Below are 58272 nucleotides of genomic sequence, written 5' to 3' on the forward strand. Positions count from 1 at the left end.
ACCCCTCTGGGACCAAAGCCCATCAGAACAGATGGAATGTACACAACCCTGTCCAGGAGGGCAAGGTCACATTCTGCATTATACAGAGCACCAGGAAGATCCAGCTTTGAATCCCAACCTCAGTTCATGCAAATGTGTGTGATGAGGCCAGGCATGGTGGCTCCATCTGTAATCTCAGCACTTTGGGAGGCCAAGGCAGGCAGATCACCTGAGGTCAGGATTTTGAGACCAGCCTGATCAACATGGTGAAACTGTGTCTCTACTAAAAATATAAAAATTAGCCGCGTGTGGTGGTGCTCACCTGTAGTCCCAGCTACTCAGGAGGCTGAGGCAGGAGAACGGCTTGAACCCGGGAGGCGGAGGTTGCGGTGAGCTGAGATCACGTCGCTGCACTTCAGCCTGGGCAACAGAGAGAGACTCTGTCTCAAAAAAAAAAAAAAAAAGTGTTTGATGATATTAACACTCTGTAACTATGGAATCCATATCTGTGATTTTAACCAACTGTGGATTAAAAATATTCAGAAGGCCGGGCACGGTGGCTCATGCCTGTAATCCTAGCACTTTGGGAGGCCGAGGCAGGTGGATCACCTGAGGTCAGGAGTTTGAAATCAGCCTGGCCAACATGGTGAAACCCCACCCATCTCTATTAAAAGTACAAAAACTAGCCAGGCATGGTGGCAGATGCCTGTACTCCCAGCTGCTCAGGAGGCTGATGCAGAAGAATCTCTTGAACCTGGGAGGCGGAGGTTACAGTGAGCTAAGATCACGCCACTGCACTCCAGCCTGGGCAACAAGAGTGAAACTCTGTCTCAAAAAAAAAAAAAATTTTTTTTCAGAAAAAAAAGAAAAGGATGGTTGTGTCTGTACTGAACAGATACAGATTTTTTCCTTGTCCTCGTTCTCTAAACAATGCAGTATAATGACTTTATATAGCATTTACATTGTATTAAATATTATGAGTAATCTAGAGATGATTTAAAGTATAGGGGAGGATATGCATATGTTATATTACTATGCTTTTTTTTTTTTTTTTTTGAGATGGAGTCTCATTCTGTCGCCCAGGCTGGAGTGCAATGGCACGATCTCGGCTCACTGCAACCTCCGCCTCCCAGTTTCAAGCGATTCTCTTGCCTCGGCCTCCTAAATAGCTGGGACTACAGGCGCGCGCCACCAGGCCCAGCTAATTTTTTTTGTATTTTTTGTAGAGACAGGGTTTCACTGTGTTGGCCATACTGGTCTCAAACTCCTGACCTCAGGTGATTCGCTGGCCTCGGCCTCCCAAAATGCTGGGATTACAGGCATGAGCCACCACGCCTGTCCTATGCCATTTTATTTAAAGGACTTGAGCCTCTGTAAATGTTGGTATCCTCAAGGGGTCCTGAAACCAACTCCCATGGATATAGAGGGATTATTCCATCTATCTCAAGGACTGCCTGGAGCACCTGATATATCATGTATATGAAAGTAATTTGTAAATGGTGCTAAATTACTTGCCATTTACACCCAAGAAACTGGGGACACACAGAGGGCAAAGTCTAGGTCTCATACCTTTTTTAAAAATTGTGATGAAAGAATACAACAAAATTTACCATCTTAACCAAGTGTTAAGTATGTTAAGTATGTTCATATTGTTGTCAAACAGCTCTCCAGACCGTGTTTTAAATTATTACTTTTAATAGAAATGGGGACTTGCTATGATGCCCAGGCTGGTCTTGAACTCCTGGGCTCAAGCAATCTGTTCACCTTGGCCTCCCAAAGTGCTGGAATTACAGGTAGGAGCCACCTCACTTGGCCCAAAATCTCCAGAATTTTTTCATCTTGCAAAACTGAAACAGTATCCTCAATCTTCTTTTTGTCTCTATGGATTTGCCTATTCTCGACATTTCATATAAATGGAATCATATGACATGTGACCTTTATACCTGTATTCTTTCATTTAGTATGTTTTCAAGGTTGATCCACATTGTAACACCTATCAGTTCTTTGTACCTTTTTTTTTACTTTTTTTTTTTTTTTTTGAGACCGAGTCTCGCTCTGTCACCCAAGCTGGAGTGCTGTGGCATGATCTTAGCTCACTGCAAACTCCGCCTCCCGGGTTCAAGCCATTCTCCTGTCTCACCCTCCCGAGTAGCTGGGACTACAGGCGCATGCCACGATACCCAGCTGATTTTTTTTAATTTATAGTAGAAACGGGGTTTCACCATGTTAGCCAGGATGGTCTCGATCATACTGACCTCATGATCTGCCCGCCTGGGCCTCCCAAAGTGCTGGGATTATAGGCGTGAGTCACCGTGCCCGGCTGTTTGTTTTTAAATGAAGTCTCACTCTGTCGCCCAGACTGGAGTGCAGTGGCACGATCTCGGCTCACTGCAACTACCACCTCCCTGGCTCAAGCAATTCTCCTGCCTCAGCCACTGGAGTAGCTGGGAATACAGGCATGTGCCACCACGCCCTGCTAATTTTTATATTTTTAATGGAGACAGGGTTTCACCACATTGGCCAGACTGGTCTCAAACTCCTGACCTCAAGTGATCCACCCGCCTCAGCCTCCCAAGATGCTGGGATTATAGGCATAAGCCACCACGCTGGCCTCTTTGTATCTTTTTTTGTTGTTGTTGTTGCCCATGCTGGAGTGCAGTGGTACAGTCTTGGCTTACCACAACCTCTGCCTCCCGGGTTCAAGCGATTCTCCTGCCTCAGCCTCCTGAGTAGCTGGGACTACAGGAGTGCACCACCATGCCTGGCTAATTTTTGTATTTTTGGTACAGACAGGGTTTCACTCTGTTGGTCAGGCTGGTCTCAAACTCCTGACCTTGTGATCTGCTCACTTCGTCCTCCCAAAGTGCTAGGATTACAGGCGTGAGCCACCACGCCCAGCCCTTTGCAGCTTCTTATAGGTAATATTCCATTGTGTGGATATATCACATTGTGATTATCCAGTAAGTCAACAGTTGATAAATATTTGGGTTGTTTTTGCCTTTTGGCCACTGTAAATAATGCTGTGAACATTCATGTAAAATAATTGTTTCTGTTATCAATTCTTTTGGTTATGTACCTCGGAGTGGAACCACTGGCTCATGGCAATTGTGTGTTTAACTTTTTGAGGAACTGCCATACTGTTTTCCACAGTGGCTGCAGCATTTTTCATTCCTACCCGCAATGTCTTAGGGCTCCCATTTTTCCACATGCCCAGTAACACTTATTTTCCATTTTTAAAAATTATAGTCACCCTAGTGGGTATGAAGTGGTATCTTCTTGTGATTTCCCCCATGGTTTCCTTTCCATTTATTTTGACAAATTTTTTTACTTTCAAACACAACTCGATTACAATTATTTATGTAAAAAAACTATTTTTCTGATGAATAATAGTCCAAAATTAAGCATGTATTTGTGTTCATGCCTATACACGTGAGTGCTATCAGCCCCTAAACATCTAAATGACAGGATACGGATTTGGGATGGTGGGAGGCCTATCTTTACACCTTCAAGGAAGCGGATTGGGCTGCTGGAAAGATCTTGGGTTGGAAGTTGAGAGGCCTAGGCCTCTATCTTCTGACACTGGTGGAATTATTAATATTTTGTTCTTATATTATTTTCTTTTCTTTTTTTTTTTTTTTTTGAGATGGAGTCTTGCTTTGTCGCCCAGGCTGCAGTGCAGTGGCACCATCTCAGCTCACTGCAAGCTCCACCTCCCGGGTTCGCGCCATTCTCCTGTCTCAGCCGCCGAGTAGCTGGGACCACAGGCAGGCACCACCACGCCCGGCTAATTTTTTGTATTTTTAGTAGAGACGGAGTTTCACCGTGTTAGCCAGGATGGTCTCGATCTCCTGACCTTGTGATCCGCCCGCCTCGGCCTCCCAAAGTGCTGGGATTACAGGCGTGAGCCACTGCGCCCAGCGATTTTCGAAATTTTATTATCCTTTTTTATAGATGGTGTCTCACTCTCTTGCCAGACTAGACTGTTGTGGCCTAATCATTGCTCGTTGTAACCTCAAACTCCTGGACTCAAGCAATCCTCCCACTTCAGCCTCCCAAGTAGCTGGGATTACAAGTGTGTGCCACTACGCCCCGCTTATTTTTGTATTTTTAGTGGAGACGGGGTTTTGCCATGTTGGTCTCGAACTGCTGACCTCAGGTGATCCACCCGTCTTGGCGTCTCAAACTGCTGGAATTACAGGCATGAGCCACCACGCCTGGAACCTCCCCTGCAGTAATTTTTAAATTTTTTGTAGAGACAGGGTTTCACAAATTTTGCCCTGGCTGGTCTCAAACCCCTCCCTGCCTTGGATTCCCAAAGTGCTAAGATTACAGGCATGAGGCACTGCGTCCCGCCTCTTCCCCTTTTTTTCAGCACACAAGTCTTATTGCCGTAAACCTCACCCTTATAACCTCATTTAACCATAATTACCTCTTTAAAGAGAGCCAATCTCCAAATACAGTCACTTTGGGAGTTAGGGCTTCAAAATGTAAATTTTAAGGGGCCATCATTCAGTTCCTCTGAGCTTTGACTTTATCATCATTATAAGGAGAATTTAAACCAACTTGAGAATTTTATTGGAAACTAAGAAGTAACATCTCAGCCCTCTACCATGCCACTAATTGGCTAATTGAGCCAGTGGAGACAGTGAGTTATGGCAGAAAAAGCTGTATCCTCAGGGCCGGAGATGATGGCTTTCAGCTTGGAGAATAGCACCAAAGTCCTGTTATTTCTCTGGCCAAGGAGGTTATTATGAGGATCAAAAGAGAAAAAGCGTTTGAAAGTATGTTGAAATTATAAAGCACTATAAAAAGCAAGCCATTATTACTATTGCTTTTCTTGTCCTTAGGATGCTATCTCAGCTAAGCCATGTGGTTATTAATTTTGTCACTCACTGCCACCTCCTTGAGTGCTTGCTTCACTTACACCATTTACCACTGAATTAGTAATGATTTGGCTTTTCTGCGAGTGGCAGAAAACCCCAGCTAACAGTTGTTTAACAAGATGACAAATTGAAGCATAAGCAGTCTGCTCCCAGAAGTTTTCAGGAACCAGTCCTTATGGTCCAATGTGGTGGCGTCAGCATTCCCAGCATCCAGGATGCAAGAAGGGACAATGAGGAAGAGAAAAGAGGTGGGTTGTGAGCCACATGGACTTTGCACCCATCCATCCTATTGGTCAGAACTCAGCCATATGGCCACACGTGGCTGCCAGGGAGGTCAGCGAATATAATGTTTACTCTGGGTACCCGTGTGCTCCAATAAATTTTTTTTTTTTCCTTTTGAGGTGGTGTTTCACTCTGTTGCCCGGGTTACAGTGCAGTGGTGGGATCTCGGCTCACTGTAACCTCTGCCTTTCCTGGGTTCAAGTGATTCACCTGCCTCAGCCTCCAGAGTAACTGGGATTACAAGTATGCGCCACCATGCCGGGTTAATTTTTTGTATTTTTAGCAGAGATGGGGTTTCGCCATGTTGGCCAGGCTGGTCTCAAACTCCTGACCTAAAGGGATCTGCCTTCCTCGGCCTCCCAAAGTACTGGGATTACAGGCGTGAGCCACTGTGCCCGGCCTCCACTAAAACTTTATTACTGGAAACAATGAGAAAAATATTGCTGGAAACTAAGGAATCTCTGCTCCTGAAATACTCTGGGTTTTGGTAGTTACATGAATCAATCAACAAGATGTTGAATCAGGCAAGAAATATAGTAGGAAATACTTTGATGGGTATAATTTCATATTTAAAAAACTGAGTTTAATATCTTGTTTTAGAGTTTGCAGGTTCCAAATTGAGCTGAAACAGATAAATGAGTGCATGTGACTATGAAGGTATTACTGCGATAGAATAAAAGAGGAGTTTTGGAAACCATCAGCTCAGTTCTGCAGGAAGCCTCCTAAATCAGTTTCTCCCCTGATTAACTCAGGGTGTCCCATGTTTTACATTTGTACCTGTGGAATTAGAATTTGCGGACATGGTTGAGTGACGGCACAGAGAGGCCAATGTCATTGAATGATGGCTTTTATCTGAGAGATTTCCTGAGAGAAGGGGGCATACCCTGCCACACAAGGCCACAGGAGAAGCTCCAGGTTTTGGTCAGGAGATGAAAGTGGGAGGGAGAGGAAAGCTGAGGCCAGAGCCTGTACTGGGGTTTCCTTGGGAAAGCCAGGCAGGGCAGAGTCAATAGCGTAGGGCTGGATGTCTTAAATAATTCCAGAGGGTTTGGGTCTATACCAGTGGCCTCTAGTTGCCTGGTCCTGAGGCAGGAGAATAGGGTCTGGAGGTGGGGAACCCAAGGCCAGTTAATGCTGACTGTGTACAACTCAATCAAAAGGAAAACCCTAACTTTCCACACCTAAGTAACAAAAGGACCAGAGGCTACTCCCTTTGCAAACCCCTCCCCTTTTTCTGCTGGGCAGATGGAACATTGAAAGTATCAAATGTGGCCAGTCGAGGTGACTCATGCCTGTAATCCCAGCACTTTGGGAGGCCGAGGCAGGCAGAAAACCTGAGGTCAGGAGTTCGAGACCAGCCTGGCCAACATGGTGAAACCCTGTCTCAACTAAAAATACAAAAATTAGCTGGGCTTGGTGGCAGGCGCCTGTAATCCCAGCTACTTGGGAGGCTGAGGCAGGAGAATCACTTGAACCCGGGAGGCGGAGGTTGCAGTGAGCCAAGATCGTGCCATTGCACTCCAGCCTGGGGACAAGAGAGAGACTCTGTCTCAAAAAAAAAAAAAAAAAAATTTGTGCCCCCCTGGCATTGAGGGGCCTCTGTGTTGCCATGGATCTCTGCTGCATTGGTCAAGCCATCTCTTTCTAGAACCTCTCCTAGAAAGTTGTACCTCAAAATTGATTAGACTTTGCATCTACAGAGGACTGCCTCTATCCTAATTGGGTAACTCCATTTTAACAATTGGACTCAAAGTTAGAGCTTACTCACTACGTGACTAATGTACTTCGTCTACCAAGTGTAATTTTTTTTTTTTTTTAAGACAGAGTCTCACTCTTGTTACCCAGGCTGGAGTGCAATATTGTGATCTCGGCTCACTGCAACCTCTACCTACCAGGTTCAAGTGATTCTCCTGCCTCAGCCTCCTGAGTAGTTGGGATTACAGGTGCCCACCACCATGCCTGGCTAATTTTTGTATTTTTAGTAGAGATAGGGTTTCACCGTGTTGGCCAGGCTGGTCTCAAACTCCTGAGCTTAGGTGATCTGCCTGCCTCAGCCTCCCAAAGTTCTGGGATTACAGGCGTGAGCTGCATCTGGCCTCTATGAGATTTTTATTCTTCCCTGTTTAGCATTTTGATAAAGAAAAAAACTTATGTGTATGGCAATAAGCTATGTGATTAATGAAATCATTCTTTTGATCCCATATGAAACAGCTGTTACTGTTGATATTATTATTAATTTTGAGACAGGGTCTTGCTCTGTCATGCAGGCTGGAGTACAGTGGTGCGATCACAGCTCACTGTAGCCTCAACCTCCTGGACTCAAGCAATCCTCTCACCTCAGCCTCCCATGTAACTGGGGCCACAGGCATGCGCCACCACATCTGGCTAAAGTTTTTTATTTTTTCATAAGGGCGAGGTCTTGCTATGTTGACCAGGTTGGTATTATTGATATTATTATTATTAGTAGTAGCAGTAGCATATTTACACAATGACCTAAAAGTATGTGAAAATGGATCATTTATTTATTCAGCCCGTATTCTTTGATAGCCTCTTGGCACCAGAGATATATAAGTGAAAAAACAGAGGTTTCTGCTGGCATGGAGTTCACATCTGATATGGTTTGGCTGTGTCCCCACCCTAATCTCATCTTGAATTCCCATGTGTTGTGGAGGGACCTGGTGGGAGGTAATTGAATCATGGGGGCAAGTCTTCTCCTGCTGTTCTTGTGATAGTGAATAAGTCTCATGGGATCTGATGGTTTTATAAAGAGGAGTTCCCCTGCACAAGCTCTGTCTCTTTTCCTGCTGTCATCCATGTAAGGCATGACTTGCTCCTCCTTGCCTTCCGCCATGATTCCCCAGCCACGTGGAACTGTAAGTCCATTAAACCTCTTTGTTTTGTAAATTGCCCAGTCTCAGGTATGGCTTTATCAGCAGCTTGAAAACAGACTAATACAACATCCTAGTGGGGGAGACAGTAAATAAACACATGGATAAGTAAAATGGGATTAGGGCCATGTGCAGTGGTGCATGCCTGTACTCCCAGCTACTCGGAAAATCTCTGGAGCCCAGGAGTTTGAGGCCAGCCTGGGCAACATAGTGAGATGCCCATCTCAAAAAAAAAAAAAAAAAAAAAAAAAAAAAGGCAGCTCTTTGTAGTATTATGTGCTCATGCTCTTAAACAGAATATTCCTGAAAGTCCACTTGAGCTGAATTAGGCCTATTCCTGGGAAAACTACTTAATCACCTTCTTTGCCACTAAGGCCAAAAACTCCGAGTCAGACTGCAATAAAGACTGATTTAAGGCCGGGCGCGGTGGCTCACACCTGTAGTCCCAGCACTTTGGGAGGCCAAGGCGGGCAGATCACAAGGTCAGGAGATCAAGACCAGCCTGGCTAACACGGTGAAACCCCGTCTCTACTAAAAATACAAAAAAATTAGCTGGGCATGGTGGCAGGTGGCAGGTGCCAGTAGTCCCAGCTACTTGGGAGGCTGAGGCAGGAGAATGGCGTGAACCCAGGAGGCGGAGCTTGCAGTGAGCCGAGATCGCGCCACTGCACTCCAGCCTGGACCAGAGGGAGACACCGTCTCAAAAAAAGAAAAAAAGAAAAAGAAAAAGACTGGTTTAATCAGAGGACCCTTGAGTTTATTTTTCTCCTGAACTGAGATTCTTTGGCAGAAGACTTGGGAAACTGTCATACGTCACAGGCTGGGAACTTCTGAGCTCAAAAGCCTTGGGAAAAATATAAAGAAGCACAGTTGGCCATTGAGAGCTTAAAGGGATACCTCTGGAGACCTTCATAATGCTACAAGTGTGCACATCTCCCCTCTAGCAAAGCAGTTCCCTATAAAATATCATTATGCGTTGGCTTGAACAGTTGCTGAAATGTCATTTAGCAGAGTTTGTTGTTGTTGTTTGGACGTCTCTCTTTGTCACTGAGGCTGGAGTGCAGTGGCATGAACACAGCTTCCTGGCTTAAACAAACCACCCACCTCAGCCTCCCAAGTAGCTGGGATTATAGGCATATGCCACCAGGCCAGGCTAATTTTTTTTTTTTTTTTTGTAGGTAGGGGACTTGCTATGTTGCCCAGGTTGGTCTTGAACTCCTGAGCTCAAGCTATCCTCATGCCTCAGCCTGCCAAAGTTCTGGGATTACCAGACGTGAGCCCCTGCTCCTGGCAAGGGTCAAATTCGTGGCTTGGCAAAGTTGGAAATAAAAAACCTCTTGACGCTTACATTTGAACTGTGGATGAAAAGTTAAATCAGCAATGCGAACTTGCCAAGAACATAGTTGGTATATTAATTATCTATTACTGCGTAAGAAGTGACTCCAAAACATTGTAGCTTAAAACAAAACAAAAGTCATTTATTATCTCTCTTGGTTTTTGTGGGTTAGGAATTCAGAGAGGGTAGAGCAGGGGTAACTGACCTCTGCTCCACGATGTCTGGGCCTCCGTGGGAAGACCTGAAGAGTGTGGGCTGAAATCATCTGAAGCCCTGTTCACTCCCATGTCTGGGGTTCACTACATGGAGCTGCTGGCTGGGGGCCCTGGGACGTTGGTCAGAGCATCCACACAGAGTCTCTCCAAGTAGCCTGGGCTTCCTCACAATGTGGTAGTTTGGTTCAAAGGGCAAGCATCTTGAGAGGGGAAAAGATAGAGAACCAGGTGACACTGTAACTGTTTTATTACTGGTTCAGGGTGTCCAGGTTCTTGGCATTTTGAACAAAGAATTGGACAAAACGCAAAAACAAATCAAGGAAACAATGAAGTGACAAAAGCAATTGAAAACAAAAGTACACTCCACAATACGGGAGGCGGCTCAAGAGCTCCTTTATAGAATTCTCTGGGGTTTAAATACCCTCTAGAGGTTTTCCATTGGTTCCTTGGTTACACCCTATGTAAATGAAGTAGTGGCCCACAGTCAGTCTGATTGGTTGCAGAAAGGAGAGATGCTTTTGATTTTCCATCTGCCACACAGAAAAAAAGGGGGCAGGGTTTGCAAAGGGAGTAGCCTGTCCTTTCATTACTTAGGTGTGGAAAGTTGGGGTTTTCCTTTTGATTTAGTTCTAGGAAGTCAGCGAGAATCTGCCATAGGTTCCCTTCCTCCAGACCCGATTCTCCTGCCTCATTATTACTACCTCGCCTCAGAAATCAGGGAGCATCACTGCATCACTTCTGCTGTGTTCCCTTAGAGCAGCCACTGCTCAGATAACAAGCAGTGGGGGAACCTGGGTTTCCTTTCCCTGGAAAGGGTGTCATTCCCATTGTAGGAAGGGCATGTGAGGTGGGATAAATATATAGGTGTGGCTACCTTTAAAATATGTAATCTGGGCTGGGCGCGGTGGCTCATGCCTGTAATCCCAGCACTTTGAGAGGCCGAGGTGGGCGGATCACGAGGTCAGGAGATCGAGATCGTCCTGGCTGACACAGTGAAACTCCATCTCTACTAAAAAAAAAAAAACAGAAAATTAGCCGGGCGTGGTGGTGGGCCCCTGTAGTCCCAGCTACTCGGGAGGCTGAGGCAGGAGAATGGCGTGAACCCGGGAGGCGGAGCTTGCAGTGAGCTGAGACGGCGCCACTGCACTCCAGCCCAGGCGACAGAGCCAGATTCCGTCTCAAAAAAAAAAAAAAAAAAAAATGTAATCTGCCAGGTGAGGTGGCTCACACCTGTAATCCCAGCACTTTGGGAGGCCAAGGTGGGAGGATCACCTGAGGTCGGGAGTTTGAGACCAGCCTGACCAATATGGGGAAATCACGTCTCTACTAAAACTACAAAATTAGCTGGGCGTGGTGGCGCATTCCTGTAATCCCAGCTACTTGGGGGGCTGAGGCAGGAGAATCGCTTGAACCTAGGCGGCAGAGGTTGCGCTGAGCCAAGATTGTGCCATTGCACTCCAGCCTGGACAAAAAGAGTGAAACTCCGTCTCAGAAAAAAAAAAAAGAGAAAATGTAATCTGCCACAGATAGTACTCAACAAATACATACTGGGTAAGTCTGTGACTACCTGGTCTCAAACACCTGGCCTCAAAATTATAATCTAGCCAATAAAATAAAACATACAGTCATTTAACTCTTTTGCTAAATGACACCTAAGATCAACTAGTTATATGCTTCTTCGCTGTTGTTTGTTTCTCACCAGTGGTACTAAAAGGTCGTCTAGCTAGGCCACTGGACTTTCACAACAATCAATAAGGATTTGTCAGCCAGGCATGGTGGCTTACACCTGTAATCCCAGCTTTTTGGAGGTTGAGGTGGGAGGATAGCTGGAGCCCAAGAGTTTGGGACAAGCCTGGGCAACATATTGAGACCCCATCTCCACAAGAAATAAAAAAATTAGGCCGGGCGCGGTGGCTCAAGCCTGTAATCCCAGCACTTTGGGAGGTCGAGGCGGGCGGATCACAAGGTCAGGAGATCGAGACCACAGTGAAACCCCGTCTCTACTAAAAATACAAAAAATTAGCCGGGCGCGGTGGCGGGCGCCTGTAGTCCCAGCTACTCAGGAGGCTGAGGCAGGAGAATGGCGGGAACCCGGGAGGCGGAGCTTGCAATGAGCCGAGATCGCGCCACTGCACTCCAGCCTGGGCAACAGCGTGAGACTCCGTCTCAAAAAAAAAAAAAAAAAAAAAATTATCTGGGCATGGTGGTGCATGCCTGTAGTACCAGCTACTCAGGAGGCTGAGATGGGAGGATTGCTTGAGCCCCAGAAGTCTAGGCTGCAGCAAGCCATGATTACACCACTGTACTCCAGCCTGGGTGACAGAGAAAGACCCTGTCTCAAAAAAAAAAAAAAAAAAAGCAATTTTTATCCCCTGGTTAAAAAAAAAAAAATCATATCCCCTGGATTCCCACATGCACACACAAGTGAGACGTGTTCTCTGCTAACTCCACTGGCTGTGGATCTTTAACCCTTTGGTATGCATTTGGAGAAGTATAAGCTATAGCCACATTGATTTAGTTTCATGTTCTAGCTCAGCTCCTACCAATTGTGTGATCTCAGACAAGTAAACTAATCTCTCCAGACTTGTATTTCCTCTTACGAAATGGGGTGATTGACCCAGTGAAGAAAAATTATCGAAAAACTTGAAAGGACTCCTGCATGTCTTTCAATATCATACTAGGGCATAGCTAGCCCAGAGTCCATCCAAGGATTATTTAATACTGGGAGATTTCAATATCATACTGGAGCATAGCTAGCCTAGAGTCCATCCAAGGATTATTTAATACTGGGAGATAGACTTTTGTTTTCTTCCTATTTACTAATGACGAAGCTCAGATTCTCTCAAGTTACATGTTAACTAGTAGATTTCCAAGAGTATCCAAGGTAACTCAGAAGGTTACCGTTGTATTGCCCGTTAGGACATTAACCAATTTTGCCTGTGATTTAGAAAATGTATTCTTGGCTTGGCGTGGTGGCTCACGCCTGTAATCCCAGCACTTTTACAGGCTGAGGCAGGCGGATCACCTGAGCCCAGGAGTTTGCGACTAGCCTGGCCAATATAGTGAAACCCCATCTCTACTAAAAATACAAAAATTAGCTGGGTGTGGTGCCACACACCTGTCGTCCCAGCTACTCAGGAGGCTGAGGCAGGAGAATTGCTTGAACCCAGGAGGTGGATGTTGCAGTGAGCTGAGATTGCACCACTGCACTCCAGCCTGGACGACAGAGCAAGACTCTGTCTCAAAAAAAAAAAAAAAAAGAAAACTTATTTTTGGCTGCCTTTCCTGTCTGACTACATAGATCTCTGTTCTTTGAATTCTCCTTTGAACTAGTTTTACATCCTCCTGGCACCCTTGTGAATTAGTTACATACATAATTGACATGTGTCCATTCTACGTTTGTATGAGGGTCAGGCTTTTATCTTTTTGAAAATTATACTTTCATAGCCCAAAGCCCTATATATCATGGGAGAAAAAAGGTAATTAGTGTCACAGAATTCACTGGAGGAAGAGATCTGAAGAGGTCCAAGAAGACTTTCTAGAAAAGATTTTCGTGTTTTTTGTTTTTGTTTCTGTTTTGAGACAGGGTCTCACTCTGTCACCCAGGCTAGAGTGCAGTGGCACAATCACTGGAGGTCACTGCAGCCTCGACCTCCTGGGCTCACGTAATACTCCTGCCTCACCCTCCCAGGAAGCTAGGACCACAGGTGAGCACCACCATGACTGGCTAATATTTTTGGATTTTTTGAAGAGACAGGGTTTTGCCATGTTGCCCAGGCTGGTTTCAAACTCCTGGGCTCAAGTGATCTGCCTGCCTTGGCCTCCTAAAGTGCTGGAATTACAGGCGGGAGCCACTGTGCCCAGCCTAGAAAAGATTTTCTATGGAAGTCTTTCTAGAATCTCGATGGTTGTGGGGGATAGTTTCAGAAGCAGGGAGGGCCTTTGAGGGCTGGGAGGGCATTTGTGCAGAAGAGAGGCGAAAGAACCGGGGGAAGTAAATTGAACAAGCCAGAAAGCCACGGTCTGGAGAGGATAATAAGTTATATTTTGAAACTAACCACATGAAAAACCAATAGATAACCCCCCAGCTTCATCAATCGTAAATTATTAAGATGAAAACCAGCAGTTGCTATATATTTAAATTACATTTGCTTTTGTTTTATTCTTTTGTTGTTTGCTTTTTCAACATAGAGGCAGAAGAAACATAGTTGCTTCAGTTTACAGTTAAGTTTCCCTTGCATCCACACCAGGCAGCATGGGTGGCCTTTCATGGGTTTCGTTTAGAAAGGAAATGAAATAGTACTCTTGGTCATAAAGGTTTTATTATTTTCCTGGGCTCTGCAGAGCAACTCAGCGAGGAAAGCCTGTGTCAATGCAGGAGGGCTTCAGATTACCAGCTAGACTTGTAACCTACATAAAAAAAAAAATTCTTTTCCTGGCTTTGAAATGTTCCTTTAGAACTCATGGAGTTTTTATTCTATAGATTAAAGAATGACGGACTATGAGACTTGGGATCAGCCAAGCCAATCCATTGCAGAAATCCATGGTATAGGAAGGCTGTCTGAAAATAGTCCTCCCACCTCCTTTTTCACCCTCCTTAGTTGTGCTGCAGGCATCTCTAGTATTGCCCACTGCCTTAAAAAAAAAAAAATTGTGGCCAGGCCTGGTGGCTCACACTTATAATCCCAGCGCTTTAAGAGGCCGAGGTGGGCAGATCATCTGAGGTGAGGAGTTTGAGACCAGCCTGGCCAACATGGCGAAACCCCTGTCTCTACTAAAAGTGCAAAAATTAGCTGGGCGTGGTGGTGCACGCTTGTAATCCCAGCTACTCGGGAGGCTGAGGCACAAGAATCGCTTGAACCTGGGAGGCGGAGGTTGCAGTGAGCTGAGATCACGCTACTGAACTCCAGCCTGGGCAACAGAGCAAGACTCCATCTCCAAAACAAAAACAAAAACAAAAAACAACTGAGAAACTCTGTACCCATCAAACGATAACTCCCCACTGTCTCCTACTCAAGTCCCTGGCAACCACCACTCTACTCTTTGATTCCATGAATTTGACTATTTTATCATAGATAACGCATACAAGTGGAATTGTGCACTCTTTATCTTTCTGTGTCTGGCTTATTTCACTTAGTGTCATGTCTTCCAGGTTCATCAGTGTTGGAGCATGTGTCGGAATTTCCTTCCTTTCTGAGGCTGAATGTTCCATTGTATGTACGCACTACATTTTGTTTATTCATTCATGAATGGAAGAAAAGAGGGGCACTTGAGTTGTCTCTGTCCTTTGGTTGTTGTGAGTAGCACTACTGTGAACACAGGTGTACAAAGATTGGCACACTACTTTTTGAACACTTGCTTAAAAAAAGATAGACACTGTCTGAAGACTGAAACATGTTCATAACTTTTCAGTTTCACAAGGGGCTTTTGAAAATATCTTTGTCCAGGTCTAATCTTAATCAAGATTTCTACCCATTTTATTTTTCTTTCTTTTTTTTTTTTTTTTTTTTTTTGAGACGGAGTCTCGCTGTGTCGCCCAGGCTGGAGTGCAGTGGCGCGATCTCGGCTCACTGCAAGCTCCGCCTCCCGGGTTCACGCCATTCTTCCGCCTCAGCCTCCGAGTAACTGGGACTACAGGCGCCCGCCACCACGCCCGGCTAGTTTTTTGTATTTTTAGTAGAGACGGGGTTTCACCATGTTAGCCAGGATGGTCTCGATCTCCTGACCTCGTGATCCACCCGCCTCGGCCTCCCAAAGTGCTGGGATTACAGGCTTGAGCCACCGCGCCCGGCCCATTTTATTTTTCTTTCATTCTTTCTTTCTTTTTTTTTTTTTTTGAGATGAAGTCTTGCTCTGTTGCCCAGGCTGGAGGGTAGTAGCGCAATCTTGGCTCACTGCAACCTCTGCCTCCCAGGTTCAAGTGATTCTCCTGCCTCAGCCTCCCAAGTAGTTGGGATTACAGGTGTGTGCCACCACGCCCGGCTACTTTTTTTGTATTTTTAGTAGAAACGGGGTTTCACCATGTTACCCAGGATGGTCTCAATCTCCTGACCTCGTGATCTACCCACTTCAGCCTCCCAAAGTGCAGGGATTACAGGCATGAGCCACTGCACCAGGCCCATTTTCTTTTGTTGAGACAGAGTCTCAATCTGTCATCCAGGCTGGAGTGCAGAGGCGCGATCTTGGCTCACTGCAACCTCTACCTCCTGGATTTGTGATTCTCATGAGTCAGCCTCCCTAGTAGCTGGGGTTATAGGCGTGTGCAACCAGGCCTGGCTAATTTTTTTGTATTCTTATTATAGACGGGCTTTCGCCAGGTTGGCCAGGTTGGTTTTGAACTCTTGACCTCATGCAATCCCCCCACCTTGGCCTCCCAAAGTGCTGGGATTACAGGCATGAACTATTGCACCCAGCCTCTACCCATTTTCATGAAGAGCAAAGTCATAGCTGTGATTAGCATCTCAATATAGCACTTCTATTTACTCAGATCCAAAATGCATGGTTATAAATTACTGAGTGATTTGCGGGGCAGCTATTGCAGTCTGGCCATCATATTTCTCAACTTCCGTTTCCCCTTGCTGATGTCAGACTCAGCCCCTGATCACAAGAGGTGGCACGTGGTGAAGCTAATGCAATCAGATTACTTTTCCTGGGAATTTGAATAAATCATTGGTTAGCAAGATCCCCAACAGAAGTTTCTTACAAGCCTCTGCCACTGTGGTTCCCAGACCTGTCCTGGTTCCTACTTTTAATTTTGTGAGCTTCTCAGTGTCATTGAAATAACCTTTTTTGGCTTATATTCATGAGTCAATTTCTATTGCTTTATATCAGAATTTCAACTGATACAATTCAAAGGCCGATGCTCGAATTTCTTCAAGAAATATAGGAGGCCGGGCACGGTGGCTCACGCCTATAATCCTAACACTTTGGGAGGCCGAGGCAGGTGGATCACTTGAGGTCAGGAGTTCAAGACCAGGCTGGCCAACATGGTGAAACACCGCCTCTACTAAAAATACAAAAATTAGCCTGGTAGGGTGGCACAGGCCTGTAATTCTAGCTCCCTGGAGGCTGAGGCAGGAGAATTGCTTGAACCCGGGAAGTGGAGGTTGCACTGAGCCAAGATCGCACCACTGCACTCCAGCAGCCTGGGCAACAGAGCAAGACTTTATCTCAAAAAAAAGAAAACACAAAAACACACAAATAAAACCACAAAAAAACAAAACAAATAAACAAACAAACAAAAAATATATATATATGAATATCTGGCCGGGCATGGTGCCTCATGCCTACAATCCTAGCACTTTGGGAGGCCGAGGAGGCGGGTGGATCACCTGAGGTCAGGAGTTCGAGACCAGCCTGGCCAATGTGGTGAAACCCCAGCTCTACTAAAAATATCAAAATTTGCCAGGCGTGGTGGCTCACGCCTGTAATCCCAGATACTCAGGAGGCTGAGGCTGAGGCCACTCAGGAGGCAACCTCTGCTACCTGCTTAAACTCGGGTAGCAGAGGTTGCAGTGAGCCGAGATCATGCCAGTTCACTCCAGCCTGGGTGAAAGAGTGAAACTCTGTCTAGAAAGAAAAAGAAAGAAGGAAGGGAGGAAGGGAGGGAGGGAGGGAGGGAGGGAGGGAGGGAGGGAGGATGGAAGGAAGGAAGGAAGGAAGGAAGGAAGGAAGGAAGGAAGGAAGGAAGGAAGGAAATAAATATCATAACACTCACTTGACATAAAAATGATCTATTTTATGTAGGTCCATTTCTCTCAGCACATCCTGACAGCTATTTTAAAAACATGTCATGCCAGAAGATCTGTTGGTTCCCTCTGTATCTCCATGTATCTGTCTTTGTGTTTGTCTGTTGTCTCTCTCTCAGAGGAGGAGGAGAAAGGAGAATTCAAGAAGGAAGCAGAAGAGATACATGTTATAGAGTGGAATCTTCAATTGTATAAAAATGTGGAAACGTCCAAAAGGTGTCTATTTTTGCTCCTAAAGCAAAATACTTTTTTGTACAAGAGTATGTTTCTTTTTATTTATTTATTTATTTATTTTTTCAGAGACAAGGTCTGGCTGTGTCACCTGTGTCACCCAGGCTGGAGTGCTGTGGTGTGATCATAACTCACTGCAGCCTCAAACTTCTGGGCTCAAGCAATCCTCCCAAGTAGCTGAGACTATAGGAATGAGCCACCACATCCAGCTAATTTTTAAAAACTTTTTATTTATTTATTTATTTTGTAGAGATGGGGTCTTTACACTCTACTGTGTCACCCAGGCTGATCTCGAACTGGGCTCAAGTGATCTTCCAGCCTTGGCCTCCCAAAGTGTTGGGATTACAGGCATGAGCAACTATGCCCATCTAAAGAGTGTGTTTCTAATTTAGTGCTTGATTTACTGTCTTCAGCTTCTTGCATAGCCTCAAAGTTAAGATTCACTTGAGGCCGGGGGAGATGGCTCATGCTTGTAATCCCAGCACTTTGGGAGGCCAAGACAGGCAGGTGACTTGAGGCCAGGAGTTTGAGACCAGCCTGGCCAACATGGTGAAACTCTGTCTATACTAAAATACAAAAATTAGCTCGGTGTGGAGACACGCACCTGTAATCCCAGCTACTCAGGAGGCTGGGGCATGAGAATTGCTTGAGCCTGGGAGGTGGAGGTTGCAATGAGCCGAGATCGTGCCACTGCTCTCCAGCCTGGGTGACAGAGCGAGACCCTGTCTCACACACACACACAAACAAATAAATATTCATTTGAGCTGGAAAGTTATTCTCATCAGAGGAATAATAATTGTGTTTTGCATTTTCCATTCTTAGCTTTTGTGTTTTCTTGAGGAGTCAGACATTCTCCATGGTCTCTAAAACTTCTCCTGTTTGAGCCAGAGCTCTGTGAGCTGCTTCTCTTAAAGAGCTGCTCGTGGATGATCTGCCACAAAGAGTTTTAACATGTGGTGTTGGTCTCTTTTCTCTGAACCACATCAAAGAGCACAGATTATTTCCTTTCTGAGAACAAAACTCTTTAACGACAAGAAAGAACAAGAAACCGAGCCGCCAACCAGCCCTATCAGGAAAGACACTGTAACCCTAACAATGACAAATGATCCACTTCTGCGATCTCTTGTCACTTTTTGAAATTTAAACCAAACAGTAATCATGTCCTCGAATATGTGTCTCTAAAACAAAATCGCACTTTTTCACTCTAAAAACTTTTTATAAACCCGGATTAATAATTTAATCCTATTAAATTAGTGGGATAATCCTTACCTGTTCCTCGTTTTGGAGGACAGGTAGAACATAATAACTGGAGTTTGCATGATCCGTGATTAATTTCTCTGTGTAACTGGGACTTGCAAACTCTGATTGTTCGTATCTGATTCGTCATGAAAAAAAAAATTAAACCTCATACGACAATTTAACAATGTCTACCAAATGTTTAGCATGAAAGATTTAGCAAAATTACAAGTAGTTAACAAAATAAATAGCAAACTTAGAAATATTTAGCAAAATTACAAGTGATATTATTTCACTCAGCAATGGTATTCGTAGGACTTTATCCAACAGCTATATATACATATGTGCAAAACAATAGATTTAAAAGGTGATTTGTTTCAGTATTTCTTGTGAGAGCAAAATATTGAAAACTATCAGGCCAGGTGTGGTGGCTCACGCCTGTAATCCCAGCACTTTGGGAGGCCGAGGTGGGAGGATCACAAGGTCAGGAGTTCAAGATCAGCCTTGCCAACATAGTGAAACCCCGTCTCTACTTAAAAAAAAAAAAAAAAATTAGCCGGGCATGGTGGTGCGTGCCTGTAGTCCCAGCTACTTGGGAGGTTGAGGCAGGAGAATCACTTGAACTTGGGAGGTAGTGGTTCCAGTGAGCTGAGATTGTGCCACTGCACTCCAGCTTGGGCAACAGAGTGAGACTTCATCTCAAAAAAAAAAAAAAAGAGAGAACTATCTGATGTCTATAAATGCCATCATACTCCATCACCTGGTGGAATACTATGCAGCTATTAAAAAGAGAGCACTCATATATTCCTATGCAAGGATCTAAAAGACATATTGTTTTAAAAACAAAAACAAAACAAAAATACAAGCTGCAGAATTGTTTATATGCAGTGGTTCTTGACTTTGATGCACATTAGAAATCACTAGGGAGGAACAAAGCTGTCAGGCTGGAGTGCAGTGGTGTGATCATAGTTCACTGCAGTGTCAAACTCCTGGACTCAAGCGATACTCCTACCTCAGCCTCTGGAGTAGCTGAAACTAAAGTGTGTACCACCATGCTCGGCTAATTTATTTATGTATTTATTTTGTAGAGAAGGAGTCCTGCTTTGTTGTCCAGGCTGGTCTGCCTCCCAAAATGCTGACATTACAGGTGTGAGCCACCATGCTCAGCCCTAAAAAGAAATTATTTTAAAATTATTTTTCAGGCAGACCCATCTTTCTGTTTAGCCTAGAAATGGAGCTAAATCATTCTCACTGTGAGAAATATAAGAAAGGCAATATTGCCGGGCGCGGTGGCTCAAGCCTGTAATCCCAGCACTTTGGGAGGCCGAGACAGGCGGATCACGAGGTCAGGAGATCGAGACCATCCTGGCTAACACGGTGAAACCCCATCTCTACTAAAAAATATAAAAAAACTAGCCGGGGCCGGGCGCGGTGGCTCAAGCCTGTAATCCCAGCACTTTGGGAGGCCGAGGCGGGCGGATCACAAGGTCAGGAGATCGAGACCACAGTGAAACCCCGTCTCTACTAAAAATACAAAAAATTAGCCGGGCGCGGTGGCAGGCTCCTGTAGTCCTAGCTACTCAGGAGGCTGAGGCAGGAGAATGGCGTGAACCCAGGAGGCGGAGCTTGCAGTGAGCCGAGATTGCGCCACTGCACTCCAGCCTGGGCAACAGCGTGAGACTCCGTCTCAAAAAAAAAAAAAAAAAAAAAAAAAAAACTAGCCGGGCGAGGTGGCAGGCGCCTGTAGTCCCAGCTACTCGGGAGGCTGAGGCAGGAGAATGGCATAAACCCGGGAGGCGGAGCTTGCAGTGAGCCGAGATCCGGCCACTGCACTACAGCCTGGGCGACAGAGCGAGACTCTGTCTCAAAAAAAAAAAAAAAGAAAGGCAATATTTCTTTTTTTTTTTTTTTTTTTTTTGAGACGGAGTCTCGCTCTGTTGCCCAGGCTGGAGTGCATTGGCACGATCTCCGCTCACTACAACCTCCGCCTCCCGGGTTCAAGCAATTCTCCTGCCTCAGCCTCCCGAGTAGCTGGGACTACAGGTGCCCGCCACCACGCCTGGCTAATTTTTGTATTTTTAGTAGAGACGGGGTTTCACCATTTTGATCAGGCTGGTCTTAAACTCCTGACCTTCTGATCTGCCCACCTCGGCCTCCCAAAGTGCTGGGATTACAGGTGTGAGTCACTGTGCTCAGCCAGAAAGGTAATACTTCTTTTTTTTTTTTTTTTTTTGAGACGGAGTCTCGCTCTGTCGCCCAGGCTGGAGTGCAGTGGCGCGATCTCGGCTCACTGCAAGCTCCGCCTCCCGGGTTCACGCCATTCTCCTGCCTCAGCCTCCCGAGTAGCTGGGACTACAGGCGCCCACAACCGCGCCCGGCTAATTTTTTTTTTGTATTTTTAGTAGAGACGGGGTTTCACTGTGGTCTCGATCTCCTGACCTTGTGATCCGCCCGTCTCGGCCTCCCAAAGTGCTGGGATTACAGGCGTGAGCCACCGCGCCCGGCCGGTAATACTTCTTATGAATTATTCAAAGTTAAAATACTTGTCCATTCATTCATCCATCCATCTGTATGCGTGCAATACAAAAGAGATGTGTACAGAATATTTTTACTTTTTTTTTTTTTTTTTTTTTGAGACGGAGTCTGGCTCTGTCGCCCAGGCTGGAGTACAGTGGCCGGATCTCAGCTCACTGCAAGCTCCACCTCCTGGGTTTACGCCATTCTCCTGCCTCAGCCTCCTGAGTAGCTGGGACTACAAGCGCCCACCACCTCGCCCAGCTAGTTTTTTGTATTTTTAGTAGAGACGGGGTTTCACCGTGTTAGCCAGGATGGTCTCGATCTCCTGACCTCGTGATCCGCCCATCTCGGCCTCCCAAAGTACTTATTTTTTTTTTTTGAGACAGGGTCCCGCTCTGTTGCCAGGTTGGAGTGCAGTGGCACTATCTAGGCTCACTGCAGCCTCTGTCTCCTGGGTTTAAGTGCTTCTCCTGCCTCAGCCTCCCCAGTAGCTGGGACTACGGGCACCTACCACCACGCCCAGCTAATATTTGTATTTTTTTTCTTTTTTTTTTGAGATGGAGTCTCGCGCTGTCACCCAGGCTGGAGTGCAGTGGCACGATCTTGGCTCACTGCAAGCTCTGCCTCCCAGGTTCATGCCATTCTCCTGCCTCAGCCTCCCGAGTAGCTGGGACTACAGGTACCCACCACCATGCCTGGCTAATTTTTTGTAATTTTAGTAGAGACGGGGTTTCACCATGTTGGCCAGGATGGTCTCGATCTCCTGACCTCGTGATCTGCCCGCCTCGGCCCCCCAAAGTGCTGGGATTACAGGCGTGAGCCACCGTGCCTGGCCAATTTTTGTATTTTTAAATTAGAGACAGGGTTTTGCCATTTTGGTCTGGCTGAACTTGAACTCCTGGCCTCAAGTGATCCACCAGCCTCGGCCTCCCAATGTGCTGGGATTGATTACAGGCGTGAGCCACTGGACGTGGCCTCATTTTACTTTCTTAAATACTTGGAATTCCCTGCACCAAGAAGATGAAAAAGTGAAAAACTCACGGATGGGAAATTTCAAACTTCCTGACACCTTATGTTTTCCTTCCAGAGACAGGTACAAGAGGGTGTGACTGTGGGAAGGGACACACCAATAATAGGAAAGGGGCCCAGGTTGTTTCTTCTGTGAAGATACCGGTCTGTGGCCTGTTAAGAATGGCGGCGCAGCAGGAGGTGAGCAGCTGCTGAGCCATCATTACCGCCTGAGCTTCGCCTCCTGTCAGATCAGTGGCAGCATTAGGTTCTCACAGGAACAGGAATCCTATTGTGAATGCGCATGTGAAGGATCTAGGTTGCGTGCTCTGTATGGGAATCTATTGCCTGATGATCTGAGGTGGAGCAGTTTCATCTTCCCCGTCCCTGGTCCATGGAAAAATTGTCTTCCATGAAACCAGTCCCTGGTCCCAAAAAGTGTGGGGACTGCTGCCCTAATTCACCCACGAGAGTTTCACATGCTGACAAGATCTCTGTGTTCATGAATATGAATTAGATTAAATTTATCATTGGCTCCAATACAATTTCCTCTTCTCTCTCTGTTTGGTAACCCCCAATTCAGGTGCATCTGCAATGCATTCTCAACAATTCTTTTCAATTTAGTAAATTGATGGCTGAGTGTCTCCCCATTCAAGGTGCCGTGCTAGACACTGGGACAGAAAACTAAATAAAGACTTGATCTTGTAGCAGAAGAGCCAGCCAGGTAGGTATCTAGAATTCAGTGTGTTGACTATGACAGTGTAAGTGCCTATGCTGCCACAGCCTCCTTCTGAGCAAACAGTCAGTTGGTTTCTTATGCAAAGGTCATCCAACGTAGAAACAAATACGCCGAATCTCCTGAGGAGACAGATTAATTTAGGCTAGAGGTCAGTGTGGGACCAACCAAGGTGGCGTCGGAATTCATTTGGACTTGAGGAGTGTACAGTTTCATAAGGCAGAGAAACATATGCTACAAAGAATGAGGAATATTTGTGAGGATTTGGAGCTGTGCCATTCCTTAAAGAGTATTAAAGTCATGAAAAAAAGGCTGGGCGTGGTGGCTCATGCCTGTAATCCCAGCACTTTGGGAGGCCGAGGCGATCACGAGGTTTAGGAGTTCGAGACCAGCCTGACCAATGTGATGAAACCCTGTCTCTACTAAAAATACAAAAAAAAAAAAAAAAAAAAAACCCACCAAAAATAGCCGGCGTGGTGGCATGTACCTGTAATGCCAGCTACTTGGGAGGCTGAGACAGGAGAATCCTTTGAATCCGGGAGGCAGAGGTTGTAGTGAGCAGAGATTGCGCCATTGCACTCCAGCCTGGGCAACAAGAGCGAAACTCTGTTTCAGAAAAAAAGAAGACTATGATTATCACACATGGGGTTAGGGATGGGGTTGCAGATGAGGTAAACTGGAGGTAGATTGGGGTCGGATTGGGAGGTGAATTTCTGCCTATTCTGATGAAGAGTTATCAGTGCTTTGCAGACATGGCAGTGGCATTACAGATGTGTTTTGGAAGAAAATTCAGGAACAGGGAAGGGTTGTAGTTTGTAGCTATCAGATGCAATGAGGCAGTTAAAAGCTAGACAATTTAGGCCAGTCGCGGTGGCTCATATCTGTAATCCCAGCACTTCAGGAGGCTGGGGTGGTCAGAGTGCTTGAGTTCTGGAGTTCAGAATTAGCCTGGGCAACACTGTGAAACCCTGTCTCTACTAAAAAAGTACAAAAATTAGCCGGGCATAGTGGCACACATTTGTAGTCCCAGCTACTTGGGAGGCTGAGGTGGGAGGATCACTTGAGCCTGGGAGGCAGAGGTTGCAGTGAGCCGAGATCATGCCACTGCACTCCAGCCTGGATGACAGAGTGAGATCCTGTTTAAAAAAAAAAAAAAAAAAAGAATGACCTTCCCTTTTAAGGCTGAACTCTATTCCTCCATTCCACTGTATACATGTTCCACATTGTGTTTCTCCATTCCTCTATCAGTGGACACCTAAGTTGCTTCCACAGTTTAGCTGTTAGAAATGTGAAGGTACAAAGTATCTGTTTGAGTCCCTGTATTAGTCCATTTTCACACTGCTATAAAGATACTGCCTGATGGCCGGGCGCGGTGGCTCAAGCCTGTAATCCCAGCACTTTGGGAGGCCCAGACGGGTGGATCACGAGGTCAGGAGATTGAGACCATCCTGGCTAACCTGGTGAAACCTCGTCTCTACTAAAAAAATACAAAAAACTAGCCGGGAGAGGTGGTGGGCGCCTGTAGTCCCAGCTACTCGGGAGGCTGAGGCAGGAGAATGGCGGGAACCTGGGAGGCGGAGCTTGCAGTGAGCTGAGATCAGGCCACTGCACTCCACCCTGGGCCACAGAGCCAGACTCCGTCTCAAAAAAAAAAAAAAAAAAAAAAAAAAAAGATACTGCCTGATACATTAACCTGAGACTGGGTAATCTGTAAACAAAAGAGGCTTAATTGACTCACAGTTCCCCATAGCTGGGGAAGCCTCAGGAAACTTACGATCATAGTGAAGGCAAAGGGGAAGCAGGCACCTTCTTCACAAGGCGGCAGGAGTGTGAGCCAAGGGAAAGCCCCTTATAAAACCATTCAATCTTGTGAGAACTTACTATTATGAGAACAACATGGGGGAAACCGATCCCATGATCCAATCACCTCCTACCAGGTCCCTCCCTGGACATGTAGGGATTACAATTCAAGGTGAGATTTGGGTGGGGACCCAGATCCATACCATATCAGTGCCTGCTTTCATTTCTTTTGGGGACATACCCCGAAGCATAATTGCTAGATCATATGGTAATTCTAGGGTTAAGTGTTTGAGGAACGGCATTACTGTTTTCTACAGGATTGGCGCCATTTTACCTTCCCACCAGCAATGTACAAGGATTCCAATTTCCCAACATCCTCACCAATTGTTATTTTCTGTTCTGTTTATTTGGATATTAGCCATCCTAATGAGTGACAGCGAAATTTTACTGACATGAACGAACTCATTCTCCAGTGATACCCAAGAAAATAACGGGGACCATTCTGCACTTGGCCGAAGTGAGCATTTTCTTATCTGGAGAGGAGTAGCCCGGGGCCCTCCACTGGAGATAGGGTGGGTGCCCTCCACTCCATCTTCCCTTCTTGGAAACTTGCAGAATTTCTTGTGTTATTCTTGGGAGTGTGATGTGTATAAATAGAATGGGAGGAGGGAAAAAGAAAAGGTTGAGAGCCAGTTCAGAAAGATGCTTGTCATATATTTGGTTGATCTTACTTTTTCAAACTTGTACAGCTTGATGGCTGTGAGCAAATATTTCCACTAGGAATCTGTTGACATTTCCACCATTCTTCTCTTCTTTTTCTGTTCTGTTTTTTTGTTTTTTTCTGCCTAGTCTTTCAGTGTCAATCTTGTGTTAATTTCAGTATGCATTCTGTCCTTGTGCATAAATTAGGTATGGTTTTCTGCTCTTTATTTGAAATTGCCTATTTCTTTTTTTTTTTTTTTTTTTTTTGAGACGGAGTCTCGCGCTGTGTCACCCAGGCTGGAGTGCAGTGGCACGATCTCGGCTCACTGCAAGCTCTGCCTCCCAGGTTCACGCCATTCTCCTGCCTCAGCTTCCGAGTAGCTGGGACTACAGGCGCCCGCCACCACGCCTGGCTAGTTTTTTTGTATTTTTAGTAGAGACGGGGTTTCACCATGTTAGCCAGGATGGTCTCGATCTCCTGACCTCGTGATCCACCCGCCTCGGCCTCCCAAAGTGCTGGGATTACAGGCTTGAGCCACCGCGCCCGGCCGAAATTGCCTATTTCTATTGTAAATTACACCAATCATAATTTCCAGTTTACTGCTTTTCTCCAGACATTTTTGCTTTTATTACAAATTCATAAATTGAAAGTCAACTGCTCTCACTCCCAAAGATTAAAAAGATAAAAGCCTGCAATTTGGTGGACACCAATCATCAAATATGCATGTTACACTGAAGAACTGGCTTTGCAATGCTGCAATCCTACTCTTGGGTTGGTGAGGAAGAATGCACGGTTATAGGGGATCCCGAGCTCTCAGTATCTCAGTAGTGCCAGTACAGCTGGGAATCCAAGGCAAAATGTGAACACAGGCATCACGAGGCAGAATTCGAGTTGTGCAGTAATCAGCCAGATGATCTGCAACACACAGATGCTAGCTTTTTTTTTAGATAACCACCAAAATAGAAACACAAAGTTTACACTCAAAGAACACTCAGGGCCCTTAGTGGAGAAATAGCTGCATTGTGCCAGTTATGAATTCTGTTGTTTTTGGTGGTCACAATTTACCGTAGTTGAGCTTAACCATAATTTCACTTTCTACCGTTTCAGTTACCTTCGGTCAATTAAGGTCCAAAAATATTAAATGGAAAATTCCAGAAATAAACAATTCATAAGTTTTAAGTTGCACCTGCCATTCTGAGTAGTGTGATGAAGTCTCGCACCTGCGATGGGATTCCTCCCTTTGTCCAGCATCTCCATGTCATAGATGTCCCCACTCATGAGTCACCTCAGAGCCTTCTCAGTTATCAGATCAGCTGTCTATGGATTTCAGTGCTTGGGTTCAAGTCACTCTTATTTCACTTCATCATGGCCCCAGTGCGCAAGAATACTGATGCTGGCCGGGCGCGGTGGCTCACACCTGTGATCCCAGAACTCTGGGAGGCCGAGGTGGGTGGATCACCTGAGGCCAGGAGTTCAAGACAAGCCTGGCCAACATGGTGAAATCCCGTCTCTACTAAAAATAAAAAAATTAGCCAGGGATGGTGGTGCATGCCTGTAATCCCAGCTAGTTGGGAGGCTGAGGTAAGAGGATCACTTGAGCCCAGAAGACGGAGGTTGCTGTGAGCTGAGATTGCGCCGCTGCACTCCAGCCTGGGACGAGAGAGTGAGTCCCGGTCTCGAAAAAAAAAAAAAGAATAGCGATGGTGGAAATTTGGATATGCCAAACAGAAGTTGTAAAGTGCTTGTTTAAGTGAAAAGGTGAAAGTTCTCGACTTAACAAGGAAAAAAAAAAGCCGGTGCTGAGGTTGCTAAGATCAAGAGTGAGAACGAATCTTATATCCATGAAATTATGAAGAAGCAAAAAGAAAGTCATGCTAGTTTTGCTGTTGCACCTCAAACTGCAGAAGTTATGGCCACGTTGCTTGATAAATGTTTACTTAAGATTTTAAAAAGGCATTAAAATTGTGGGTAGAAGATATGAACTCAAACATTTCTTTTTTTTTTTTTTTGAGATGGAGTGTTACTGTTTCCCAGGCTGAAGTGCAGTGGCACAATCTTGGCTCACTGCAGCCTCTGCCTCTGGGTTCAAGCAATTCTTCCACCTCAGCCTCCTGAATAGCTGGGATTACAGGCACCCACCACCATGGCCGGCTGACTTTTTTGTTTTTTATAGTAGAGATGGGGTTTCCCCATGTTGGCCAGACTAGTCTCGAGCTCCTGACCTCAGGTGATCCACCCACCTTGGCCTCACAAAATGCTGGGATTACTGGTGTGAGCCACTGCACCTGGCTGCAACCTCATGAAAAAAAAAAAAATATATATATATATATTTTTTTACTATTTATAATATTTTTTAAAAATTATGGTTTTTGGGGCCGGGCGCGGTGGCTCACGCCTGTAATCCCAGCACTTTGGGAGGCCAAGGCGGGCGGATCACAAGGTCAGGAGATCGAGACCACGGTGAAACCCCGTCTCTACTAAAAATACAAAAAATTAGCCGGGCGCGGTTATGGGCGCCTGTAGTCCCAGCTACTCGGGAGGCTGAGGCAGGAGAATGGCGTGAACCCGGAAGGCGGAGCTTGCAGTGAGCCGAGATCGCGCCACTGCACTCCAGCCTGGGCGACAGAGCGAGACTCCGTCTCAAAAAAAAAAAAAAAAAAAAAATTATGGTTTTTGGTCAGCCGTGGTGGCTCACGCCTGTAATCCCAGCACTTTGGGAGGCCGAGGCAGGCGGATCATCTGAGGTCAGGAGTTCAAGACAAGCCTGACCAACATGGAGAAAGCCCATCTCTACTACAAATACAAAATTAGCTGGGCGTGGTAGGAGGTGCCTGTAATCCCAGCTACTAGGGAGGCTGAGGCAGGAAAAATTGCTTGAACCCAGGAGGTGGAGGTTGTGGTGAGCCAAGATTGCGCCATTACACTCCAGCCTGAGAAACAAGAGCAAAACTCTGTCTCAAAAAAAAAAAAAAAAAAAGAAAAAATCATGGTTTTTGGCTGGGTGTGGTGGCTCACGCCTGTAATCCCAGCACTTTGGGAGGCCGATGCAGGTGGATCACGAGGTCAGGAGTTCAAGACCACCCTGGCCAACATGCTGAAATCCCATTGCTACTAAAAATACAAAAATTAGCTGGGTGTAGTGACATGTGCCTGTAATCCCAGGTACTCGGGAGGCTGAGGCACGAGAATCGTTTGAACCCAGGAGGTGGAGGTTGCAGTGAGCCAAGATCGTGCCACTGCACGATCTCGCCCAGGCTGGCGAGAAACGTGTATATATATATATGTTTTTATTTTTCCACTTTTGTCTCCGTAGTATCAAATATGTTTCTACTGATGGCAATCAGGTTTGGTACCATCTGTGGTTCAGGCCTCCACTGGTGGTTTTGCAGTGTACCCCCTGCAAATAATGGGGGACCACGATCCTCTCCTGCTCATGTTTGGATTAAGTTAATGCTTTAAAATTATGAAATCTGGTCAGGCACAGTGGCTCACACCTGTAATCTCAGCACTTTGGGAGGCTGAGGTGGGCAGATCACAAGGTCAGGAGTCCCAGACCAGCCTGACCAACATGGTGAAACCCCGTCTCCACTAAAAATACAAAAATTAGCCAGGCATGGTGGTGTGCACCTGTAATCCTAGCTTCGTGGGAGGCTGAGGCAGGAGAATTGCTTGAACCCAGAAGGTGGAGGTTGCAATGAACCAAGATCGCACCACTGTACTCCAGCCTGGGCAACACAGCGAGACTCTGTCTCTGAAAAATAAAAATAAATAAATAAATAAATAAAATTATGAAATCTGCAGTGGGGACCGGGTGCGGTGTCTCAAGCCTGTAATCCCAGCACTTTGGGAGGCCGAGATGGGCGGATCACGAGGTCAGGAGATCGAGACCATCCTGGCTAACACGGTGAAACCCCGTCTCTACTAAAAAATACAAAAAACTAGCTGGGCGAGGTGGCAGGCACCTGTAGTCCTAGCTACTCGGGAGGCTGAGGCAGGAGAATGGCGTGAACCCGGGAGGCGGAGCTTGCAGTGAGCTGAGATCCCGCCACTGCACTCCAGCCCGGGCGACAGAGCGAGACTCCGTCTCAAAAAAAAAAAAAAAAAAAAAAGAAATCTGCAGTGGGGCCAGGTGTGGTGGCTCACCCAAGGAAGGGTGGACCAGGGCGTAAATTGTTAGAAAACTCACTTGAGGCCGGGCGCGGTGGCTCAAGCCTGTAATCCCAGCACTTTGGGAGGCCGAGACGGGCGGATCACAAGGTCAGGAGATCGAGACCATGCTGGCTAACATGGTGAAACCCCGTCTCTACTAAAAATACAAAAAAACTAGCCGGGCGAGGTGGCGGGCGCCTGTAGTCCCAGCTACTCGGGAGGCTGAGGCAGGAGAATGGCGTAAACCCGGGAGGCGGAGCTTGCAGTGAGCTGAGATCCGGCCACTGCACTCCAGCCTGGGCGACAGAGCGAGACTCCGTCTCAAAAAAAAAAAAAAAAAAAAAAAGAAAACTCACTTGAAATGGGAGGTGTGAAAGTAAATATTTGCAAACATAGATGATATTCCACAGTAGCCTGAATGGAGAGTGACATTTGGTCACAAAGAATCCTGGATTGCCTGGGGTGGAGACTATAAACATGACTAATAGATAAATGTGTCTATTATTTCACCATGTTTTGGCAGAAGCAGCCTCAAAAGAAAATCTATTATAAGGCTATCAAGCTTCATTAATACAACTGACTGTTTTCAGAATAGGCCCATTTTCCCAGCTACTTAGCAAGATGAGGGAGGAGGGTCCTTTGAGCACAGGAGTTCGAAGCCACCCTGGGCAACATAATGAGACTCCCATCTTTAAAAAAGAAAAAAAAAAAAAAAAAAAAAACCCCGGCTCATTAAAAAAAAAATTGCCAAACTGCATACTCATCATCTTCTGCTAACAAGGCACCAGGAAATCTCTGGAATAAAAACTGATATAAATAACTCTCAGTTAATTTAAAATCCCACATGGGTTCTCTGCTTGCATCCTGACTTTTCCTCATTTTGCTACTGGCTTCTGTCACTGGATTTTCAGGGAGTGGTAAGGAAACAAGGGAAGACCAAAAGTTCTATTTTAGCTTCTTGGTAGAGGGTTTTGAGAAAGAACTTGTCAAGTAATTTTGAAAAGTGGTTTTAGGATGATCTGTGGGTTTTAATGAGCCCAGCAATGGATGTTGAGACAAGGGTATAATAATAACAAAGAGAATTAAGTGCCGGCCCGTGGTTCACGCCTGTAATCCCAGCACTTTGTGAGGCTGAGGCGGGCAGATCAACGAGGTCAGGAGTTCAAGACCAGCCTGACCAACATGGTGAAACCCCATCTCTACTAAAAATACAAAAATTAGCTGGGCCTGGTGGCAGGTGCCTGTAATCCCAGCTACGCAGGAGGTGAGGCAGGAGAATTGCTTGAACCAGAACGCAGAGGTTGCAGTGAGCCGAAATTGCACCACTGCACTCCAGCCTGGGCGACAGAGTAAGACTCCGTCTCAAAAAAAAGAAAAAAAAAAGAGAATTAAGCAATCTAGCCTAAGAAACAGTATATCTAAATAATCACACTGGGATTTTTTTTTTTTTTAATTTAATATATTTTTTATACTTAAAAAAAAAGTACAGGCTGGATTTCACTACGTTGGCCAGGCTGGTCTCAAACTCCTGACCTCAAGTGATCCACCTGCCTCTGCCTCCCAAAGTGCTGGGATTACAGGATCGAGCCATCATGCCCTACCTGTTTTATTTGTTTCTAGAGATGCAGGTCTCACTACCCTGCCCAGGCTGAACTCAAACCTCTGGGCTCGAGGGATCCTCCTACCTCAGCTTCCTGAGCTGGGATTGTAGGTGAGTGCCACCACCCCAGGCCAGGATTTGATTTTAATTCCAATTCTAAAATCCTTTCTCTGCCTGGAGGTACTTGCCTCATGGCCATTAGGAAACTGCTTCTTAGGCCAGGCACAGTGGCTCACGCCTGTAATCCCAGCACTTTGGGAGGCTGAGGCGGGTGGATCACGAGGACACGAGTTCAAGACCAGCCTGGCCAAGATGATGAAACCTCTTCTCTACTAAAAATACAAAAATTATCCAGGCGCAGTGGCAGATGCCTGTAATCCCAGCTACTCGGGAGGCTGAGGCAGGAGAATTGCTTGAACCTAGGTGGCAGAGGTTGCAGTGAGCCGAGACACACCACTGTACTCCAGCCTGGTAACAGACTGAGACTCCGTCTCGGGAAAAAAAAAAAAAAGGAAACTGCTTCTCTGAGCAGGCCTTGAATGTTTTCTGGCCTTCAACAGGCCCCTAGTGCCGGGAGTGGTGGCTCACGCCTGTAATCCCAAAACTTTGGGAGGCTGAGGCAGGCGGATCCCTTGAGGTCAGGAGTTGGAGACCAGCCTGGCCAACATGGTGAAACCCTGTCTCTATTAAAAATACAAAAATTGCAGGCGCCTGTAATCCTAGCTACTCGAAGGCTGAGGTGAGAGAATTGCTTGAACCCGGGAGGCAGAGGTTGCAGTGAGCTGAGATGGGACCACTGCACACCAGACTGGGCAACAGAGTGAAACACTGTCTCAAAAATAAGTAAATAAATAAAATAAACCTCTTTCCTTTATAAATTACCCGGTCTTGAGTATGTCTTCATGAGTAGCATGAGAATGGACTAATACACCATATATCCAGCAATTTTACTTCCAGGTATATAATCCAAAAGAAATGAAAGTGGGAACTCAGATTTGTGTATAGCCAAGCATCCACTGATAGATTAACAGATAAACAAAATATTATGGAATATTATTCCATATGACGGAATATTATTCTGCCTGAAAAAAGAAAATTCTGCCAAATGCTTCCACATAGATGAACCTTGAGGACTTTATGCTAAGTGAAATAAGCCAGTCGCAAAAAGACAAATACTGTATGGTTCCATTTATATGAGGTACCAAAAATACACAGTTTTGGACACAGCCAAACCATATAGTATGGTAATTCAATTTTTGAAGAACCACCATATCATCTGAAAACAATCCTTTTATCTTTTCTTTACCCAGCTGTTTCCCATCCTTTAAAGTCCTGATCTAGTCCAGGAAGTCCTCGATCTCCTCTACTCTTTCTACTTGTATGTTTTGTACCTTGCAATTTGGCAGCTGACTAAATGCTCCCCTGTATTACATACATACATACATACATATATATATATATATATATATATATATATTTTTTTTTTTTTTTTTTTTTTTTTTTTTTGGAGACAGAGTCTTGCTCTGTCGCCCAGGCCAGAGTGCAATGGCACGATCTCAGCTCACTGCAACCTCTGCCTCCCAGGTTCAAGAGATTCTCCTGCCTCAGCCTCCCAAGTAGCTGGGATTATAGGCGCCCACCACACCCAGCTAATTTTTTTGTATTTTTAGTAGACATGGGGTTTCACTATGTTGGCCAGGCTGGTCTTGAACTCCTGACTTCAGGTGATCTGCCCACCTCAGCCTCCCAAAGTGCTGGAATTACAGGCGTGAGCCACTGTGCCCGGCCTGCTCCCCTGTATTATCTAGTCTTGCTTCTGCTATGTGTCTTGGATTCAATTGTAAACTGCCTGTAAGCACGTGAGTCTTGCCCAGGACTCCTATTCCCCCGCTGCATGTAGCTCAGAGAAGTCTACACTGCAGGACATCAGATACCAGGAAAAACCACTGATTGTCTGAAGTATCATTAGCAGGAGGTGCAAGACCATAAGTAGTCATCTCTTCCATTTTAAGGCGTTTGACAGACAGCAAAGCTAGTCAGGAATAGAACTCAGGAGAAGCTCCCGTATGAAGTAGGAGGTGCAGAGGGTAGGAGTTGAGATAAAGGGAGTTGGGCTGGCACCGACTACTGATTAAATAACACTGAGTTTTCATCTTGGCTGTAGTGCCTACTAGTGTGGCTTTGTGGCCCTGGACAAACTATTTAACTTCCTGAAGTCATAGTGTCACTGTAGGTAGCTAGTCAGGCATGAGCAGGGCAGAGAGTGCGGCCCACCCACCCACCCACACACCAGGAATGTCAGGCAACCATCAGGTGATGGTCAGGCGGTTGTTAACCCTCTCTCTAAAATAATAATTGGTCCCAGCCAGCACCAGGGAAAGGCAGTCTCCCAGTAAACAGAAATACCTAAAGCTGGTGATCGGCAGCTTCCCGATAAGATCTCAGGAGTCCAACGAGTGGGCCCGAGCATGCGCATTAAGAAGCAAAATAGTAGGCCTGGCTCGGTGGCTCAGGCCTATAATCCCAGCACTTGGGAGGCTGAGGTGGGGAGGATCGCCTAAGGTCAGGAATTTGAGACCAGCCTGGCCAACATGGTGAAACCCCATCTCTACTAAAAATACAAAAATACAAAAATTAGCAGGGCATGGTGGCACGTGCCTCTAATCCCAGCTACTCAGGAGGCTAAGGCAGAGAATGGCTTGAACCCGGGAGGCGGAGGTTGGGGTGAGCCAAGATTGTGCCACTGCACTCCAGCCTGGGCAACAGAGCGAGACTCTGTCTCAAAAAAAAAAAAAAAAAAAAAAAAAAAAAAGCAGCAAAATGGTGGTAGAGTTTAACTGGTATATGACCTTCTAGGAACATTTAACTGGTAAGAGTAGAACGCCTCAAGTGAGCATGCGTACAACTCTAGTAAACACACACTGCGCATGCTCCCTTCCCAAGCGCTAGCTGGCCACTGCGCATGTGGACAGCCCACCCCAAGGGAAGAACACAGGAGCGGGGATGCAAGACCCCGGAAGTACGCCAATGTATAGAACCCCAAGTCAAAAAGTCAAACCGCACGCTTGATCTCTGAAGTTGCCCACTTGGCCCTCTTCCAAGTGTACTTTCCTTCCTTTCATTCCTGCTCTAAAGTTTTTTAATAAACTTTCTCTCCCGCTCTAAAACTTGCTTGGGTCTCTCCTCTGCCTCATGCCTCTCAGTCGAATTCTTTTGTCTGAGGAGGCAAGAATTGAGGTTGCTGGCCGGGCGCGGTGGCTCAAGCCTGTAATCCCAGCACTTTGGGAGGCCGAGGCGGGTGGATCACGAGGTCAGGAAATCGAGACTATCCTGGCTAACATGGTGAAACCCCGTCTCTACTAAAAATACAAAAAACTAGCCGGGCGTGGTGGCGGGCGCCTGTAGTCTCAGCTACTTGGGAGGCTGAGGCGGGAGAATGGCGTGAACCCGGGAGGCGGAGCTTGCAGTGAGCCGAGATCACGCCACTGCACTCCAGCCTGGGAGACACAGCGAGACTCCGTCTCAAAAAAAAAAAAAAAAAAAAAAAAGAATTGAGGTTGCTGCAGACCCGTAGGGATTCACCACCCATAACAGTAGTTGCCCATCGGCAAAATGAGCGTGACAAAACGTCCACTTCCCAAGCTCTTGATGAAGATAACTTGGATAGTGTTCACAGAAGATGTTGGTCGTCTGCCCTTCTCCTTCAAAGCCTCCTTTGTCTCTCAGTGTTCTGGATTGAATTGGTAATCATAGGTTTTGGTTTTCTTCTGTTTCTCACTTTCTGGGAGTGTGAGATTGGAGTTGTGTTTTAAGATGTAGGTTTTATTATTATTCAGGTATGGTGAGGCCAACAGATCAGGAGGTGACTACCATTGAAAAGATAGCTTTTATACGCAGAGTTCCTTAGAAACAGGAGCCTCAGGAGCCTATCAGGTAACACGAGGTCGGTCAGGAGGCAGAAAGGGCCAGGGGAAAGCAAGGGTGAGAACCTCTACTGTGGTTTTCACAGGAGGGACTGGGCATGGCAGGGTCAACAGGGAAGGCAGGTTTAGGATTGGCCAGTTGGAATAATTTCTGCAGGCTCTGAGGTTTAGAGGGTGTCTTGAGTCATCTGGTATCTGGTCCTGGGATGATTGGGGCAGAATAATTTTGCCCCCTGGAGTGTAAGAGCCAGGTAAAGAAGGTGGCTTGGAGTATGGCATCTGGATCCGTTAGTTTGTATATGAAAGTCCCACGACCAGGGGACGAGTTTGCTGTCTCTAAAAATTGGCTAACCCTGGGAAGGGCAGTCTCTTCCAAGTCAGTGAGCCCCCAGATACTAGAGCATCAAGAATATAGAAAATAGGCCGGGCACAGTGACTCACGCCTGTAATCCCAGCACTTTGGGAGGCTGAGGTGGGCGGATCACAAGATCAGGAGGTTGAAACCATCTTGGTTAACACAGTGAAATCCTGTATCTACTAAAAATACAAAAAATTCTGGGCATGGTGGCAGGCGCCTGTAGTCCCAGCTACTCAGGAGACGGACGCAGGAGAATGGCGTGAACCTAGAAGGCAGAGCTTGCAGTGAACTGAGATCGGGCCACTGCATTCCAGCCTGGGTTACAAAGCGAGACTCTGTCTCAAAAAAAAAAGAAAGTGGCCGGGCGCGGTGGCTCAAGCCTGTAATCCCAGCACTTTGGGAGGCCGAGACGGGTGGATCACGAGGTCAGGAGATCGAGACCATCCTGGCTAACACGGTGAAACCCCGTCTCTACTAAGAAATACAAAAAAAACTAGCCGGGCGAGGTGGCGGGCGCCTGTAGTCCCAGCTACTCGGGAGGCTGAGGCCGGAGAATGGCGTGAACCCGGGAGGCGGAGCTTGCAGTGAGCTGAGATCCGGCCACTGCACTCCAGCCTGGGCTACAGAGCGAGACTCCGTCTCAAAAAAAAAAAAAAAAAAAAAAAAAAAAGAAAGAAAGTAGAAAAAAGAAAGAAAATAATAAAATTGGCCAGGTGTGATGGCTCACGCCTATAATCCCAGCACTTTGGGAGGCCGAAGTGGGTGGATTACCTGAGGTTGGGAGTTCGAGAGCAGCCTGACCAACATGGAGAAACCCCGTCTCTACTAAAAATACAAAATTAGCTGGGCATGGTGGCACGCGCCTGTAATCCCAGCTACTCGGGAGGCTCAGGCAGAAGAATTGCTTGAACCCAGGAGGCAGAGGTTGCAGTGAGCCGAGACTGCGCCATCACACTCCAGCCTGGGCAACAAGAGAGAAACTCCATCTCAAAAATAAAAATAAAAATAAAAATAAAATAATAATGATAAAATATAATCAATGCAGCTAGTGAGTGGGGGAAACAGACCGGCTCTCCTGTGGTTCCTATGATCCAGAGTTCCTTGACCTAACCCTGCCTGTATACGGGGCTACTTAATCTCCCGCCTGAGAATAATAACCATTAGGAAAATGGCCTCTCTTTCCCCAGGTTCCACAGAGATTCTGACTTTCCTAGACCCCGTCAGCAATCTGCTCTCTGCTGTCTTCACATAGAAAGGTTTTAAACTCATAATGGTAAGTATCTCAGAGAGGTTAAAAAATGACCTCGATGGGAAGAGGGTAAAATCGTCCCTGAAAAATTTCAACGCAGATGGCTGTCTTTCAAAGAGGAGACCTTAAAAAAGAGAGATAAATGCGTAAACTAATAAACAGCATAACAAAACATATTTCCAAAGGAGGGTTGCCGCTCAGCTGTAAAACCTCATTGAAGTCTAATCGTGGTAAGAGACTTTGAAATAATAAACCTAGCTGCAAATTAGGAATGCCTGCTAATGTAGTAATTTCTACCTAAGAGGCTTTGTGTCCAAACATGTCATTTGAGACTCCAGGCAGACAAAGGAGGATGCCCTTGGAAACAGGGCTGCCATTCAGCCCGGCAGCCCGAGGGCATTGGATTTCCTCACTGGGCTCAATAACATTTTCAGCCACATTAGGCACCAGCTTCAGACCTGGTGGGAAGCAAATTTAAGTGTCTCTTTTAGTGAAAAACAAAGAGAATGCTGTATTTCACAAAAGAAAGAAATTCGATCACTCTTTGGATTGGCAGACCTGGAATCTTAATGATTAAATTTGACAGTAGCTTGTGCTTCTAGAAGTTGATTTATTTTGCTATTTTAAACTATGGGATCCTTCATGAATTTGCGTGTCATCCTTACAAACGGGCCATGCGAATCTTCTCCATATTGTTCCAATTTTGGTATATGTGCTGCCAAAGCAAGCACAGAAGTTGATTTTTAAAGACATTTTTGGGCTCAGAAAACTTAACCCAAAGGGATGGAATGCCCCAGATCTTCTACTGAGCACAGATTCTTCAACAGCCTAGGAAAAATGTTTATCCTATTCACATTTATCTTTGTAATCCTAGGGATAAATGAATGAATGATCCTATAAACAGAGAGGCAGTCCCGTGGCGCTGATGGAGTAATAGATGACTCAACTCACCAATTCATTGATACATTTAATCATTTTTTTTTTTTTTTTTTTTTTTTGAGACGGAGTCTTGCTCTGTCGCCCAGGCTGGAGTGCAGTGGCCGGATCTCAGCTCACTGCAAGCTCCGCCTACCGGGTTCACGCCATTCTCCTGCCTCAGCCTCCGGAGTAGCTGGGACTACAGGCGCCCACCACCTTGCCCAGCTAGTTTTTTGTATTTTTTATTAGAGACGGGGTTTCACCGTGTTAGCCAGGATGGTCTCGATCTCCTGACCTCGTGATCCACCCGTCTCAGCCTCCCAAAGTGCTGGGATTACAGGCTTGAGCCACCGCGCCCGGCGATACATTTAATCATTTAGTCAATTTGAGGATATAAACTGATGGCTGCCATGTGCCAGGCATTTGACATACAGAGTTAGCAAGAGAGATCTGTGGCAAGACACAGAAATAGGGGCATCTGGGGTGGGGAGTGGAGGTTCTCATACCTGTAGATAGAGAAGAAGAAAGGCTTTTGGGAGCTGCAGAGAAGAGAAGGACGGGAGCTGTGGGTGCAGGGGAGGGTATGCAACAATGGGTAAGGACACCCGATCCAAGAGCAGGGAGATCTCTGGTCCAACAAACAAAATATACAATTTTTTTTTTTTTTTTTTTTTTTTGAGTCGGAGTTTCGCTGTTGTTTCGCCCAGGCTGGAGTGCAGTGGTGTGATCTCAGCTCACTGCAACCTCCGCCTCTCGGGTTCAAGCAATTCTCCTGCCTCAGCCTCCTGAGTAGCTGGGATTACAGGCATGTGCCACCACGCCCGGCTAATTTTATATTTTTAGTAGAGATGGGGTTTCTCCATGTCAGGCTGGTCTCAAACTCCTGACCTCAGGTGATCCTGCCTGCCCCGGCCTCCCAAAGTGCTGGGATTACAGGCATGAGCCACCGTGCCCGGCTACAAAATGTAAACTAAAATACTAAGAAACCAAGGATTGAGGGGTGAATGGAAAATATTTACTATCAAGCAAAGGACCCTAGACCAGTCTAGAGTCTAGGCTCTAGGGGATGAATTTAGGAAAGGTGAAATGGTGTCTTTTAAAGCTAAGGGATCATGAATGACCTCTGTCCCAATTTAGAAGATCAGTCTTTGAGTGTGGTTGAGGGGCTAGTGTATTAGACAACCCTTGGACTTGCCAGAGGGAACCAGCTGTGGGTGTTGGTGTCACTCGGCTCCCTCTACTGTGTACATGAAGTACCCAGATGGGATCATGGCATCCAGTTAGGTCTACACAGTTGTCAGCTGGTCAGGGGCCAGGTCAGGATTTGTCATAGCAACGACAGTAGACAGAAATTGCTTGGGTGGGGATCATCCTACCCCAATAACTCTGGCTCTTGCATATATTCTGAGATGCTTGTGTTAGGAAAAATCCTAAAATGACCCCATTCATGAGATTTCCTGTTCTCATCCCATGGTCTAGGAATACCCTGATTAGGCTCCATTACCTGGTAAAAAGTGATTTTGTAGATGTCATTAAGGTCACTAATCAGTTGATTCAGAGTTAATCAAAGGGGGAATTTTCTGGGGGGCCTAATCTAATCACAAATCCATTACAAGCAGAGAGTTTTATCAAGTTGATGGCAAAAAGGGAGGTCAGAGAGATGGAAAGCATAAGATTTTGATGCATTGTGAAGATGGAGGAGGTCACAGGTAAGGACCAAAGAGCAGCTTCTAGGAGATGAGAGTGACCCATGGCTGACAGCCCACAAGGTAGCAGGGACCTTGGTCTCATAGCTGCACAGAACTAAAATTTGCCAACAAGCTGAATGAACTTGGAAGCAGCTTCTTCCCTGGAGTCCAGCCTAGCCAACACCTTGGTTTTAGCCTTGTGATACCAGAACAGAGAACCCAGATGGGCCTGCCCAGACTTCTGAGCTACAAAACTGTGAGTTTATACATAGGTGCTGGTTTCAACACCTATTTGGTGTTTGTGGTAATTTGCTTGTTGTTGTTGTTTTTTTTTTTTTAGAGACGGGGTCTCACTATGTTACCCAGGCTGGAGTGTGGTGGCTATTTTCAGGCATGATCCCACTACTGATCAGCATGGAAGTTCTGGCCTGCTACATTTCTGGCCGTGGCTGATTCACCCCTTCTTAGGCAACCTAGTGGTCCCTTACTTCCGAGAGGTCACCATATTGATGCCAAACTTAGTGCAGACCCCTGATTGGCATAGGGCACTAAGGCCCAGAACTCCTGGACTCAAGGCGTCCTTTGGCCTCAGACCCTGAGTGGCTGGGGCTACAGGTGAGCACCACCATGCCCGGCAGTGATAATTCGTCATGCAGCAATGGAAAATTAGCACAACCTTCTGAGAGTCAGACATTGGGCTAGATGGAATAGAGACATAGCGGGTGCAGTCAAGAACATTTAATCTTGTGAGGACAACAAATGTAGGCTGGTACAGAGAAATGCAGGATTAAAGTTCAGATGGGTGGGGCATGGAAAATCATTGAAAAATCACTTCAGAGATGTTCTGAGAAGAGACATGGGGTGGCTGGGTGCAGTGGCTCACGCCTAGCACTTTGGGAGGCCGAGGCGGGTGCATCACCTGAGGCCAGGAGTCTGAGACCAGCCTGGCCAACATGGCGAAACCCCCGCCTGTATGAAGAATACAAAAATTAGCCGGGTGTGGTGGCGGGCGCCTGTAATCCCAGCTACTCAGGAGGCTGAGGCAGGAGAATTGCTTGAACCTGGGAGGCAGAGGTTGCAGTGAGCTGAGATCACACCACTGTACTGTAGCCTGGGCGACAGAATGAGACTCTGTCTTAAAAAAAAAAAAAAAGAGAGAGAGACGGGGGCAATGGGATGTGGTGATAAGGATGGCATCAGGGATGAGCTTGATGGTCCAATGATAACATAACTCCCAACATTTAGGTGGTTCTGGGGCCCCAAAGATGCTCTATAGAGAGATGGGCATGCATAGAGGAGTGAGTCCTCCCTTTCCTTTTTACATCAAAATCAATGGGAGAAAAAAAAAATCAAGAAGTGAGAATTTGGTTAAGGAGAAGATATAGGGTAAATGGCTCTTTTGGCTAAAAATTAATGAGCTGTCCCCTAAGGTGTTTATTACAGATACCTTTAATAGACTATATCCGTTTTCCTTTAAAAGATGTTGCTACTGCCCAATTATCCAAAATTCTGTTTCTTTTCAACAGTATTTTACAAAAAGCCAGCACATTAAAATAAAAGGAATGTTTCAGAACCCTGGGGAGATTAAGCTGTCAGCCAGCTGAGGCAGATCTTCTCTTGAGAACAGATTAATTTATTCTTTTTATCTCTGCACATCCTTCCCCAGGACCCCTGAAAGATGAGGATGTAAGTGAAGAAAATATTCCGACTACCAACTTCTCCGCTCTCTGAAGGGTGAGAGGTGGGGAGGGGTGGCAGTGAGGTTGGGCAATGGCAGATGGGCAGAGGGAAAAGAAGCAAAGAAGCACTGCTCACTGAACTATGGCCTGAGAGGTCCCCAGAAACATTGCTTAGAAGGGGGCCATCTGCATCCTGCCAATTAGCATCCCAAAGACCTTGATAAATGGATGGCAAAAACATCCGTTCCCCTTAATGTTTTCTTTTTTTTTTTTTTTCTGTCACCCAGGCTGGAGTGCAGTGGCATGATCACAGCTCACTGCAACCTTGTCCTCCTGGGCTCAAGCAACAATCCTACCTCAGTCTCCCAAGTAGCTGGGACTACATGCATGCACCACCACACCCAGCTAATTAAAAAAAAAAAAAAAGAAAGAGAAATTATAGAGACAGGGTCACGCTACATGGACCAGGCTGGTCTTGAACTCCTGGTATTAAGCGATCTTCCTGCCTTGACCTCCTAAAGTGTTAGGATTACAGGTGTGAGCCACTTTGCCCAGCCTAATGTTGCTATATTTACCAGTTTGCTTTGTTAGGACAATGTCTCTCCTTCAGGTTCACAGAACATGTCCCCTCTTCTTTCCCAACCTAAAATATCATAGCAAAAGATTGGAGACCTCAGATTACAAAGAAATAATCCAGTGACAGAAAATATTTACAACTGTACAAATCAATTTCTTAGCTTCCATTCACCTGCATATCTACCCTGAGTACCATGGAACCTATCTTGAGTTTGGGTGTGGGTGAGAAGTTGAGATGGGCCTGGTGATGATTCAATTACAGGGTATGATTGTGTTCTTGAAGGCGCCTTTCCCTCCTTGGCAGGTATACTGTGTGTACTTTTGTGCAGGACGTATGCTCAGCCCTTGCTTCAGCCTCTCTGTGCAGAGACACTTCCGCCTCTCGGCCTGCCATGACCTGTTCCTGAGCATCTGTCTTGTTGCAGCCACTCTGTGCTGTTGCTGCCACCTAAATACCTTGTGCTCTCTCTTCCTCTTTCTTTTTTATTTTTTTGAGACTGAGTTTTGCTCTTGTCGCCCAGCCTGGAGTGCAATGGTGTGATCTCAGCTCATTGCAACCTCTGTCTCCCAGGTTCAAATGATTCTTCTGCATCAGCCTCCCGAGTGGCTGATTTTTTTGTTTGTTTTTGAGATGGACTCGCGCTCTGTCTCCCAGGCTGGAGTACAGTGGCGCAATCTTGGCTCACTGCCACCTCCACCTCCCGGGTCCCGGTTCAAGCAAGTCTCCTGCCTCAGCCTCCCCAGTAGCTGGGATTACAGGTGTGCGCCGCCATACCTAGCTAATTTTTGTATTTTTAGTAGAGACAGGGTTTCACCATGTTGGTCAGGCTGGTCTTGAACTTCTGACCTTGTGATCTGCCCGCCTCGGCCTCCCAAAGTGCTGGGATTACAGGCATGAGCCACTACACCCAGCCAACCTGACATCTCCTTATTTACTAAGCAAATTTCTACCTATTCTTCAAGTCTCAACATAAACTCTAGCTCTATTAAGCTTTCAATGATTCTTTTTTTTTTTTTTTTTTTTGAGACGGAGTCTCTCTCTGCCGCCCAGGCTGGAGTGCAGTGGCCGGATCTCAGCTCACTGCAAGCTCCACCTCCCGGGTTCATGCCATTCTCCTGCCTCAGCCTCCCGAGTAGCTGGGACTACAGGCGCCCGCCACCTCGCCCGGCTAGTTTTCTGTATTTTTTAGTGTCAGCCAGGATGGTCTCGATCTCCTGACCTCGTGATCCGCCCGTCTCGGCCTCCCAAAGTGCTGGGATTACAGGCTTGAGCCACCGCGCCCGGCCTACTCAATGATTCTTTTCAATGACAAGATCCCTCATGCTCCCACCAACCCTTGGTTGGCTTAGTGGACTGCGATCGTCTGTCTGTGAGGCTCTCTGTTAAACCCCGCGAGTTGAGGGAGAGCTCCTCTGTTGTTTTGTTCATTTTCACGTTTGTTTTTTGGAGATGGAGTCTTGCTTTGTCCCCCAGGCTGGAGAGCAGTGGTGCGATCTTGGCTTACTGCAACTTCCGCCTCCCAGGCTCAAGTGATTCTCCTGCCTCAGTCTCCTGAGTTGCTGGGACTACAGGCACCTGCCACCACGCCTGGCTAATCTTTGTATTTTTAGTAGAGACAGTATTTCACCATGTTGGCCAGGCTGGTCTCGAGCTCCTGACCTCAAGTGATCCGCCCGCCTCGCCCTCCCAAAGTGCTGGGATTACAGATGTGAGCCACCGCACCCAGCCCGTTTTCATATTTGTGTTGCTAACCTTATTACTCTTCTGTAATTAATATTTGCTGACTGAAGGGCTATAGAGATTACGGGCTGTCCTGTAGATGGGATGTGTGAAATGTTTGTCCTCTACAATGTCTGGCTCATCCTCCAAAGGTGCTCATTAAATCTTGGGCTTCTCATGGAAAAGGAGTGAACACATTGAGAAAAATGCAGAGCCCTTCTGAGTGAAGCCACCCAAAATGCTAACATACGTGGGAGGAGGGTTTATTTATAGTGGAAACAAAACAGTAAGACTTTGAAGGCCAGGTGCAGTGGCTCCCACCCGTAATTCCAGCACTTTAGGAAGCTGAGGCAGGGGATCACTTGAGTCCAGGAGTTTGAGACCAGCCTGGGTAACATGGCATAACCTTGTCTCTACAAAAAAAAAAAAAAAAAATAGCTGGCAGTGGTGGCATCCTCCTATAGTCCCTGCTACTAGGGAGGCTGAGGTGGGAGGATTGCTTGAGCCTGAGAGGTTGAGGCTGCAGTGAGCTATGATGCACCACTGCACTCCAGGCTGGGTGACAGAGCGAGACCCTGTCTCAAAAAAACAAAAAACAAACAAAAAAAAAACCAAAAAAAGACTTTGGAAAGTACTTGTGAGACATTCAGGTTTTGAGAATTTGGGTTTGGTGAACTTATTAGAGAAGAAAAAAATAAGTAGATACCAGTTTCTTGTTGGCACTGGTCCTCATCTGCAGTCTCATTAACTTCCAATGCTGTCTACTTTTGGCAGGCCAAGGAGTTACATCCCTGGGGTGGTTTTTTTGTGTTTGCCTTTTTTTAACTTAACAGTGGAAAGGACAGGAGACTTGGAGTCAAAAACTCCCAAGTCCCAGCCTTGACTCTGCCACTCTCTGCTAATGTGACCTTAAGCTCTCGGTGCCTCAATTATGTCATCCTCAAAATGAGGGTATAACAATGGCAGTTGAGATCTCACAAGGCTGTAGTGACTCGTTAATGAGATGCCTTAGATGTAGTTGACAGATTTTTTTTTTTTTTTGAGACAGGGTCTCGCTCTGTCACCCAGGCTGGAGTGCAATGGTGCGACCTCAGCTCACTGCAACCTCTGCCTCCCGGGTTCAAGCAATTCTCCTGCCTCAGCCTCCCAAGTAGCTGGGAGGCTACCGCGCCCGGCTAATTTTTGTATTTTTAGTAGAGACGGGGTTTCACCGTGTTGGCCAGGCTGGTCTCGAACTCCTGACCTCATGATCCTCCAGCCTCAGCCTCCCAAAGTGCTGGGATTACAGGCATGAGCCACTGCGTCCGGAGCCGGCCGACAATTTTTTAAAAAAAATTTGCGAATCAGGCAGCCTCCTGAACCAGAATAGCTTCAGAGATACTCTCGGCAGATTCTTTGTTTAAAAACATTGTAACATCATTTAAAAAATGAAATGAGGGCGCGGCGCCGTGGCTCATGCCTGTAATCCCAACACTTTGGGAGGCCGAGGCAGGCGGATCACGAGGTCAGGAGATTGAAACCATCCTGGCTAACACGGTGAAACCCCGTCTCTACTGAAAAACAGAAAAAATTAGCTGGGCGTGGTGGCAGGTGCCTGTAGTGCCAGCTACTCAGGAGGCTAAAGCAGGAGAATGGCGTGAACCTTGGAGGCAGAGCTTGCAGTGAGCCGAGATTGTACCGCTGCACTCCAGCCTGTGAGACAGAGCGAGATTCTGTCTCAAAAAAAAAAAAGAAATGAGTTTCATACAGCTATAAAATAGGTATGTGTCAAAGATTTTATTTAACTCATTAATGAGGGAGCCAGTAAAGCTTTAAAAACCAATTGGAAGGAGATGCCAAATAGCAGACACATAAATATATGGTCAATTAGGAATGCTGAGTGCCTTTATTAATAGAGGCAGAACTGGCTTCATCGGTGGTGGTGGTAGCAGATTGGGATCAGTTGCACTTCAACTGGACAAAATTCATTTGCATGTCTATGCAGGAGTCATTGATATCAGTTTTCTAAACTCATAGGGTTGAAAAACAGCTCCTACAGCTGAGAAAGCAATGTGCAAATTGTAGTTTTCTTAATTCCTAGGCAATGTGTGGTACACACAGTGCATGTGGAAGGAGGCTGCCCGGCCTATTAAACTTTAAAAATCGTCTTTTTGTTTTTGAGACAGGGTCTCACTCTGTTACCCAGGCTGGAGTGCAGTGGCACCGTCAGGGCTCACTACAGCGTCGACCTCCTGTGCTCAAGCAATCCTCTTGCCTCGGCCTCCTAAGTAGTTGGTACAACAGGCACGTGCCACCACACCTGGCTAATTTTTAAATTTTTAGCTGAGATGGGTTCTCACTATGCTGCTCAGGCTGCTCTTGAACTCCTGGCCTCAAGTGATCTTCCTGCCTCGGCCTCCCAAAGTGTTGGGATTACAGGCATGAGCTATCACACCTAGCCCCATCTTATCTTTTGTGTTTTGTTTTTAATCTCCAAGACTCTTTATTGTCTTTTTTTGTTTTTTCTGTTTTCTCCTTATTTTTAATTTATTTTTTATGTTGAGATGGAGTCTCGCTCTGCTGCCCAGGCTGGAGTGCAGTGGTGTGATCTCAGCTCACTGCAACCTTGGCCTCCCAGGTTCAAGCAATTCTCCTGCCTTAGCCTCCCAAGTAGCTGGGATTACAGGTGCGCACCACCACACCCAGCTAATTTTTGTATTTTTGGTAGAGAGGGGGTTTCACCATGTTGGCCAGGCTGGTCTCAAACTGGTGACCTCAAGTGATCCACCTGCCTCGGCCTCCCAAAGTGCTGGGATTACAGGTGTGAATCACTGCACCTGGCCTATTGTTGTTTTTGAAGGACCTATGCTAAATTCTAGTTTTCAAAAAAGTAAAATCCTGACTCATGCAAATATAAAACGAACATGTATCAAAGATTTTAATTCATTCGTGAATGTGGAAACCAGTAAGCTGCTAAAATTGGTTCATGAGAATTTAATTTACAGAGATTTTTTTTTCTGTAAAGACATGATTCCTTTGCATTGCTATGAACAGGAATCTGTGCATTCTGATGGACAAGGAAAATTTATGTTGTCAGTTTTCTACAACTTCATCCCTACAGAATTGTTAAATAGCTTAGCCAGTCACAAACAACCCAAGACACCGGCCTCTGGAGTCAGATGATTCCTGAAAGGGCCTCTAGAAACACCCAGCACTCTACTACAAGGACACCAGGATTCTCTTGCCCATGTCCAAGTCTTTGGGAGGTTTTCCTGACCCCCAGTAGGTGGGCACCACTCCCCCATGGACAATCCTGCCATGGGGATTGTCTTTGCCTGCCTTTGTTGGCTTCCTCTCCTTTTCTTCTTTCTTGAGACAGTTTTGCTCTTCCCGCCCAGGCTGGAGTAGAATGACGTGATGCTGGCTCATTGCAACCTCTGCCTCCTGGGTTCAAGCAACTCTCCTGCCTCAGCCTTCCAAGTAGCCAGGACTACAGGCGTATGCCACTACGCCCAGCTAATTTTGTATTTTTTTTTTTTTTTTTTTGAGACAGAGTTTCGCTCTTGTTGCCCAGGCTGGAGTGCAATGGCGCCATCTCGGCTCACTGCAACCTCCGCCTCCCAGGTTCAAGCGATTCTCCTGCCTCAGCCTCCCGAGCAGCTGGGATTACAGGCACCCACCATCATGCCCGGCTAATTTTTTATATTTTTAGTAGAGACGGGGTTTCTTGATGTTGGTCAGGCTGGTCTAATTTTGTATTTTTAATAGAGATGGGGTTTCACCATGTTAGCCAGGCTGGTCTCAAACTCCTGACCTCAGGTGATCCACCAGCCTCGGCCTCCCTAAGTGCTGGGATTACAAGCGTGAGCCACCGCGCCCGGACTTCCTTTTCTTCTTGACAGGCTCATGGAACCTTTATCCCACTCCTCCCATCCCATCATCTTCTCCATTGGACGAGATCCTAAGCCATTACCACCAGCCTTAGAGAAAAAGGTGTCCCATTGATGGGATTCAGGACATGCTACCCTCAAATATTTTAAGCTGCAATAATGTGTGGGCTAGGTGCCGTGGTGTGTGCCTGTAATCCCTGTGCTTTGGGAGGCCAAGGTGGGCGAATTGCTTGAGGCTAGGAGTTTAAGACTAGCCTGGGCAACATAGTGAGATGCCCGTATTTACAAAAATTTTAAAAATTAGCTGGGCACAGTGGTGTGTCTATAGTCCCAGCTGCCCAGGAAGCTGTGGTGGGAGGATGGGTTGAGCCCAGGAGCTCGAGACTGCAGTGAGTCATGATGGTACCACTGCACTCCAGCCTGGGCAACAGATAGAGTAAGACCTTATCTCTAAAAAAAAAAGTTAATTTAAAAAAAGAGTTTATGCAGGAAGATCTGACTTTCTCTGCTCTTTTTCCTTGAAGCAGGTTATAACACGTAGGAAGGATTTTCTGACCTTTCCCTGAAGCCGGTCATGAAATCCTAATGTAACAGGTACCCTCCTTCTACCCAGAGAACGACAGCATCTTCATCTCTGAAGACCCAGGGAGGGAGAGAATCTGAACAAACAAGCTTGCCTAGCCTCCCCATTTATGGCTGTTAGATCATACTTTTTTGCTACCTCATATTTCTCCATGACTGTACCGTTCATCAAATCTAGCATTAAAATACTCAGGTTTCACTGTTTCATTGGGTTTTCATTTTCTTTTTTCCTTTTTTTTTTTTGAGACGGAGTCTTGCTCTATCGCCAGGCTGGAGTGCAGTGGCACGATCTCGGCTCACTGCAACCTCCGCCTCTTGGGTTCAAGAGATTCTCCTGCCTCAGCCTCCTGAGTAGTTGGGACTACAGGCTCCTGCTACCACACCCGGCTAATTTTTGTATTTTTAGTAGAGATGGGGTTTCACCATGTTGGCCAGGATGGTCTCGATCTCTTGACCTCGTGATCTGCCCGCCTTGGCCTCCCTAAGTGTTGGGATTACAGGCGTGAGCCACCGCGCCCGGCCTGGGTTTTCATTTCCTTTTGAAGGCTTCATGCCGTGGTTAATTTACATTAATTACATTTGTATGCTTTTCTCTTTTGTTATGGGGGCTGCTGCCATGAATGTAAGATGGTAGAGGAAAATACATCTTTCCTCCCCTCCACTTGCTTCTTCAAACCTCTACTTCAAGACCATTCTCCTTAATTAACATCCCTCTCTTCTGTTTCTCCAACTGCTCCTGTCCTTTATCGCCTTTGGCTTCTGTTCCATGCTTAGAAACATCTTTAAATCCCCTTTAACTTAAAAACAAACAAAAATATGAAACCACACAACTCTATTTGTGCAGGAAGGCAAAGGACAGCTAAAACCCTTGACTTTTTGGTGGCAAATAGCAGAGATCAAGAAACGTTTTCCTTTAAGTGCCAGGTAGTAAATTTTTTAGGCTTTGTGGGCCACATATGGTCTCTGTTGCATGTGTTCATTTTGTTTTTCTTTACAAGCCGTAAAAAATGGAAAAGCCATTCCTAACTTGTGGATAGTACAAAAACAGGCTGCAGGCCAGAAACAGGCTGCAAAACAGTGTGCTGGATCCTGGTTTGCAGAAGCAAGCATTTATTTATGTGAGACGGAGTCTTGCTCTGTCACCCAGGCTGGAGTGCAGTGATGTGATCCCACTCACTGCAACCTCCACCTCCTGGGTTCAAGCAATTCTCCTGCCTCAGCCTCCCAAGTAGCTGGCATTACAGGCGCCCGCCACCATGCCCGGCTAATTTTGTATTTTTAGTAGAGATGGGGTTTCACCATGTTGGCCAGGCTGGTCTTGAACCCCTGACCTCGTGATCTGCCCACCTCGGCCTCCCAAAGCTGATTTTATTTTTAAACTTCTTAGCAACTCCATGAACAGGTGTGACTATTCCCATTTCACAGCTGAGGACACAGAGGCTTAGAGAGGTTAAATAACCTACCTAGGATCACGAGAAGCAAGGACGAGGGTCAGATGTATGCCGTGATTCTTCTCCTATGCCTGCTACCTGCTGGCATACCTAATTTGGTTTACAGCTTTCATTCCTAGCGAAGTTAAATAATTGTGCAAATCAACTTCTGCAGCCAGTCCTAGCCAAAGAGCCTAGGGAAGTGAAAGAGAAAACAGAGCAAGGGGAAGGGAGAGGAAAATGATTCCAGGAAGCTCTGCTGGGGACTGGTGGTAAGGGGTAAGCGCTGTTCGACTCCTTCAGGGTGGATAGGCTATTTCTGGTTCCTGGGCACATATAGGAAGGAGGGAGGGGGGAAGGACCAGCAGGGACAGCAAGGCCGGGACAGAGGGGTTCAGTGGTCACAACTGGAATGTCTCACTTTTTTTTTTTTTTGAGATGGAGTTTCACTCTGTCACCTAGGCTGGAGTGTGGCAGCACAATCTTGGCTCATTGCAACCTCTGTCTCCTGGGTTCAAGTGATTCTCCAGCCTCAGCCTCCCGAGTAGCTGGGATTACAAGTGTGCACCACCATGCCCGCCTAATTTTTGTATTTTTAGTAGAGATAGGGTTTCACCATGTTGCCCAGCCTGGTCTTGAACTGGTGACCTCAAGTGATCCACCCAACTTGGCCTCCCAAAGTGCTGAGATTACAGGCATGAGCCACCGTGCCTGGCCAAAGAACCTTTAAAGAAAGCAAACATCCACTCAGATGGTGCAGGCTGCTATAACCAAGTACCACAGATGGCATGGCTTATAAAACAACAGAACTTTGTTTCTCACAGGTCTGGAGGCTGGAAGTCTGAGATTAGGGTACCAGTGTGGTCAGGTTCTGGTGAGGTCTCTCTTCCAGGTTGCAGATGCTGACTTCACTGGGGTCTTCCTTTTATTAGTGAACTAATCCCATTCCCAAAGCTCCAGTCATGATATAATCACTTCCCAAAGGCTCTACCTTCTAATACCATTACCTTAGGGGTAGGGATTTCAACCTATGAATTTGCGGGGGAGGGACACAAACAGTTAGTCCCTAACAGGTGGATCGCATTACATTAGAACTGCCTGAAGAGGGTGTTGAAAATACCTTCCTTCAGTCAGGTGTGGTGGCTCATGCCTGTACTCTCAGCACTTTGGGAGGCCGAGGCAGGCGGATCATTTGAGGTCAGGAGTTCAAGACCAGCCTGGCCAACGTGGTGAAACCCCGTCTCTACTAAGAATACAAAAATTAGCCGGGCATAGTGGCACGTGCTTGTAGTCCCAGCTACTTGGGAGGCTGAGACAGGAGAATCGCTTGAATCTGGGAAGCAGAGGTTGCAGTGAGCTGAGATTGTACCATTGCACTCCAGCCTGGGAGTCACAGCCAGATTCAGTCTCAATTAAGGAAAAAAAAAACAAAAATAAAAAACACCCTTCCTCAGCTCTCCTGAAGCCCCCAAGATTCCCATTTAACAGGTCTGAGTAGTGCCCAGAAAATCTTCATTCTTCATTTTCGGTGAACTTTCTAAGCCTGATGCTAGTGTTTTCTTTTCTTTTTTCTTTTCTTTTTTTTTTTTTTTGAGACGGAGTTTCCTTCTTGTTGCCCAGGCTGGAGTGCAAATCTTGGCTCACTGCAACCTCCGCCTCCTGGGTTCAAGCGATTCTCCCGCCTCAGTCTCTCTAGTAGCTGGGATTACAGGTGGATGCCATGATACCCAGCTAATTTTTGTATTTTTAGTAGAGATGGGGTTTTACCATGTTGGTCAAGGCTGGTCTCGAACTCCTGACCTCAGGTGATCTGCCCACCTTGGCCTCCCAAAGTGCTGGGATTACAGGCGTAAGCCACCGTGCCCAGCCTTCTGCTTTTGTTTTTGTTTTTGTTTTTGTTTTTTTTTTGAGGCAGGTACTCACTTTGTTACCCAGGCTGGAGTGCTGTGGCGCTATCTCCACTCACTGCAGCCTCTGCCTCCCAGGCTCAAGTGATCCTCCCACCTCAGCCTCCTGAGTAGCTGGGACTACAGGTGTGTGCTATCTTGCCCAGCTAATTTTTCCATTTTTTATGAAGACGGGTTCTTGCCATGTTGCCCAGGCTAATGATGCTGGTGTTTTCTAAATTACAGTTTGAAAAACATTGTACTAAAGAAATTATGTATGAATGTTAGAGATATTTTCTTTGAAGAAATTACATAATATATATGTAGTGTAAGTAAATTCCAAAATGCAAAAAAAAGAAAAAAATTACTTGAAATCCTACTTGTTTAGGATACCTTTAGTAACATTTTTATGTATATTCTTCCACATTTTTCCCATGTGCAGGGGTGTGTGTGCATCCTGTATACAGTCGGCACCGTATTCTATATAATACAGTTGACCCTCGAAAAACTTGGAGGTTGTTCAACTGCACTGAACCCCCTGTGCAGTTGAAAGTCTGAGCCTAACTTTTTTCTTTTTTTTTTTCTTTTCTTTTCTTTTTTTTTTTTTTTTGAGATGGGGTCTCCCTCTGTCACCCAGGCTGGAGTGCAAGTGCAGTGGCACAATCTCAACTCACCGCAACCTCCGCCTCCCAGGTTCAAGAGATTCTCCTGAACCTCGGCCTCCTGATAGCTGGGACTACAGGTGTGCACCACCACGCCCGGTTAACTTCTGTATTTTTAGTAGAGGTGGGGTTTTGCCATGTTGGCCAGGCTGGTCTTGAACTCCTGGTCTCAAGTGATGCTCCCGCCTTGGCCTCCCAAAGCACGGGATTATAGGCATGAGCCACTATACCCAGCCTAACCAACTGTGTTCTGTGGCTTGTATTTTGCACTTTCTGTATCTTAACACATCTTTCCATGTCAATAGATATAAATATACATCATACTTAAGGTAGATTTTCAGGTATATGGGGAGATGCTTATTTGAGGGGACTATACCATCTAGGACCTTTGACTTCCTTTTCAACTCACACATTCTAGCAAACACCCACTCTGCTAGTGGTTAAGGCTAGAACTTGGGGTGCATTTCTGAATCCCAGTGTCCTCACTGGGCTTGGAGGTGAGGAGCTCTTGGCTGGTCTGGGCCTTCTGCATCAACACTCATGGGCTTCTGAAAATAGTCACAGGTATTTTCAGCCTCTGATGCTGATCCTGAGGGTCTCCCAGCTCCGAGGCCACCGTGAAGCTGCAGGGCTTGCGGTTTTGGGTTACACAGAATGTCCATCTCAAGTCCCAACCCCCCACCTCCCATGCACAGGAGGCCAGCCGGGATTGTGTTTAGGATTCAAGGACTGAAACCTTAAGCCAAGTGAAACCACAGCGGCCGCCTTTGAACTGCAGAGATAGCTCCCCCAGCTCTCCCCTCCCAAGAAGGCCCTAGGTCCACAGCAACAATGCAAAGTTCAAATCTATGGCTACTTGCTAGCGCATTTGGGAACGATTAAGTGACCTCTGACCTCCGTTGGCCCTCGGACATGTGACCCTCAGGGGCTACCCTCCCTGCCACAGAGACTAGGCCTGAGTTGTTGGAACCAAAGGAAAACTGTGTGTAGCAGCCTGTTTTGGAGATTAAATGAACTTAAAAATACAATCTGTAGTCAACTTTATTTTTTTTTTTTAGTAATTGGGATAATTGGCTTCAGTCTGTGAGATAAACAAACTACAAAGCAAATCCTTTAACCTCCTGTGCAGGGCTGTAAAGGGGCCGCATTTGTATTTTCCTGGTGCTTTTGGTGACCTAAGGGCTGGCCTCTCTGCCTCTGGACTGGGGCTGGCACAAAGCCGGGCTAATCACAGAGCACTTTCGGAAATGAGGGTCTTGAATGGAATTTCCTCAACACGCCCTCGGCAGTCTGCAGCCTCCTCACTGAGCTTTCCCTTCTGGAAGGCTCTGGGTTGGGCAGGGCTGGAGAACAAAGGAGCCGTTTCTCTGAGTCTTCCCCAGAGCCCAGAAAGCCTCCTGACCCAACAAAAATTCAATAAAAGCAACTCTTATGTTCCCTTCCGTGTACCATGACTGTCAATAAATCAAGTGCTAGGGCCGAAAATAAGTCAAATGCTGCATATTCACAGATAGTTAACAATGTGTACATCTCTGTGGGGGGAACAAAAATTGTTTACTGTAGATAAGAGTCTTGCCCCCAAAGAGCTTAATATTTACTTGGAATATCATGACTAATCACAGCAAGAGGAAAAGTCAGATCATGATTTATGGCAGCAATCCAAGCAATCTTGGGACAAAAGTGACACGCTTGGCCGGGTGCGGTGGCTCACGCCTGTAATCCCAGCACTTTGGGAGGCCGAGACGGGCGGATCACGAGGTCAGGAGATCGAGACCATCCTGGCTAACACGGTGAAACCCCGTCTCTACTAAAAATACAAAAAAAAAAAGCCGGGCGTGGTGGCGGGCACCTAGTCCCAGCTACTTGGGAGGCTGAGGCAGGAGAATGGCTTGAACCTGGGAGGCGGAGCTTGCAGTGAGCGGAGATCGTGCCACTGCACTCCAGCCTGGGCGACTGAGCAAGACTCCGTCTCAAAAAAAAGAAGAAGAAAAAAAAAAGTGACACGCTTTAAGAGTTCAGTAAATGCATACCGTTGAGCATCTCTTCTACTAGACAAGACTGCAGAAACCCTAAGGTGGTGACCCGTCTCAAAGATGGCTGTTATTATTCTTTCCTTCCTCCGGTGCACTTACCACTTCCTTTTGGAGAGGTGGAGCCTACCTCTCCACCCCCTGGGATCTGGGCTGGCCTATGACCGCTTTGACAAATAGGATGTGATGGAAGTTATGCTCTGCCAGTTAGGTCTAGGCCTAGCTCTTAAGAGGCCTAGCAATTTCTGCTTCCCCTCTCTTAGAAAGAACCCAGCTGACATACTATAGGAAGTCCCTAAGCCGCCTGCAAAGTCCAAGTGGAGGACAACTGAGATTCCTGGACCATGGTGCCAGCTGAACTCCCAGCCAATAGTACCAAGTCACCAACTCCGAGTGATCCACGTGGCGGTAGGTCCTCCACCCTGTTGATCCACCTCAGCTGCCAAGCAGTCCCTGCCTGCTCAATTCCAGTTGCAAAACTGTGAGCAAATAAATGATAGTTGTTGCATTCCTGCATCTGCTTTGCTTTCACCACAATCCTTGTAAAGAAGGTGTTTCCAGGTGTGGTGGCTCATGCCAGTAATCCCAGTACATTGGGAAGCCGAGATGGTAGGATTGCTTGAGGCCAGGAGTTCAAGAAGGTATCATTAGCATTATCCCCATTTTATAGATGAGGGGTTAAGGTGGAAGTGGTTAAGCAAATTATCCAAATCTCATAGTAGTAAGTGGAGGAGGCCTGAGGACACAGGGTGTGTTCTGGGGTTGTTGCACACAAAGCTTGGCAGGAGCTTGGGATATTATTAGTCAGGAAGTTGTGTGATATAAAACAGGAAGATGGGCCAGGTGTGGTGGCCCACGCCTGTAATCCCAGCACTTTGGGAGGCTGAGGCAGGAAGATCACTTGAGCCCAGGAGTTTGAGACCAGCCTGGGCAACATGGTGAGACCCCATCTGTAAATAAATAAATAAAACCAGGAAGATGGATGGGTTGGGATCAAATTAAGGAGGGACCCATGTGCCAGAATAAGAAGTTAGCACTTCATTTCATAATGACAGTTTATAAGTGGCCATTGATGGCTTTTTAGCCAGAGAAGTGATGGGGTACCTGAAACAAGTGGTTGAACACGAGATAGTTTGAAGGGCCAAGAGGCTGCCAGCAGATGGCTCAGTGGAGACAGAGTTGAAGTGATGGAAAATTGCTGCCTGCGATGGTGGCAATGGAACAGAAAAAGACACGTGACAAGACTTTAGAAAACGCAATGGTAGGATTCTATGTCAGGGATTCCAAAAAATTTAACTCTGGGTGGCCCAAAGGAGAAGGGGTGATATCACCAAATAAACTGGCAATGCAAGAGGAAGAGCCAGTTTAGAAAGTCTTGCGCACGGAATGAAAGGTTTTTGTGGCATCGGCACAGATTCCAGGGAGATAAATTTAGTTAGCTATGCTGAAACTGAAGAGCTGGCAAAGAATGAAGATTTGTAAGTCACAGTTCCAGCCCTTGAGCCATTGGTAATTCTGAGTTCTCTTTCTCTCGTACAAATACATACACAATCACACACAGATACAAATGTACTCACATGCATATTTATTTATTTATTTATTTATTGAGCCGGAATCTTGCTCTGTCACCCAGGCTGGAGTGCAGTGGCATGATCTTGCTCACTGCAACCTCTGCCTCCCTAATTCACCCGATTCTCCTGCCTCAGCCTCCTGAGTAGCTAGGACTACAGGCGCCCGCCACCACACCCAGCTAATTTTTGTATTTTTAGTAGAGATGGGGTTTCACCATGTTGGGCAGGCTGGTCTTGAACTCTTGACCTCAGATGATCTGCCCGCCTTGGCCTCCCAAAGTGCTGAGATTACAGACGTGAGCCACTGCGCCCAGCCTCACACACACATTCTTACCTACATGCCAGAGAAGCAAATAGAAGTAGTATATAACAAATAATAGTAAAATGAAAAAACTGCCAAAACACTTGGTACTGACAATACATGCTACGAGTGATCTGGAAGAGAAAGATCAATTGGCCTCGTACCATTCAAAGGGGTTACAGTAGGATCAGAGGAGGGACATTCCTGGAAGACGTGGATATAGGCATTGAGCATCAAGACAAACACGGAGGGAGGGACAGTGGGAGGGGACAATTATCATAGGCATCACACATTTTTTTAAAATGTGATTTTAATGACCTCAAAGGATGCCATGCAAAACTACAATTTATTAAACGATTCCTCTACCTTTTTACATTTATGAGGTTGACAATTTTGACTATTATAAATAACATTCAAATGAAAGCTGGCTGGAGATAGTGGCTCACACCTGTAATCCAGTGCTTTGGGAGGAATGGGGAGGATGACTTGAGCCCAAGAAGTCGAGGTTCCAGTGAGCTATGTTAGCACCACTGCATGCGAGCTTCGGTGACAAAGCAAGACCCTGTCTCAGAAAATAAATACAATAAAATAAAGTCTCTGTAAATAATTTTTTGCATGCATCTGACCATTCTTGGAAGATAGATTCTTTGTTTTTTTGAGACAGAGTTTTGCTCTTTTTGCCCAGGCTGGCGTGCAATGGCGTGATCTTCGCTCACTGCAACCCCTGCCTCCCGGGTTCAAGCTATTCTCCTGCCTCAGCTTCCTGAGTAGCTGGGATTATAGGCTCCCGGCACCATGCCCAGCGAATTGTTTTGTATTTTTAGTAGAGATGGGGTTTCACCATGTTGGCCAGCTAGTCTCGAACTCCTGACCTCAGGTGACCCACCTGCCTTGGCCTCCCAAAGTGCTGGGATTACAAGCGTGAGCCACTGCGCCCAGCCAGAACAGATTCTTAGAAATGGAATTAGTGGGCTGAAAAATGTCAATTAAAAAATACATATGTATCTATTTTAGAGACAGGGTCTCTCTCTGTTGCCCAGGCTGGAGTGCAGTGATGCAATCATAGCTCACTGCAGCCTTGACCTCCTGGGCCCAGGCTATCCTCCCTCCTCGGCCATCTGAATAGCTGGGATTATAGGTACGTGCCACCATGCCCAGCTCTAAGATATTTTTGACACTCTTTGCCAACAGCCTGCTAAAAACATGGTCAGCTGTTTTTAGCAACATGGTTGGCTGGGCATGGGCAGGATGCACAGCTGTGTGTTGTGTGTGACCTGTTTTACACATTAAATATTTGAAAATAAACGAAAACATAACCCACAATGTTAACAGTGCTTACCTCTGGGCGTTAAGGTTTAGGGGTGATCTAATTGACTTCTTTTTATCTTTCTATATTGTATAAATTTCCAAAATAATTTTATCAAATTCCTTTCTTAAGTAGAAAAATTCTATGATAGAACGCCGTGCTCAAGGCATGAATCCTGTGTCGTTGCTCCAGCTCTCCTGCCCATAGTGTGTACTTGGCCAAGACACTGGATCTCAGCTGAGCTAGAGCGTCTGAGACAGCCACTAGGCGCTCTCAGCCCAGGACCTGGGGCACTTAAAAAACCCCTTGCTTGGTCAGGAGATCGAGACCATCCTGGCTAACACGGCGAAACCCCGTCTCTACTAAAAACACAAAAAATTAGCCGGGCGAGGTGGCGGTGCCTGTGGTCCCAGCTACTCGGGAGGCTGAGGCAGGAGAATGGCGGGAACCCGGGAGGCGGAGCTTGCAGTGAGCTGAGATCTGGCCACTGCACTCCAGCCTGGGCGACAGAGCGAGACTCCGTCTCAAAAAAAAAAAAAAAAAAAAACAAAAAAACCCTTGCTCTGAGTCCCTGCCCAGCATAACTGCATCTGTCTTTGCAGGGTCGGGCGAGGCCTGGTTGTGGAGATTTTTCAAAGGTGAGTCATGGACGCTAATGTGCAGTTTAGGGCAGGCTTCCCTGATCCAAAGGCCCTAAGGAAGGCCTGGAAAGCCACAATGAAGACCTCATCCCGGGGGACCTGTGGGCTCCTTCAGCGCTGGGAGAGACGAGGCAGGTGGTGGCTGCCGCACACCTTTCTGTGTCTGTTGGCAGCGTCTCAGCCGCAGGTAGCAGGTGGGGTCTGATTCATCTCCAGCAACATTTACAGACAATGAGTCACAACCGAAGAAAATCATGTATCCCGAGAGGGAAGCCAGGTCCTCTTTGACTCCAAGTACCGGGTGAGATCAGAACAGGAGGACCCCAGGCAGTGTCTGGCGGTGGCTCTCCCTTCCTGCAGCAGGGGAGCAAAGCCTGAGGTCTCTATTTTTGGGGGGTTTGTAGTTGAGGAGAGTGGAGTGAAGATGGGCGGAAGGGAGAGGTGGGATCAGGCCGGTGGCCCTGCTTCCTCTGGGCCAGTGAGCAGTGGCCACTCTCCTGGCCAGGCACCCACCCTCTTCCAAAGCCTGGAGATGAGGGCAAGTGAATCCTTCACTCCTCTCTTGAGGTTAT

General features: G+C 46.4%; 2 non-coding genes across 2 annotated transcripts; one reads left to right on the forward strand and one right to left on the reverse strand.

The window, feature by feature from the left end:
* The first annotated feature begins 18809 nt into the window (after positions 1–18809).
* LOC123570104 (U8 small nucleolar RNA) lies at positions 18810–18942 on the forward strand. The gene has a single exon (XR_006694112.2). It is a non-coding gene; the product is annotated as a U8 small nucleolar RNA (small nucleolar RNA).
* An 18523-nt stretch (positions 18943–37465) lies between these two features.
* Positions 37466–37572, reverse strand: LOC123570171 (U6 spliceosomal RNA). Its single transcript, XR_006694163.1, has one exon. It is a non-coding gene; the product is annotated as a U6 spliceosomal RNA (small nuclear RNA).
* Between the last annotated feature and the right edge of the window lie 20700 nt (positions 37573–58272).

The sequence above is a fragment of the Macaca fascicularis genome, chromosome 18 (genome assembly GCF_037993035.2).
Source record: "Macaca fascicularis isolate 582-1 chromosome 18, T2T-MFA8v1.1".
NCBI classification, from domain to species: domain Eukaryota; kingdom Metazoa; phylum Chordata; class Mammalia; order Primates; family Cercopithecidae; genus Macaca; species Macaca fascicularis.